A 72,089-nucleotide genomic window follows, 5' to 3' on the forward strand; every position below is an offset into this window, starting at 1 on the left:
AGTGACTAATGTAGTTTCTATAGTCTAGGACTACATATACAGGGAAGAGACAGATACAAAAAATTAAGTATCATTTATGGCAGAATGTGATGAGTCAATTACAGAATCAAACCGAGATCTTTACGTACACGAGAAAGCATGATTCTCAGTAGGAAGTCAGAGGTGTTTTCTTAGAAGATATGGAGTTTGAGTAACTACACTGAGCAAGGAATTCAGGCAAAGAGAATAGCAGCAAAGTCTTGTAGGCAGTCAGTGTAAACATCAGGCAAGTAAGTGGTCTAGTGAGCTGGAATATAGGGAACAGGGAGTTAAGGATGGATAGGCACATGCAGTTGAGATCACAGGGAGTATAGAGTGCCAAAGTTAAAGTAGTTGGATGATATTCCCTAGGAAATGCCAAGTTATAAAAACGTATAGTGGGTGATAATATATATATTTTTAAAAATCATGTTCTACTCAACATGTCTACCATACAACTGTTTCTTGATTTCATTACCCAGATGATAGATTGCAGGTATAGTTGACTTCCAGAGAATGACTCTTCTTTCCCTATTCCTTGATAGCTTTTCTCTTCAAATTCTAACTTTTGACGTTTGATGTATGAACCTCTGAACTATAGTGTTTGTATTGAATTAATTGATTAAGCCATATGAGAAGCATAAACTTATATTTGTGTATTGTCAGTACACCAATTTGTTTTAAGTCTTGGTAAAAACACGACTACCTTGTGGCAAAATTTCAACATGGATGTCATTACTGTTCTGATAATGTTAACTGAATGCTTCAAAATCAATCTGAGTCACTTTAATCTGATTTCTAGTGTGAGATCCACAGACATCATTCATTTAGTTTTGAAATATGATGTAGGAATAACTGAATTGACATGTATTCCTTAGAGCAACTTTATCCACTATTTCTTTCTCCAAAAGAGTTTTGACAGCTTGTCAAACATTTTCTTATCAACAGTCATCATATGACTACCTTCATCAAACTACCTGTCGGTTTACACTCATTCGGGCTGGAAACCAAATCAGTGTTTTCCCATTTGTTTCTAGTATTGAGAATAAGAATTGCTCGACTGTACACATCCTGAGAGATGACATGTCTAACGGATTGAGCAACAAAGAGAAAGTTCAAAGTCTAGACATCTGTTTCTTGTTTGTTTCCCACAGATTTGTAATATAACGTTAGAGGATTTTACTTCATTTTTGTATATATTCTGTTGTCCAGCTTTTAAATTTCCCTTGTGACATGTGCCATCTGTCATTAAGAAGATGATGCTGATGTACAATATATAACCTGTAGAGGAGAGCATTATTTCTAAAAGCTCTTGGGAAGATACTTAATGAGAAAACACCCTATCTGTTCTTTCTTCCAGTTTTAAGTTTCTGCATCACAATTCATTGTGCAGCTCCAAATTAAAGAGTTCTTGTTTGCCCTTATTAAAATGCTTGTCACATTTTGCCTTTGTTTTTAAGCTATTAGGTCTGTCAAAGTGAAATGTTCCATATTACACTTTTGTTTCTTTGGGACAAAAATGAAATAAAAGAGCTATTTCTAAAGAAAAACAATTGTTTCCACTTTCTCTCTCTCTCTCTCTTTTTCTCTCTCTCTCTCTGTCTCTCTCTCTGTCTCTCTCTCTTTCATTCTTGAGAATGAATAAAAAATGCTTACTTGCATGAAATACCTTTACTATATATATATACGTATATGTACATATATATGGATTTTATTGATGAAAGACTAATTTAGCAGTTCAGTTTCACTCTTTTAATATGCATTAAAAATGGCAGATTCTCTAATGACTTTGAATACAACTCAATTCTCACTGTCACAGAAACAATTTCACTTAAGTTCTACATGCATATCAGCCTATCTTTAAGAAACAAAATAGCTTATTACATATCAGTAAGGACTTTAAAGGGATATCTGAAAACAAAAAGATCAATGTAAAATTATTTTTCAATTATGTGATGCCATACAAAATTTTACTTTTAGCTATTATTATTTTAAATGATTTTGTTGCAAGTTTTTCCGTTAGAGAAAGAAGTATGTTTTAAAACTGGCTACCTGTCAGGATTAATTTAAAAGACAGGAAGAAAATAAAAAGCAAGAAAACATGAAATATCACGAGAGTAAAAGGTGATCAAAAGTGGCCATTTAGGCTTCTAGTAGGTGACCACTAAAAAATTGATTTGCAACCTTTGATGTAATTATTTATGCATTAATCGCATCCTAGCCTTTTAAGAGACCTAATGGCAAATGCTCTACTTTTCCGTGATAGTCAAATTATTTCTTTCTCATTACACTTATGCATAAATATGTTAAGTGCATTTACCTGAAGTATTATGATTAACTTTTACAGCACCATTGAAAAATGATATAACTTCTGACAGATTTGGCCTATTTTTCTCACTATCAGTGTTAAAAAAACTTAAAGACCAATTCAATTGCTATCTGCAGAGTGGGTTTCTGAAAAGTTTAGACACAGCTCTTCAGACAATATTTAATGCTCAGTAACAGGGAAGCTCTTGATTCTCTTTGGATTTGAAGCAACTATCACAAAAGAAATAGATTGTTCACAAGATTTTTGAGCGTTTCTTTTTCCATAAGTATTTTTATTGTATTGCTTTATACTTGCTTGAAAATTTGGTAACTTGTTCAAATTTCAAAATTTCATCATTTTCTCTCAGGGATGAAAATGCATTTCTATCAGCAAAAAAATCTATGGCAAAAAAGTTGTCACTTTTGAATATGATTCATTGTCATCTCTCTCAACTCTATGAAATTCACCACAAAAGATATTATCCTTTTAGGAGATGACATAATTCATTCTCAAACTGGTTCAACTCTATGATGTTTGAAATCTGCTCATTTTTCTGCATCCTAGAATGAAAATAATTAGGTCGGTGGGGTTCTTTGTGATCTCTAATACTATTCATTTAAGTTGGTCTTTGGTTATACAATTGCTCTCTGTTTATATTTTTCTAACTTCTAAATAACTGAAAGTTCTCATTGGATAAAAAGATGCCATTACAAGTACAAAGATCAGCATATCACAAAGACTAAAGCACAATATAAAGAAACTGAGATTAAGTGAATTTCTTCTCAAATATTCACTTACGTTATTTCAAGACTTGAATGCCTATGGCAGTGCTACGAACATCTCAGACACTAGATTAAAGCTTGTTCAACAAATGAATGAACTTTGAATAAAACTGTCCACTTCATTTTAAAACTTTAAAACTAAAAACTAAACTTTAAAACTATTTAATGTGATAGTAAAATATTTGACTACATTATCAACTGTCCAGATGATTTTATTACTTTGCAGAGGACAATTTTTCCATAATCAGTTTGATTTTATGAGACACAGATTATGAAGTGACCATACTTGAAATGTGAACATTTAAAAAAACCACAAAAACAAACAAACAAACAAACAAAAACAACTCGTCACTTTCTACAAAAATGTTTAAAACTAGTTTGAATAGTTTCTTTACAATTTTTATATTTACTTAATCTACTATTTCAAAAGTTTCACTGGTACTGTAAAGACTAATAGGCAATATTTCTGCTATCTGAAAGAATCATATTGATAGAAGTTTATGATGCTGATATAGGAAGATATTCCATGTAAGAAAGAACCCTTATATATATAGCTAGTATGAAAAGAGATAAAAACATATATCTAAGGGATATTTCAATTATTTTCTATTCATAGGTAAATGTGTTGGCAAAGTATTTGTTCAATATTATATCCCCTTACATATCCTTTTGTGTCGTGATGTTCTTTTTTACATACTCTTTGTTTCAATGATGCCCTACTGTATATTCCCATTAACACATGATAGTCACTGAAAATTTCAAAATAAATTTACTTTTCTGGAAAAAAAAGCTATCAGATTACTCACTTCATAGAACAATTAAAGCATTGTATACTTTAATAAGATCCTAAACACAATCTAGTTTAACACCTCACTTTTCTTTCCCCTTTCTTCTATCCCCATTTTGCACTTAGGTAAATTGAAGATAGATGAAATTATCTGAGTATTGAAGTTCATGCTATGACTATTGACAGGAAGAGGACCATTATCTCCTGGTCTCCGATTTTTGTGGCTTTGCCCTCTACATCATTCTGTTTCTTCCCCAACATGTGGGCCCTTGAAATTATCAGTAATTTATGGCATAATCCCAGTCCTTTCAAGCACGATTTTCCATCAATTCACTTTAATCTCTGTATGAATATTATGACCAGGGAGCTAAGGGGCATCCAGAGAATTTAAGAGACATATGTAGGGCTGTGTACCCACTGTGCTTGTGCATAAGGGCCAGGACCATAAACCAAACCTAAGCCTCTTTATTCAGTACAATTGTCCCTAGATCACACAGCTTTTGGTCTAAATGTGCACGCAAGCCAGAGCATATTGGCATGTTGGGCAAAAGGCGAGGGAGGTGATGGTCAAAATATGTAAACGAGCACCTGCTGAAGACCACCAGAGCCATCTGTCTCTTGAATTCTCAGACCCATTTTGCCCACTTCGTTAGCTTTTCCCTTCATTTGTTCGGGAAGTGGAGGGAGGGCCATGTTCTCTAATTATGGAGTTTAACGCATTAGTAACCACTGAGATCATCTCAAAATGAACTTGTCAAAGAAGTGTCTGCTTGATTTAGTGAACTAAGATCGTAAACTGCTTGAAGACGCTGTGGGTTATTATCAGATTGTGGCTTGTGAAAATACTCAAAGTTGACATTATAGATTCCCAGTCATTCATTCCAGCATTCATACCAGCATTGGCTGCTTCTCTGATTTATGATTCTACGATCCTTTAGAACCTCAAATTTCACATCAAATCCAATTAATGTTCTCATTAAATACCTTTCCTGGTCCTATTAGTGTCTAGAAAAATTCCTTTAGTAGATCATTCAATCGAGATTAACTTTATAAAAATAAACCACAGTTACATGGAAAATTGGAAATATACAGAAAAGGAAAAAAATGAAAATAACACAAGTCATCACCTCCCAAATACAGTAGTTCATTTTAGATACATATTTTTTCATTATGTGTATAATTTGTATATAAATTTTCAAATGTAAATAATATCAAGTATGTATTGTTTATGTATACTCAAAACATAGCTAAATCATCCCAGATGTACAAATTTTACCACTTAGGAATATACTATGAAAAATGGACCCTGTTGTCCAATACGCCATTTATAATGGTTGCATGGTATTTCATCATGTTTGACTTAACCATTCCCCTTTTGTTTAATAATTAGGTTGCTAACACTCTGATTAACTTTTATGAAAATCATTACATGTAAATCTTGGCATGCATATCTAATTATTTTTTTAGGAAAATGTTCTCAAAGTAGACATTGCTGGGTCAAAGTGTATGTAACTTCCTCCTAAAAGATACTTTTAAAGACAGGTACGGTAAGACATTTGAGGTGACTTCATTATCCTCCTTCTCACCATAGTCATCATTCTTGAACATTTACTGTGTGCTCGACAGAGCTCACACTACATGGATTACTTATTTATTTATTCATTTATATTGGTACAACGGAATCCTTAGTGTTTACTATTACTATGCACGACTTACTGATTTGGAAGAATATAACTCAGATTTTTAACACTTATATTTCTATATTTGCTCTTGTGAGCAGTACGTATCCTTATCTTTTATGTGAACTGGTTGTTTGTGTAAGCCTTGACTTAATATTGCTAATATTCCCTGTGCCTTGAAGAGCTTTGATTTTCTAACAGAGAGAGGTACAAACTATAAACCTGCTCTGCCAACTGACTCATGAACTTACGACAGGGCACTTCTCTCAAGTCAAATTGTGAATGCAACTACTTGCTACCATTTTTCTTATTATTATCTTCCTCTCTGGCTATTATCTATAAGCCCGATGGATAATTAATAGCCGTGTACTCATTAAGAATCTCTCTCTGAATCAGACACTTGGAAAACAAAACTGATTTCTAAAGAAAATTAATGAGAATTAATTATCCTACCGAATAAAAAGGTACTATAGAGGAGAGTTTTGGGGATGGTTAAGAAGTCTATATAGTGAAAGCTAGTTATTCTACATATTATATTACCTAATGTGGTACATCACGTATTTGGGACTATGTAACAACAAACTATTTGGTAAGGAATTACATAGCATTAGCTAGTAATTCCTTTTTAACAAATGTTACAAGATTAAGTAGAAAAGGAGTTCTGGAAATATGGTGTTACAATATTAAATCATTATGTGTAAATCGATTCATTCTATTTTTAGTTTTTATGCTTCCAGTTAGGTCCTTTATTCCTCTGTGTTAGTATGTTACATTAGATATCTATGCTTGTCAATGAATAATAATACTTATTAGTGGCTTATTTTTGCTAATAATGTTTTAATAAAAATGACTTAAGTATACTGTCCTTTCTATGCATAGATCAACAAAGAATATGAAACAAATGTAACAAATAAAGTTCTTAAATATATAGCTAAGTTATGAAAACTAAGTATGTCAATTTAATTCTACATTCTCAAGAGAATTATTTATCTACAATAGCAAGAAAATTATCACTTTTTTAAAATAATTTGAAAGAGAGCTCAATCAATGTTCAATCAATTCTCTTGAGATTTCACTTTTAATCATCCCACTTCTCTAATTAAAACATTTCCTTTTAGATCTTGGAGCCACAGTTACATTTTGTGGTTTATAATATTATTTCACAACAAAGTATACTTTTCAAGTTATTTTCAAGACTTTCGGTAAAGCTCTCAACTTTTAATAAAAGTGGTTTTTGAGTTTGATTATCTAGACTTGTTAACCAACTGTCACTGACAGTATAATTAAAAGCTTCTATGGGTTTGGAGAGGGAAAACAGGCTGGCTGAGCAATTTATTACTGAGGCTCACAAGCCAGAAGACAGTTTGGCTCCTATCAAACCACTTTTTAGAGCTCTATTGAAAATAGCCAGTTTGCTAGTGTCTTATGTATAGAAACCACGTCTTTTAATTCTGCAGTTTAATTTTGGTTTTCCTAAGGATTTCAGGTTTGTTCAGGCTACATTTTCATTGTGGAGTGAATTCATTTTTCTTTGTCTCTTTTACAATTTTTCCTGCTAGGGATGGCATGTACTAGCAAATCTTATCATGACCTCATTTCTTTCCTAAACTACTTTTTCATTAGCTTTATAGCAATAAAACCAAATTTCATATTCACTTTTTATTATATCTGCCACTCACACATTTTTAGTTTAGTACTAGAAACCCAGGGGTACCATGTTATTATTTTTTTTAACATTGCCGAGTTATTTATTGTACCAGATTTATCAGAAGAGTTTGGACCTTGTAAAAGAGCTTACCAGAACTGAGATCAGCATACTTCCTACTGAAACCCACTGGGCTTGAAACATCCGTCATCCTAGGTTTTTCTTATAGAGTGTCAGCTGTGGCCCTATATTTTCTTGTTCCCAACAGTTGGTGTGGTCATGGAGAATCACAGAATAACTGAGCTGGAAGGGATTTAAAAAATCATTTAGTGCCAACCATTTGTGGCATATTCCAACGTTATTCTTCCTAACTTCCATCAAATCATGGTTTTAAATTCTCCTGTTTTGTTGAATTACTAAGCTACCAAAAAGAATGTATTGAATAAACTAATACTATTTCTGTGGGTCTAATTGTTTCTACTACTTCACTTTTAAATGTTTAAAGCACATGATGGTTTCCCTTTGCACTTAGTTTGGTATCAAACATTTTCAACATGGCCTGTGAGACACTGTATCATGTGGCCCCTGCACAATGGTGTGAAGGAGTTTGTATCCACTTGTAAGAGCTAAACTTTCAGGAAGTTTGTGTGCCAGTTGTTAAACACAAACATTATTTTAAAACGTATAGATATTATACGACTTAAGATTAAATACATTAGATTTGAAACAAAGGCAATAAATACTCAAAACTTTTCACGTCCTAATTTTTTGAACTACAGTTTACTAGTATCTTGAGGCTTACTCTTATCTTATACCTATTGCATCCGCATCACAGAAATATCATATAATGAAGCACTACTGTGCAACTTTTCTCAACTAAGCATTTAGCGATGTCACATGGGTAGCTTGAAATTAGCCATGGTAGGAGTATGACATTACAGAAATCGGCAAATGCTAGAAATTGGATTAATCAGAACTTGACGTACTATTTTGTTGACTGTACGAACATAAGAAAGTGATAGAGAAAATATTAGTCATACAGATTAAACTTGAAAAACATCATAAGTTGTTACAATGTATCAAAACACATTAAATAAATGTTCTTCCAGGTTTGGAAAACCATAATGTGTTTCAACAAAAAAGTCCCTCATGCCATTGACCAACAAATAAGATTCAGAGATATATCTTCATTGCTTCACCTTCATCTTACTTGTTAGTGGAATGAAAGTATCAACCAACATTAATATTGAAGTTACACTTGTTTGTTCCATGGATTAACTACAGACATAAGAGTTCAGCAAAAATAAAAAAAAAAATTGTTCTGTGAGAACCAACTGGCTATATAGCATTTATAACAAACAGTATTTTATATTATTATTCTTTGTGAATTGTGTGAAAATTTGTAATTTTTCCCTGAGAGCCAATTCAGAAATCAGACATAAGAATCAAAGAGGATCCTTTAAAATGTCTCGCACAGCACAGAGAAACATTCTGGAAACAGTAGGGAAGTGGATTGGGTAATAAACTGAAAGCTATACATAAGGCACTGTGAAGGGGGAGGTAGACAGATTGGAGTGACATGAAGGCTGGTAGAATCAACAGGACTTCTTATATAAATCAGGGCTTTGATTAACTTATTTACTTATATTTAAGAGTGAAGAAGGAAGCTTTAAAAATAATTATTCTTTATGGTTTCATGGACATAACCAATGGAACGTAGATCTGATAATATATATTATTTAACTTTACACATATAGGGGCTATTTATAGTCCTTTAGTGAATGATATTTATAAACACATACAATAAGGGGGAAAGGCACACTGCCTCATAAACAGAAATGATGAATTTATGCATTTCATGGAGACTTTTAACAAAAGATGTCTGTTTACTCCTTCAATGCCATATTCATGTGTAATTTTACACTTTCTGAAATAGTCTAATGTATTTTCTGAAAATTGGTTCCAATTTTATACAGATAATATTAAATCAGTTTTGGTGTTTTAAAAGGCTTTTTAACTTGACTGTGACATTTTCCTAACTTTCTTCTGATCCTTAATATACTTTATTTCTTTATCTACATTGTAATAACTACCATTTTGATTTTATCACTTGTATGGTGAGGGTTATACTTCCCAGTTTTCTTTACATCATGGCATATCTACAAAATGATATACGTATACAGTACACAAAAGGCTATGGATAAGGCTTCTTGCTGTGCCCACAAGCCAGGTGCTCTAGCTTACCAAACCCTTTTAAGACCACTCTGAAGCTGGAGGAAATTATTTCTCATACCTCCATAGACTATTCACACTGGTTGAAATTCCTTGAGTTTCAGAAGAATGGAACTTAAAGAGGTCATGGTTATGGGACAGACACCTGCATTGTTCAGCAAGTATTGTGATAGTATTTGACATACCATATAGCAAAAATGCCAGTGGGCTCAAGAAATAGATAGTGAACGTATAGGGATCTTGCAACATGGTATGCATAACTCAGGACAACCTACAATCATTACAGAGAACATGAGTGAAAACACATTTTTTCTTGAAGACTCAGGAATCTTTGATACAATATTATTAATATCCAATTCCTTCATTTCATAAAGGAGAACACTTGAGACTATAGAAAATATGTGCCTTGACTAGAAAGTAAATTACTTGAATAGAGGTTGAACTGACTAGACTGCAAGCTTTCAGAAGTCAGGGACATCTTCTTAACTGCTATATCCCACTGCTTGGCAGAGTCCATAGCACATGGCAGAAGTTTTCTAAAATTTCGTTGAATGAATCAATTGGACAGGGTCATATAGGTAATATAGGTAATATAGGCAAAGCCAAATGAGAATTATAGTCTTCCATCTCACAGCTCAACGATTTGATCCACTGTGTATAGATTGGACGTCATGTTGTTATCAATGTTCTATGAATAATTCATTATGTAGCACAACACAAAAGGTCATGGGCTTATGCTAAAATTGAATATTTTAAGGATTTACCCTTTCTTCTGTTTTGTAGCAGTTACTATCCATCATATACATAAATCAAACATGGAATATTTGGGTTGCCATCAAGCTTATATTGACCTTAATATATTTTTGTAACTATAGGTATTTTAAAAAATCAACAAAGTTGGCCTTATCTGAGCTTTCACAAACTATTTTTCTCTTTTGTAGTTACAATATTTTGTCAGTAATAGAATATTTATCCAGGTTTGTCTTTATTTCCCATTAATTAAATGATGAAATTTAAAAGCTTAAGAAATTAATTGCTGATGTGTCCATTATGCAAGCATTAAAATCAGAGAGAGCACTGTCACTGGAAGGTTACATCACTCAAAAATTCATTAAACATTCATTAGCTTCACCTTAGGTAAAGGTGTCTCTGTTTACATATTTGCAGATTTGCATATGCATGCCCTGAACAAGATTTCAAAAATGTTTATGATCCTATAACCATCTTAATTATGAATCCCCAAATAGCTATCTATGAAATCTTTACCCAATGTGGCCATGCTTTTTTTCTACTAGGTCCTTTACATAGCTCTATATACAAGGTGACACCAAGATAAGAAAAGTGGAATTCCAGTTTGGGTGCCCCCATCTCCCTCCCTTGAATTTCAATCCAGTGGCTGCCAAAGCCAGAACGGGCTTGGAATAGTAAGGTGCCTGGTCATGGAGAAAGCTGCTGTGGTTGGGCTGGCAGATGAGGAAAGGGGAAGGTTTCACTTCTTCACAATCTGAATGACGTCCTAGTCCTTCAACAGATGGTCTTTTCCCACTTTTTGAGAATTCTGTTTCACAGAGAGACATCAGACCAGAGCATATTAAAATTCTCTGATGATGTGTTTGTGAATCTTCATGCAGAAATCCTCTACAGTGGTCCTAGGGTAAGGTAGCACCACTGGAGATGTGTAATCTAGCAACTAGCCTGTAGATTTGGTATAAATTCTCACGAGTTTCCGATAGTCCATGTTTTCTTCATCCGGTCATCAAAATTCCAGTGGTGATGGGCAGAGATAGGTTAATAGTAGACACCTTGTAGGTGATATCCAGTTCCTTAATGAAGATCTGTCAATCTTATTTAACACACAGATACTGGGGATATAAAATGTTTTCTGCCACCATATCCATCAATGAGGTCATACGTTGTGGCATCAAGACACAGAGTTACATGAGCAATGTGAATTTTTATTCAGCCAGAATACTCTTCAGTTTCAGAGTCCAGCTCACTGTGAGGGCAAGTGGCTGTGAGATTAAAGTCTCCCTTATCCTTCTTCTTACAGCCAATGTTAAGGGGTTTGTTGTTCAAGCAAGTGCCAACGCTTTCCAGGTCATTTTGGATGATCTTCTGATGTCCTAAGGGTTTCAGAACAATCAGGATCAAGTTACACATTCCGGCCAATGCAATGACTTTACAGCCTCTACCTTTCCTGTCCTTGGCCCCCTCACGGATAACAGGGGAGATCCAGGAGCTGGATCTTGGTACCTTTGTATCTGATGATACCAGGCACAGTAGTCAGAGTAGAGAAATCACAGGCGGCCACATCAGAATTGACTCCTGCCAGGTTACTGAGCAGTGTTGACTTCCCCACAGATGAAAACCCACAAACCCATTTCGAGTATCACCTGTCTTGGCCATATCAAAACCTACTGCTGGACCACCACCGTGACCACGACCACCAGCACCACCACCAGCTTGTGGGGTCATGTGTTCTCCGACAACCTCAGCAAGGCGAGCCTTAAGTACGTCTAGGTGGTGCACTGTGGCCGTGTCCTTTTGAGCCCGAGCCATCTCCACTTCGATCCCTGCGATCTTGGCTAAGGTGCTGCTCATGGTGGCAAGTCCCGGGGATGGGGGCTGAGAGGTGCAGAGGCCTCCACACTGACTAGCATCACACACCTGCCATGGATCTGCCACCATCACCAGGTGCTACTGCGGTGCGCAAGCGCATTACTTCCCACTTCTCGGGAGAGAGTTCCGCTGAGGCTTTTCCCAGGACTTCAGCGTGGAGCAGTCTGTTCTCCCTCAGCCAACCTTGTTATTATTATTTTGTCCTCCATTTCTTTATTAGGGCATGTGCTGCGTTGTTCAGCATGGACCTCTGTGCAGGCCCCTCTGTGCATACAGGTATGTACTGTCTGCTAAACTGCACACGGTAAAACAGAGCAGACGGATGAGTGTATTGCAAGGGTTTCCACCTGCCAGCCGGGAAACAAGGCACAGAAGCAATGAGTTTAAGTCGCTATCAGACTAAGGTGTTTTTAATTGGGTAAATGCGGAAGTGTTTTGGCTGTTTCTGCTGATTGGTTGCCTAGAGGTCCTCTTATTTGGATCAGGATCGCTGAGTCAAAGGAACCAGGAGTCTGGAGCTGGTGTGAACCAACTACGTGTTTGGAGACTGGGTGACATATTGTGCTGAATTCTGAGAAGAGCTGTAAGTTTCTGCAACTTAGGTAAGCTTAAGTTTTGTTTTTCTTTAATATGCCTGCTTTGGCCAAGTCCATTTTGGTCCCTACATAAGTGACTTTAGTCTTTGTTTTGCTTCTACCATGTACACACATATGTATGCACACATCTGCGGGGGCCAGACCTTCCGTGGGCTGGGGAGGTTAAGTTCTTTGACAAGTAGGTATTTGAAAGAGATAGATTCCAGAGGATGGGTGGCTTCTTAGGCTGTGACCTCACGTTGGTGGGAAGCCAGCTCTGCCTGAACGCAAGGATGCAGCTGACAGTGCTCGTGGGCTGAGGGGGTGGGCTGGGCTGTGAGAGGATCTTGGGTGGACACAGAAGCCTCCGTCCCCCCTTCCTGCCCTGTACTGGTGGCCAGGTCCAACTCTGGCCTTGAAGCAGGTCATCAGGCTGTGTCTGCAGGGAAGGGGCCCTAAAGACTCCGAGTGCTCTGTGGGACTATTCCTTGGGCTCTTCTCCTGTCAGCGTCCATGACTCTTCATCTTTCATGATAATTTATCAAACGATTAAAAATAAGTGATCAAATGCTTGGGGGAGGAATGATACATTGAATTTTTGGTTATAATAAAATTCAGTACGGAGGGTTCCATAAACTGTGGCTCAAGCACCCCTAGGACTTTGGCAGATTAATGTGAATTATACTGTTGTCCCTTTCACCATTTCTCCATCCAGGCTGTAGTGTTTATAAAGCAGACAGTCATGTGGAGATTTAGCAGTTGTCACATTGTCTATAATTTCTGAGATATTATGGAAAAGAAAAGGTTACAGAATTTAGAGTTAAGGAAAACTAACAATTTGACTTTTTAAAAAGGTTTTGTTCTGAAAATTGTGGGTCATTAGGTTTGTAGTTAATACTAGAGCAGAGTCTGGATGTTTTTTGCTTGTGAAATGGTTTACTCACATACAGAAAAGGGTATATTGATTAGTAAGAATTAGTATGTGATGATTTAGAATAAACTGTCAAAAAAAAAACCAACCCTTTTCAGCATTTGACAAGGTTTGGCTGGTACAGCAGAAACAGTGTATCACAATGTGTCATGTTTTTAGCTAATCACTTAATGTTTTTTTAGGATATACTCTAAGGCAAAATAAAGACGTGCCAACAAGACGATTATAAAGATGAGTACATTTTTAGCTTGTTATACCAATGTAGCAGAAGAATCCTACATAGAAGTTGCACAAATAATTGGCACATTTCTGTTTGAAATTTATCAATGTCTTAAGACATAGAAGCATACTTATAAAACTGATCAACATTCATTTGGCAGTACAAAATTAACAGCTAACACAATCTGGAATAAACTCGGTATTCCAAAATATCTCTAGAGTTGGAAATAAAGAGTTGAATTCAATAAAAAAGTATTTATATGAAGTGTCCAGAACAGCCAAATTCATAAAGAGAGAAACGTAGATTAGTGCCTACCAGGACCAGGGGGAAGTCGAGAATTGGGATTGAATACAAATGTTTGGTTTCTTTCTGGAGTGCTGAAATATTTTGGAGTTAGATAATGGTAATGACTGCATAACTTTTAGAATATACTAAAAACCACTAAATTGTACACTTGAAAAGGGTGAATTTTATGTAAGTGAATTATATCTAAAAGTTTGCAAAGGCATTTATGGTTAATAAATGGAATAGAAGAAAAACTGATGAAGAATAGAAGGGAATTGAACACAGTAAAGAATTTTTATGTTGTACATGTAGCCAGGTGAAACTCTAGTTGTATTTTCATAAACTCATGCATGAAGAAAATAAAAACAGAGGTATGTATTTCCATTGTTATCACGCGTTGTTTTAGGTATTCTAACCAGGATGTATGTTTTAAATATTCTAACATGGTATAGATCATATTTAAATACTGGGAGAGGCAGTATTATATTCAGTGCAGAGGATTTGATTGTCTATATAGAACACACAAAGGATTGTAAATGAAAGCGATGAATTTGAAAGAATTCAAAAAGGTGGCTCGATTAAAAAAAGAAATGTTTAAGAAAGTCAACAGCTTCCGCATATGTTATCAACAAGCAAATAAAACAGAAAATAAAACAGAAAAGAGAGCTCATTCATAAGAACAGTCTAAGTAATAAAATACTCAGGAGTTAAATTCATGAGGTATGTGCAAAAATGAAACCCTTATATGGGTCTCAAAGAGAGGGGTAATTACAGGAAATTGAATAAAAACAATTCTGTTTATGTACATACTCGTACTTCATTTTTCTAGATAGACAACCTAAAACTACCACGAGACTCTCAAATTACTTTAAGATACAAGAAAGCTTACATATCATTTCCATTGAGCATCATTATCTAGAATAGTGTATTAAGAATACATTGATAAATAGTTAGAAGACTAGCTTGGCAAATAGATTGACATAGACAGATAAATGAAAGAATGTAGAAAATAAAAAATTAAGAACTAATATATGTATATATTTGGTGTGTGATAAAGATGGCATTTAAAATAGTAGGAGAAAATGGATTATTAAATAGTTTCCAAGAAAAAGATAATTAATTAGAAAAAATGTTTTTTTACCTCTTCCTATACACCCAAATTTCAGATTTATTAAAGATTTTATATAAAAATTAAATCTTAAAAGTGTATTAGAAGAAAATACGGACGAAATTTTGTGTAACGTATGCATCTTTAAAAAGACTTCAAGTAAACCATTATTAAGAAATGAATATTCTTCTGAATACAGGAAAATATAAGAACTTCACATATAGTATTAAAGACAAATAACAAATTGGGAAAAGCACTGCAATATAGATGACAAATTTTAATGTTATTAATACATAAAATATTCTCTAAAGAGAGATCAAAAGGAAAAGCGGTCAAAGGCCAAGAAAAAAGGAATTTCTCAGAACAATAAAAATAACCATTGGACATGTAAAATATTCAACATACTAGTAATCAAAGAAATTTAAATTTAAATAACAATACTATATCATTAGCTAATACTAAGAAGTCTGATAATACCCAGTGTTTGAACAGGAGTTAGGAAATATTCATATACTGATGGGATCTACTCTGCCATCATGTTCTGAATCTCAATTAGCCAATATCTATCAAAAGCCTTAAAAATGTGCATAAACTTGGATTCATTAATAACTGTTTTCAGAATGTATCTAAGGGAAATAATTGTGTAAATACTCACAAAGGTATAGTTGAGAATTGTGTTTGCAGCATTTTTTATAATGGTGGACATTTAAAAAGTGTTAAGTAGGTTAAATGAATTGTGGCTGTGGCGGTAATGATTTCCAAAAATAAATGTAAGTTGTTTCTGAATCTTGTCATTCACTCCGCCATTTACAGCCTGAGTCTCTTTTCCTTTCTCCTGAACCTAGGCAGGACTCTGTGGCTCCCTCTTTGATATGAATATGATGAAAGTGAAGTTGGGTGACTTTCAAAGGCAATGGGACTATCCACCGGGCTCTTTCTCTTCTAGGATTTTTCTCCCTTGAGACAGAGCTTGTTGTGAGGAAGCCGAGACCACAGGGCAAGGTTACCTGTAGGTGTCTAGCAGAAAACTCTAGCTGAGGTCTTGCTGACAGCCAGCATCTACTAGTCACGTAAGGTCGAATGAGATTTCATTTTATTCCAACCTTCCAGCCTTTGAGCCACTATTGCTGATTCTTAGTAGAGCAGAGACAAGTTGTTGAGCTCTTCCAAACTGCAGAGTTGTGAGCAAAAGAAATATTGTTATTTTAAGTCATTATATTTTGAGGTGGCTTTTGTTACATAGCCATAGTACATGGAACGATGTTTCATCCAAAACTGGAATATTGTGAAGCCATTATGAATGAAAATATAGATGAATGAATATGTATCTTAAAAAATTTAGACAGTTACAGAGTGCAACTTAGAAAAAGGGGTGATCATTAGAATATATGTAATTACATTGTGTGTGTGTACGTGCACAAAAATGCACATAAATAGCCCACATTCAGCATAGGTATACATAGAAAAACTGGTTGATAAAGTATTTACTAAAATGTAAATGGCAGTTGTCCTCAAATGTTTGGAATGCAGGGATGATTTATACCTTTTATTTTTGCTCATCTTGCTTATCTTGCTGTATTTTCCAAATTTTCTACTACTGGACATTGATTATTTGTTCAATAAGGATGGAACAAATTTGGACTTAAATTAATGGATGAATTATAAAATATAGAGCAACCTGGCTCAATAGCTCTTTATAAGAAAAAGACTGGTGTTTTAGTTGATTACAAGTTCCAAATCAGTCAGCAATGTCCTACAAATGCCAAAATGGTAATGCACACTTAGGTAGCAGTTACAAAATTTCTGAGTTCTGAGGACCAGAGACAATAGTCCAAGTATATGACACACTGAATCAATGACATTTTGAGGTACCACAGTTTAAGAAACACAGAGATTGGATTTCTCCCAGAAGAGACAGACTGTGATAGTAATGAGGTCCGAAACAGGGTTCTTTCAGGTACAGTAGAAATAGTAGAAACAACAGGGAGTTCTATTGTGTTAGAAAATAAAAAAGAAACAGAAAAGAAAAAAAAGAAAAAACATAACAGATACAGGTATAAAGAAGTGGGGTTAGAATTCATATGGCTAAATTCAGAGACCAAGAATTAAACAATAAACTTTCAAAGAGATAGATTTGGCTCAATTGAAGACAATACTTCCAATTAAATTCAACTATTCAAAAATTGAAAGGAGAGCCAAAGAATGTAGTAAGAGTCCTTGTCTCTGAGGTTGAGTATCCCAGGTGTCAGGACGTTTAGAGGAAATCTACACTTCATGGGAGGTCTAGCTGGGTATCAGTTAAAGTCTTGTCCCTACAAAATCTGCAAGTCTCTGTCATGTGGTGAAAGCCCCAACAATACACTGTCTGGGTAGTGTATTCCCATGCAGAAGACTCTTTAGAATACCTTTTGTAACAGCCTGATTTTCTGAATTCCCAGTCTTTGTTAACCAGCACAGCTGAACTAAGTTTGGCAATGATTATCTCAAAATGAAGGAATCATATCTGAGATGATGTGTGTCGTAATTCAATCTCCTCATAAAACTCTCTAGCTCTGCTTGTCAGTGTGTCTCCACACAGCACAAAATAGACATTTGGCCATTTCTTACATAATTTGATTAAGGTAGACAGACAGCTCATCTCAGTCATTGAGCCCCACAAAGGGAATTTTTAGGATTTTTTTTTTTAAGACAGACTGAGTACATGTTCCTTTTATGTACATCTTTTAAGATGGATTCCTGATATACCTGAAAACCCTCCAATATTATATTAAATTGTTTGAAGGCAAAATACATATTTCCTTTTTTTCACCTACCAGCAATTATGAGGAAGTAATTACAATGGAACTTTTGAGGGAAAAGCAAGTCCTCTACCAGTTTTGTTATGATCCATATAATTTTCCTATCATGAAAATCCTCATGTGTGGCCCTCCCCTCTCACTCTCAGATTTATCTTGCACTCTTTCAGGAAGTCTGTTATATGAGAAAACTTCCCCGTCCTTTACTTTGCTAAAACATGGGCACGTGTCTCTAAAACCTTGATATTTTGGCCAGATGATTCTTTGGTCTTGAAAAAAGAAGGAGGTGAGAGGGGTTATGAAATTAGGAGGATATTACCTGACAATATATAGGCCTATTCTCTTGACTTTCTTTTGGATACATTAAAACAACTGGACTCAGCATATGGCAGTAACTCATAGAGGAATTTTATGGTATCTAAAAAATGATTAAATTTGACTTGTTAAACTATACCTAAAATGAACTTAGGCAGTTCTTTAATATAATTCAATCAAAATCTTACACAATAGCAGAGAAACTCTGTGTATAACATTCAGAATAAAATAAAGATACATTATAGATATTTAAATATTCCACTTACTGGAAACAGTGTCTCTTTGAAATACATCTAATAAAACAACTTAAAGCATTTGCTGTGGAAATTAAACACACGCACAAATTTCCATTCAGAAGACAAATAACAGAAGCAAAAAATAGTAGAGATATATGAACATATAATATATTTAAAAGTCTTTACTAATCACCTGGAAAGCCTTTTCAGCAAAAATTCACATTGCAAACTATGTTCAAATGATCTGCACAATTTACTATCAGATGTGACATGAACCACTTTCAAACAAAATTATTCCTAGGGATAGTCCATCTATGGCTAACATTCGCTTTTACTAGTTGTGAAAATTTCTGAACTACTTGGCAAATTGGTGAAATGTTCTGTTTTTTGCAGGAAGTACCATATAATGGTGTATAGGAGAGGAGGACTTGCACTAACTTCTCTTTGTCCCCTTGAATGGGACACATTGAGTTGAACTTAATTAATTTCCACCAGTGACTTCTGATCATTTGCTGGGCAGCCCCTGAATTCTATTTTTATTGATCAAGCACCAAAGAAATTGTGATCTCATTGACAGATACGAATAGGATAGAAACAAAAACAAACAATACTCCCTATAAAAAAGCACCCACATTTTAGTTTAACATTCTCTTAAGTATAAAGGACTGGAAGTGAACATAGTGAAAGAACATGATGATCCCTGCATGTCCCTTGGGAATACATAGTTATATACTTACTGGAATTATGTATGGGTTGATCATTGGATTTGGGAGAACCTCAAGTTTGGAAGTCAAATTTGTAGCCATTGCTAGGCCAAGCGTATGTTGAGAAATCATGACCGTCTTTTCAGATAGTGTCACCCTCTCTGCTTTTACTCCACCCCTAGTCATTTCACTCTATGGCAGGTTGTATTTAATGGTTGAATTTATGGGTTTTGGGTATGATGACCTGGTCCCATTCTAGCTCTGTCAGTTCCCAGCTGTGTGACTCAGACAAGTTACTTAACATGCTGAAGTTCTGGATCCTGTATCTTTAAATTAGGGGTAGTACTCTTACCTCATGATTTTGTGAAGATTAAATAGGCTAATGCATGTTGCATGCTTAGAGAAAGGTCTCATGGAGGCTATAGTGCAGGACTCGATGATAGCCATTGCGGTTATTATTACTTTAACAGTGTTTGTTGTACACAAGTGAAAGAAATAGCAAATCTTGCTTTTTGCACTGATTCTGCTCTCCATTATTTTATGTGTGATTGAGCAGGATTTTTTTTCCTGTGTGCTCTGTGGTTGCTAATATTTATTTTTATACCTATCAGCATTATTTTTAGGAGAATGATATACCAGTCTTGAAGATTCACCACATAAAAGTGACATCTGCCAGCCATTTCTCTAAGAAACTGATCTAATTTACAGGAACCAGATATCTGAAATTTGAGAAGTATACCACTAGAAGCAGGATTCTGTTTAGTAACACGACATTTTCTTTTTCTAGTAAAAGTATTTCAAAGAAATTAAAAGAATGACTTGTCTTAGAAAACGACTTATACAGCATGATTTCTTTAGTCCCAAGAAAACATAAATGTCATTTGGAGCAAGATTAAGTGAAGAATATAGGTTCAACTACAAACTTGTCGATACCATCAGTGGTTCCCAAACCTGGCAGCTCATCAGGATACTGTGGGACGCTCTTTAAAACAAAGGCTTCTGTACAACCTTGGTCCACTGGGAGCTGAGTAGGTACATGAAGAGGTGGGAATCTGGTCACGATGAGGACGACGGAGGTCTTAGACTCTAGGCAGGAGGAGGTGGAGTATCAGAAGAGAGCTAAAGTGAAGAACATCTCAGGTTATGAGACCCTGTGGGGTTGGCACATCCTTCCTATTGCTCTAATGCTGTGTTTCATCCTGACTCTTGAATTCCTTAGAGAGAAAATGTGGCAATGTTAAAGGACGATTATTAATGGTCCAGTTATGGTTATTAATGTTTCAACTGCCATCAATACATCCACCCAGGGGTAAGAATCCTAGGGCTGAGTGCGAGTGTTTTGCCCCAGAGGCAGCAGGAGAGACCAGGAGGCATAGAACCAGGAATGGGCAAATATCTTCTACGTTTGACCAAGATACTCAGTGAATCGACCTGATTTAAGCACCTGCTTTAAACCACCCGTAATCTCAGAATGAGGATTTAAAGCACCTTCTTTAAATCCTCATTCTGAGATTACGGGTGATTTAGGGAGGGTTTAAAGGATTATTCTAACACAGAGTGTCTGTGTTACACAACCTCCCTGACTGTTAGCTCTTTAGTCTTTTGAAGTCCCTGTATTGCTTCCAAAGGGAGATGTTTACAAAATTCTAAGACCGGTGTTTGAAGTTAGAGTAGTGTAGTTAGAGTATTGTAGCCTTTGTTTTGTGGTACCGGGAAACAAGCTGTACTTTCGTTAGTATTCCTCATTTCAGTAAATGCAGGGTGATCGTACATTCCAATGTGTCTAGTGGTGTAGAGTGCAAAATGGCTACAATGCTTTGCAGTAACTCTCACCAAATCATAGAGTCTGGTTCCTTACCCTTACGTCTGGGGCTGGCCTCGTGTCCTTCTTTGATACAATGGATGCAATAGAAATGATGCGTGACAAGTCACGTGAGTTTTGAGCCTGAAGGAGCTTTGAGCTTCAACCTTTTTGCATGTACAACCCCATTGCTACCATATGGATGAGCCATCCTGGGAGATAACGCGAGGCCAATGGCACGTTTGCTTCCATGCCCTGGCTGATAGCAGCCTGACATGTGAGTTTAGAGAGACCCAGAGGCCATCTTAGGCCATTCAGCCACCAACTGGCCTTCTCATTCTGTCTGTGAGCCCAAAGAAAGCTAAGCAGGCCCCGACCACAAAATGCGCCTGACAGACTCAGAATCATGAGCTAAATGAATATTGCTGAAATCCAATGGGTGGTATGCTGTGTAGCAAAAGCCAAACCATACACCTAAAGAGCCCTAGTTTAGACCTGTTGTCCTAGTGTAATTATTAGTAATGCCTCCTTTCATTCTCAAAACTATCCTTGTTCACGTGTTTAAGTTCTACAGTCAATGTAAGTAAATATTAGGTTGGTGAAAAAGTTCATTGTGGTTTTTGCAATTTTTTTAACCTTTTAAACTGCAGTTACTTTTGCACCAACCTAATAGTACTACCGTCTACTCATTTGCCAAGCAAATTTTACATTTAAAAATGTAAATTAGATAGATATTTTCTGGTAAACCCCTTAAATGAATCCTTATGTCATTTAGAATAAAGTTCAAAGCCCTTTCATGATCTGTATGAGCTGGTCCTCCCCCACCTCTGTAGACGCACTCATGCCATTCTCCCTCTTGTTCCACAGTCAGGGACTCTGGCCCCCTTTTTGTTCCACAAACGTGTGAAGGTTTTTCTTTAACCTCGGGTACTTGATTTTCCCTTCTGCTTGTAATGGCCTCGCCTGCTCTTCACAAGCAGCTTCTTCTGATTCTTTTGTGCTCAGCTTAGTGCCACAACCTTTGAGATGCCTTCCCGATCCCACCACGAAAAGAGGCTTCTTCTGTCTTACAGCACACTCTTCATTTCCGTCATGCAATTTATAACAAAATGTAATTTAAAAAACAAATCAGTTCACTTGATCCCCACTACCAGTCTCTCCCACTAACAAGCAAGCTCCTGAGAGAATTGCACCCTAAGATCTTAGCAGAGCACCTGGCAGAGAAGCTAAATCCATATTTAGGGAGTAAATGCTGCAGGCTCAACTCTGGACTTGGAATTGAGAGTCCTGGATTTGAGTTTTTCCTCTTCTGGTTTTAGGGTGTTTTATTTTCAATAAGTCACTTACCCTTATGGCACTTGTTTCATCATTTTGAACATTTATGTTAAATGTGATCATCAATGTAAGGTCAATTGGAATGCATTAGTAAATGTCAGTTATTACTATTTGCCCGTATCTCGCCAAATGATGGGATACTTTTTAATGTCAAATGTGTATTTATTTAAGATGTATTTTTTAAAAAGAGATTAAGTGTTTTCCTTAAGGTTCAACTTCCTTGCTTGCCTGTAATCCCCAAAGTGAAAATAGCACTGCCAGCCCCCTCCCATTCTGTCCCATGTCCTGTGAATTATTGCTTCTTTGGTGTGTCTGATTGAGCTGAAGGCATAATAGTAGTGGCTCATTGTACTATACATCTTGTCTTCTGTCACTTATTTCTTGTCTTTCAGATTATAGCTTTTTTTTTAAAAGTTCATTTTTTAAACAGACATATTGACTAGTTCTCCTCACAGGTGCTTTTCCTGACAACTAAAACAATCTCTGAGACTGATACCTCATCAGACCACCTCAGTATAGCTTTGAAAATGATGAGATTTACTCCTGATTTGATGTTGAATGATCACAAGACCGGAATTATGGGGATCAAAAGGCCAGTGCTGTTTTCCCATAAATCCTTCTGGATATCAGTACATGTAGACAGAGCACAATGCAATTATTCTATTAATAAATAAAACGGCTAATCATATCATGGTATCATATCTTGATATGGGATATAAACGGTATCATATCTTATACTGGAAACACATTTCACAATGGCCTTTTGAAACAAATTACTATATAAAACAATTCAAGTAAAAGGTAACAAGCTATATTTTGTAATATATTTTTTCCTCAAAAGCATATTTGTAACACCTACAAAATGCATATTATTTATGTTTGTAAATGACCTTAAATACTCTCTGTCAAAACACTTGCCCAGGACTGACCATGGGCAAGACTGTGATATTGACAGTTGGGGTTTTGTGGTTTTTCTTTTCTTTTCTTTTTTTTTTTTTTAACTGAAATTATAACTATGCACATAGTAAACTTTTCAGACAGCGCCGTAGTGTTTATAGTGAAATGTCAGTACTCCTCTCATGGTAGATCCTTATTTCCCTTGTCCTCCCTGAAGTAACTGCTGCTGAGTTTTCTTCTATATGTGTGTTCTATGCATATCCATACATGTTATACATACATGTAGATGATGTTTATCTTAAGCACCAAGAAGAATCTCTTTTTCTTAAATGGTTTTCTCCCTTGGACAACTTACTTAACCTATGTTTATGTCAGATGCCTCGTCTATATAATTAACCCAACTTCACAGAGTTAATTTGGAATTAATTGGTTGTTATGCATGAATGCCCTGGAAGAGTATCTGGCACAAGGGAAGCACTCTGTGCTAGCTATTATTGTATTCACATTTTTGCCCAAGATCTTGCATCACTGATTGACATAATTACCTTTTAATAGGTGTATTTCAATTTTGAATCCAAATGACTTCAACTGAAAAAAAAAAGCTATGGTATAGACTGTAAAAAATAAAAAACTTCACAAATAGACAAATTCTTACTAAATTCAAAAGAGAATTAAATACTATTTTAAGCATGAACTTAGAATATTCACTGTAGAGCAAAATTTACCTTTCCTTAGATGCCTTTGCTGTAATGCTAAGTGCCAGAAGGAAATGAAGCAATACAGATAGGAATATACTTTATTTTTAGAGCAGTTTTAGGTTTACTGAAAAATTGATCAGAAAGTACAGAGAGTTCCCACATACCCCCTTCTCCCACTGTTTCCCCTACATTTAAATCTTGCTCTAGTGTGGTACATTTGTTACAATTGAGCCAATATTGATACATTATTATTAAAGTCCAGTAATTTACATTAAGAATCACCTTTTGTATAATACATGCTATGTGTTTTGACAAATATAAAATGACATGTGTCCATTATTACTGTATCATAGATAATAGTTTCAATGCCCTCAAAATCCCCTGTATTACACCTGTTTGTTCTTTCTTGCCTCTCCTAACCTCTGGCAAAACTACAAAACTGCTAGAAGATAACATTGTTAAAAAAATCTAGGTAACGTTGTGCTTGGTGATGACTTTTTAGATAGGACACAGAAAAACATGATCCATGAAAGAAAAAAAATTGATAAGTTGGATTTGATTAAAATTAAAAACTTCTGCTCTGTGAAAGACTGTTAAGAGAATGATAAAAACAAGCTACAGACTGGGAGAAAATCTTTGCAAAACACATATTTGGTAAAGGACTGGTAAGATAGAGTTTTTACATATTTCTTTGCATTTACTCATTTATTTGTTTAAAATATATTTACTGTATCTTTACTCTATACCAGACACAAACCTAGGTGAATAAGAGACAAATAATCACAGTCCCTATTATTGTGGAGTTTACAGAATGGTGGGGAAGAAATTTATTGATGAGATACATATATGATATTATAACAAAAGGTGAATTGCAATATGTATTTGTGTGTGTATATAACCTAGTATAGTGGAGGGTGTGATGGAGGCCCTTTCAGTGGAAGTCTGAAGAAAAAACGATTTTGATCTAAGAATTTTATTTCCAGCCAATTTGTCATTCAGTTCTGAAGGCAACTGAAAGTTATTTTCTGTTATTGAAAGGTTTATAAAATATACCAGTCATATATTCTCCTAAAACACATTGTTGGATGATATATTCCAATAGAATCTCTTTCTCATTCTCTTTTCCTTGACAAAGCCCTTATTCTTCCTGTTCATACAGAAATCTACAAAGTCAATCTGAATGCTTACACTAGTTATTATTTACTTCATTTTCATTTCTTACTTTATAAGGTTTGTGTTAGTTTATGCTACTGTGCTTTTAATTTTAGTGTGTATTATTAATAATAATGTAAACTTTATATTTAGTAATAATGTACATTATGAATGTTAGGCATGTGGTATATCTATGAAAAAAAACAACCCTGATCTCAGTCCTCATACCATAATTTGATTTGTTTCATATTGATGCATATTTTGATATCACAAAGTTAAGCTTTGCTTTTAGATCATGTGCTTCAATGAATAAGTGTGTGCATCTATATCATTAGATAACCTATGAAAGTATATCTGAAAATATGTCTTATGTTAAATTGTTGTGTCAAAGCTTTCTGTAATTTTGATAGCTATAGCCAAATTTTTGTTCATATGAATTGCACCAATACACATTCCCATCAGCAATATAAATTACCTCTGGTGGAAGCTGACATCACTTTAAGCCTCAAATAAAAGTGTTTATCTAACTAATTTTGCAAATACAATGTCTATAACATAATAAAAAAATATCCAACATATCAAGGCACACGATGAGAAGAAATTGACTGAAAAAAACCCAACAGAAACCAGCGACAGGAAAGAGTCTCAGGGACCCATATGGTAAAGCCGTCAGAGACTCTGAAATAACGAGTTCACTCTGTTAAAGGAGATAAAATATGAACTTAAAAATTTGGTGGAGAACTGGACACTATAAAAATTAAAATTTTAGGACTAACAAATATAATGACCAAATTTAGAAACAACTGGTAAAGATTTAGAGGTATATTAGGTACAGCATCTGTGAATTAAGAAAGAAGAAAATATCCAGAATGAACATGGACAGATCAAGACTAAAAATGAGTAAGAGAAGGTAAGGTACACATGTGAGGCATTCTAATGCAAGTAAGGTTGTCAGACTAAGAGCAGAGAGGGAATATAACATTAAGAAAAATGTGAAAAGAAAATGCTAAGTGCAGCTGAATAAAAAAAAAGATTGACTTGAAAGCAGCAATGATATCTGACTGACAGGTGAATCTTGGTAGAAAAAAAATGTGATGTTAAATATATTGTGACAACATAGATGGACCTAGAGGGTAGTCTATTAAGTGAAATAGGTCAGACAGAGGAAGACAAATACTGTATGATTTCACTTATGTGTGGAATCTAAAAAAAATGAAACAAACAAACAAAACAAAAACAGGCTCATAGAAACAGAGACCAAAGGGAGAAGGCTGGAGGGACAGGTGAAAAAGGTGAAGGGGAATGTAGTCGATAATACTGTGATAATTTTGCACGTTGACTGATTATTAATTAGGTTGGTGCAAAAGCCATTGGGGTTTTTGAAATTATTTTTAACCTTTGAAACCGCAATTACTTTTGCACCAACTTATAGAATTAGTGGGGTGATCACATTATGTGGGATAAAAATTTCAAATCACAGTATTGTATACTTGAAACTAATATTAATATAATGTATTGTATACCAACTATACTTAAAATTAAAATAAAAGAGGGAAGGCTGGTTCGCTCAGTGGTTGGAGTGCAGTGCTCTTAATACCAAGGTCCTTGGTTCAATTCCCACATGGGCCAGTGAGTTGCGCCCTCCACAACTGGATTGAAAACAACACTTGACTTGGAGCTGAGCTGTGCCACCCACAACTAGATTGAAAACAGTGACTTGACATGGAGCTGATGGGTCCTGGAAAAACACACTTCCCCAATATAAATAAATAAATAAATAAATAAATAAATAAATAAATAAATAAATGATAATGAAATAATAACTTCAAAATACTAACCAGAACTTAAGCAGGAGTTGATTATCTAAGCTTCCTTGGGAAAGAAAGAAGTAGATATTATAGGCCAGGTTAATGTCATGTTTTAAAAATGAATTCATCTGTGAATACAACTTAACCATAATACATGCTCCTTAAAGAAAAATAAAATTCTTTATTAAGTGAAAAAATTCATTAAGAATGAAAGTGAAGTTAACAAATTTTTGGATGGACAATAACTGAACACGTGTCATCAGTAACATGCACCAAAGAAAATGCTAAAGAGTTTCTTTCAGGCAAAAGAAAAACTTTTCCAGAGGGAAGCTCAAATATACAGGAGGAAAGAAAGAACAATGAAAATAGAAATCACATGGTCAAATCACTTCAACCTCCATTTTTATTTAGGTCTAAGCTCTACAATTAGGTGATTTTAGTAAGACTGACTGATTTTCGTGATTTCTTCAGTAATTTCCTAAGTAGATCTTCAAGAAAGTTCATGGCAACAGTACTAGAATTAGTGTATGTTACATTTATAGGGCAGTTTGTCTGGATAATAAACCCTGGGCTTATAATTTCTCTCTTTGATATCTTTTAGGTTTTGCTCCACTCTATTCTGATATTATCTATTGTTGCAGAGAAATTTAAAGCCTGCCTTATTCTACTTTTTAAAAAATTTTCTTCTAGTCGTATATGTATTGTTAAAGCTTAATAACTTGATTGGGATATAGCTCAGTGTTGATTATTTTGGCTCACTTTTAACTAGCTGACAATGTGCTTTGCCAGTATATACATACGTATATTCAATGAATATTTTCTGGAATTGAATATTGTATATTACAGATTTTCATTTCATGTTCTTCCTTTGGAGACTCCAATTATGAATACATTGGCTTGTTTTGCCTGCCTGCTGTATTTATTACAGCCTCTCTAATTCTCTTCAACTTTCTTTAACTCCATTTCTTTATATTTGATACTTAAATTTGTATTCTGTGTCACTTTTTATATTTTCAGCAGTTTCTGTTCTCTTCTGTGTTCCTTCAAAATTTGCCTTCATTTCTGTGCTTGTTTCTATTCCTTCTACTTCTTTCCCAAGTTTTAACTCACACGTTATTTCCCCTGTTGTCTCACCCTCTTTGTCCTGAGTTGTATTTCAGCTTGTGATTCCCTGCAAAAAAGAAATGGCATCATTAAGTTTTCTTTCTTTTTTTCTTTTTCTTTTTTTTTTTTTTTTAGAGTTGTGACAAAATAAATGGTACAATTTTAATCTTGCTTAAGGATTTACTTTCTGGTGAATTGTCTTTGTCTATAAGTTTTTATAATATCCTCTAAATACTTGGTTTCGATATGCCACCCCTCCCTGATTTCTGGTGCATTTTGTTGGTTTATTGTTATTTTTATAGTGCTGTACAAAATAAAATATTTGTCCTGAGTGCGAACTTCATTACGTGACTTTTTGTATGTGCTCTATTTGAGTTTTTCTATCATTTCCTTCCATATATTTGCAGCATTTTCATTGTGTGTCAGGCTTTGTTCTAAGCTCTAGAGATGTACAATGAACAGTAAAGGCAGGTCTTCTGCTTTCATATAGCTTATAAGATTAGTAAAAGAAAAAAATTAAATAAGCGAATTCAGTTCAATAAATGCACTATATACTATGAGAGAAGAAATGTAGGATACTATGGAAACATATGTTAAGAATATTAAACATTTAGATTCTTATGTGTCCTGGAACAAGTCCTATATTTTGGAGAGAATCAAGGATTTTTCCATAAGTTTCTAATGTTTGGAAGGGTCATGAAAAGATTCCTAGAGGAAGGAATGTCAAAACTGAGACTGAAATCCAATTAAGAGTGTTCTAAGCTGAAGTAACTGTTCATGATAATATAGAGGCAAGAGAAAGCAGAAAAGAGCATAGTATTGGCAGGTGAATGAATTTCATTGCTCTGTTTCCCTTTTATTAATCCATCAATAGAGTAAATCTATGAAGCTCCTCATTTTAGAAGCACAATTTGGATTTTAAATACGTTTTATCAGCCCCGTTTTGAACTGTCTTCAGAAGCAGGAAAAAGTGAAAAATGCTTCTTAAAAAATATTCTCTCTATGTAAGGAAACTTAGAGTAATTTAATATTTAGAGTTAGCAAATTTCAAGTAAGATACAATCCTTCTGATTTTCCACCCAGGATTTGGAAAATTCTTTTTTCTCCTTTTTTTTAATCACTACAGTTTCTTTTTTCTTTTTTAATTAAAATTTATTGGGGTGACAATGGTTAGTAAAATTACATAAGTTTCAAGTGTACAATTCTGTAATACATCATCTATATATCACATTGTGGGTTCACCACCCAGAATCAGTTCTCCTTCCATTACTATATATTTGATCCCATTTACCTTCATCTACAACTCTCCCCCCGCCTTACCCTCTGGTAACTACTGAACTATTTGAAACAACTATAGTGTCCTTCGATAGATGATTGGATAAAGAAGATGTGGCAGAATTACACAATGGAATACTACTCTGCCATAAGAAAAGATGAAATAGTGCCATTTGCGACGACGTGGATGGACCTTGAGATTATGATGCTCAGTAAAATAAGTGAAAAAAAGTTGAGAATCGTGATTTCACTGATATGTGGGATATAAAACTGAAAGCAACAAAGGAACAAGACAACAAGAAATAACAACTCATAGACAACAGTTTAGTGGAAGATTCTTTTTTTGGGCAATCCTTGTGGGTTGAGGCTCCTGCTCTCACTCTTAGTATTAATAGCTACCCCATTGTGAATCCTTTGCCAGCAGGCACCTTCCAGTCTGCCTAGCACCTGCCCCAGCTGAACTTTGAAGTTTAAAAAATCTGTAGACCAACGTGAAAGCAGCTGTTGAAGGCCTTCATGATTATCCCTTGGAAAGCAGTGTTGTAGGCTCTCATTTATAGATTCTTGCAGTTTCACAACATAGGCTGCTATTAATTTTTTCTTTTAACAGATATCACCTGCATAAGACTGTATTACTTTCCCCCATACTTCCCCTCTGCACTACAGAATTTCATAAGCATTTTGTCCAGGAGCTGCCAGCTAATTGTGACTATTGTATTCATAGTATACACATGGCAGGTTTTCTGCTTCTCAGTTACAGTACAACATCGAGGTTGACTTGTTAGATACTTGACTTTGTTTCTGTGTTTAGAGAAAGGACACAAACATTAACTAATCTATCGTATTGATGCCACAAATGTCAGTCTTGTTATAATTAAATCCTCTGAGTATTTCCTTTTATGTATGACAAGGAAAACATATTTGGGCAACTATAAATGCATGTTTTTTTATTTTTAGAATGCAAACTATAGCTTGTTTACTTAATTGGTTTGGCAAGGAAAACACTGTTAGGAGAAAAACAGAACAACTAATCTGTGGTCCCTTCTCATTTATCCTGTGTTTCCAAATATAAGCATTTGATCCTTTTTGTAACTGAGGACACACCCCCTCAGAGACTAGAAATTTGCAAATTATAATGAACTGCAAGTAGTATAGTGTGAATCCTTCTTAGAGCCACGTCAGAATAAAATAATCATTTGACAAATATGAGGTAAGCTGTTTTTTAAACTGTGTAAAAAAAATGTTGGTGAATAAAGGAAAGCTAAAGAAATGTTCCCAGAAATATTAAGTTAGTTCCAAATTCCTCGAGGGTAAAACTGGGGAAGGAAGGGATAAAAGGGGTGCCAAATAGATTTACTCATTTGATACTGCCAAGTTCGTTTTCTGTTTCTGACCCTGGCAGGTGTTTTAAGCTGTTTCTCTCATGTGCACTTTTACAGGTTCCTGTACTGTAGGGGTGTAATTTTCTCTGAAGGGCTTTTACCTTTCTTCCTCCCCACCTCGTGGGTTTCTGGAGGTCAACTTTACCTAGGCTATTTTTTGTTTATGATGCAGTGTGGTACTAAGGAAGCTCTTGAACTTGGCTGCCTGGGTTCAAATATTGGTTCTATCACTTACTGATTGTGTGACCTTGGGAACGTTGATCTCTCTCTGTCTCTCTCTCTCTCTCTCTCTCTCTCTCTCTCTCTCGCTCTCTCTCTCTTTGTTGTTGTTGTTGCCACACATGACTTTAGTTGTGAAGCCTTGGGCACATCCCGGACTAATATCTCTTGTTTCAGTTTCCTTATTTGAAAGTGGTATGGTGATAAATAGAACTAATTTCATAGGGCTGCTGAGAGTAAATCCTCCCCCACTCCCTTCCTTCTGTCCTTCCTCTCTCCCTCCTTCCCTCTCTTCATTTCTATTCATCCCATAGTAAACATGATCTAATAATCATTATCATTATTTTTCCCTATGAGAGAATCTACAATGGATTCAGTCTAGCTTTCTCTCATATGTTCCTTTACTGATCCACGGATAGGGCTTCTTTACTATGAGCTAGCCCTGGAGATGTAAGCGATGGTTACCAAGGCAGCCACCTCTGCTTTGCTCATTTTGAACTTTGGGCACAGCTGTCTGGTGTCTTTGCCTTTTACACTTTTCAGTCACCTGTGTCACCTTTAACCTCAGGAGACATACATGGTTTTCTGGGTAGTCCCGCAGAAGACCCTTAACCAGGCTTAAAGTTAGAAGCAGGCCCCATGTGGTATTGGAAACTGTTAAAGATGCCAGAAGTTACAAACATGGGAAAGGAAGAGGAGAAATCTCTTGTTATTTTGCAGGTGGCATTTTTGTATACATAAAATGTCTAAAAATATTCAATCCAGAAGTACATTTAGTATTTGTTGCCTATTCCACTGGCGAGAACATTCGGTGCAGTGTTGAGTAGATAGGGTGGTAGGGGACACCCATACTCCACATCGTGTTGTTTCCATCTAGACCTGTTTTTCTTTTTTTAAACTTTAGAATTATGGATCCATTTACTTGAACAGGTAAAGGCCTACTGATATTTTGGAAGCTGAATTTTTAAAAGTCAGTTCAAATTTATTGACATAATGTTGCTGTTACTATTTTTTAATATTTGTGGCATATGTAATATCCCTTTCTCTTACATATATTGTTATTGTCTTTTTTTTCTTGAGCAGACTTTCCAGAGGTGCCTCATTTTATTAGTCTTTTTTAAAAAACATGATTTTAATGTTCTTAATTTTCTCTATTGCATTTTCCTCTTTCCTTGGTTTCTGTTTCTAATTTTATTACTCTGGTTTTTTTTCCATTGGTAAATTTTAGTATGTTGTTCTTTTCTATTCTTGATATAAACGGATAGAGCATTGATATTCAGCCTTTCTTCTTTTATAATACTTCCATACCTTTTTCTTTTATAATACTTACACTACTTTATGTGTTTTCCACAATTTCTGAGATTCCATGTTTAAAATACTTTCTAATTTTCATTCTGACCCCTTCTCTGATTTTATGAGTGTTTAGATGTGTGCTACAAAATATCCAAAATTTGGTAATTTTTTGCTGTATATATTTTTAATGATTTCTAGCTAATTTCACTATCATCAAAGAGCATATTCTGTATCTAATGTATCAGTTTCCTCATTTGAAATTTTAGAGACTTGTTTTGTGACCCATTTTATGGCCTATTATATAAAATGTTTCTACGGAGGTGAAAATAAAGTGTCTGAGGAGGTGGAAATAATGTTTGCTGTCTTATTGTTAGGAGCAGTGTTCCATATTTATTATGTCTTTTGTCAATTCTGTTTTACAAATCTAACATTTTTCTCTTGGTTGTTTCATTTTCTTTTCTATTAGTTACAAAGGGATGCGTGTTAAGACTTTTCAGTAGATTTGGAATTTGTCTATTTTGCTTTTCAGTTCTGTGAGACTTTACTGTTACCAAAGTTGGTGGGTCTTTTGCCCTTCACATATAGAGAAACCAGATTCTGAAGCAACAGGTTTTTCACAGAGAAAAGTGTTTTTTATTCTTAAGGCAGCCAGACATGGAGATGGTAAAAAAGCCCAAATCCAGCTCCCTGAAAAAAAGATTTGAAGCAAATTTAAAGAATAAGGTGAGGAGGGACTATGCATACAAGTATTCATTAATTCTAACTCAGGAAGTCTAGTTGGATAGTCTTGAAGTAAGACTCCTCAAGTAATGAATGTGAAAGAGGGCAGGAAGGAACAAAGTAATTTCAATCTGGCAGAGTTTGATTGGTCAATTCATATTTGGTCTAGGCACTGGATCTTCCTATTGGTGGACTTCTTGCTTTTTAATAGGTTCCTGTTGACAAACAACAGCATGTCTGTTACTTGAGTTCCCAGAATCATGGTTCCATATGCTCTCAAGGTCACTTGAGGGTCATTTGGTTGCTAACTGAGCCTTCTCAAACCTCTGGGACCAGTTTGATCCAATTAGGTTGGTGGTTTCTGGTGGGCTCTGCTATGAGGAAGCCCAGTGTTATCTGTTGAAAATCATTACAAAGAAAAGGGGGGGGGAAGTTATTAAGGTCTGGTTTCGTTTTAGGTCCCTCAGGGGCCACCCAGTATCAGTATTAGGGCATGGTTTCATTGTTTCATCTATTTTGGTGCAACACCATTAAGTCCATACAAATTTAGGATTGTTATATCTTTCAGATGAATTAGTCTTTTCATTATTGCGATTATTAATTTTACATGTTGACTTGACTGGGTAATGGGTGCCCATGTATTTGGTCTAACATTATTATGTGTGTGTCTGTCGGTGTTTTGGATGAGATTGACATTTGAATCCGTAACTGAGTAAAGCAGGATGCCTTCTCACTATGGGTGGACCTCATCCAATTAGTTGAAGGTTTCAATAGAAAAAAAGGTTGGTTCTACCTAGATTAACAGGGAGCTCCTCCTGCCTAATTTCCTTATAAATCTTTGGATTTGTCAGGCCCCCATAATTGTGTGAGCCAATATCTTATAATAAATCTCATATCTATATATAATGTATATATATCCTATTGGTTCTGTTTCTGGAAAACCGTGAGTAATATACCTAATCATTGTGAGATATTTCTCTTTTCGTCTAGTTATTCTCCTTTCCTTGATACATATTTGTGTATAAATACAATTACATATCATATATACACATATACACACACACACATATATACTCTTAAAACTTCACAAGACATTATTCAGCACAATCAGTACTGATTTAGATTTACCCACAGGTCAACACTTTCCAAACTTATTTATTCTTTTGAATGACTATGCTTCTATTTCCTGAAGTTCTACTTCCTGAAGAACTCCTTTATTATATCTTTTAATATGTTTGTCCTTGAAATAACTTTTCTCAGATGTTATTTATCTGAAAATCTCTTCATCTCATCATCATTTTAAAGATGTTTTCACTGCCTGAAGGCTCCTAGGTTGGTATTTATTTATTTATGTTTTAGTATTTTACAGTTGTCATTTTATTGTCTTCTGACTTGCTCTGTGAGCTGTCATTCTTATTGTCTGTCATTCATTTGAAGGTAACTTGTCCTTTTTGCCCCTCTCTCTTCTTTTATGTTTTTCTCTTTTTCATAGCTATACAGTTCATGAGCCTAGGTGTGTTTCTTCTTTATTCTCTTTGATCTCAGAGCTTTTAGATCTCTTTTATATGTTTGATGTTGCTGGCTAGTTTTCATTCATTTTGGAAAATTCCCTGTCCAATACATCTTCAAATATTCTTCTTTTCCACTCCTTCTTGGACTCTAATTTCATGCATATTAGATATGTTCAATGTTCCCATATGACTCTCAATTTCTTCTATATGTATTTAATTCTTTATCCAACTTGGTACTTCATTCTGTTTATTTTTCTGATCTGTTTTCTAGTTAATAATCTTATTTTCTGCAGTGTCTAATCATTTGTTAAATATATCTATTAAATTCACAATTTGATTGTATATTTCATTTTCTAGAATTTCCAATTTATTATTTTTAATATAATTTAGTTTCTTAATAAAAATTTCCATCTCCTTATCTACTTTCTTGGGCATATTATTCTTAGTTATTTCAAAGTCTATTACTGCAGTATATTAAAAAACTACCTGTGAATATCTTTTTGTCATTTGGCTCTTAATCTTTTTTTTTGTTTCCTTGTTTGTTTTGTCATTTGGTGAATGCTATCATTTTGTAGGAAAAGTTATACAGGCCCTAGATGATGTTTTCTTCCTCCAGAAAGGATTTAATTTCCTTTTGGTAGGCAAAGAAATAACCTTTTTCCAAATATGTATTGAAACCATTTCAGAAATTTTTGGCTCTAGTTCTAATTTCACTTTGCCTCTACACTAACGTATAGTCCTTTGAGACTCTCAACTGAAAGCATTAAGTAATTTCAATAGAAACTTCTCCTCGGCGAACCCTGAACTCCAATTTTTATAACCTCAGAATTGTAAGACTGACAAAATCTCCTTACAGCGTTTGATCCTTTTATAAAAGCTTTTTCATATTTTCTTGATTTTTCTCCTCTGTCTACTCAGATTAGTTATCAGCAAATATCTCAATGAGAAACTGTATGCCATATGTTGCATTCACTTCTTTGTTGTTCCCCTTTCTCTAGATCTTGATCTTTCAGATAATGGCTGCTTTGTTAGTCCTATTGCCAGACAGCTTCCCAACTGAATATAAATTTGAGGATTCATGAAAATGTTTAAAAATGTTAAGTACAGTTGGTATACAATATTATGTTAGTTATATTAGTTCCAGGTGTACAATAGTGATTTGACATTTTTATACCTTACAATGTGATCCCCTCACTAAGTATAGTAATCATCTGTCACTGTGCAAACATCACAGTATTATACTTACTATATTCCCCTTCACCTTTTCACCTATTTCCCCGACGACCTCCCCACTGGTAACTGTTTGGTCTCTGTTTCTATGAGTCTATTTTTTGTTTTGTATGTTTGTTTGTTTTATTTTTTAGATTCCACATATACCTGACATGATGCAGTATTTATCTTTCTCTGTCTGACTTATTTCATTTAGCGTAATACCCTCTAGGTTCATCCATGTTCTTGCAAATGGTGAAATTTCATTCTTCTTTATTGCTGCATAATATTCATGTATATATTTCATATATACATTCATATTTATATATATATATATATATATTTCATATATATTCATATTTATATATATATGTATAGTGTGTGTGTATGTGTGGGAGATATATATCACTTCTTTATCCATTCATCTATTGATGATGGGCATCTGGATTGCTTCCTTCTCTTGGCTATTGTAAATAATGCTTCAATGAACATGGGGTGCATATATCTTTTTGAATTAGTGTTTTTGTTTTCTTTGGATAAATACCCAGAAGTGGAATTCCTGCGTCCTATCTATGATAGATTTATTTTTAATTTTTTGAGGAGTCTCCATACTGTTTTCCATAGTGGCTGCACCAATTTGCAGTCCTACTGGCAATGCACAGTGTTTCCCTTTTTTCCACATCCTCACCAACACATGAAATTTGTTGACTTTTTAGCCATAGCCATACTGCCTGGTGTGACGGGGTATCTCATTGTGGTTTTGATTTGCATTTCCCTGGTGATTAGTGATTTTGAGCATCTTTTCATATGTCTGTTGGTCATCTGTATGCTTTCTTTGGTGAATGTTTTTTCATGTCCTTTGCTCATTTTTTGATAAGATTATTTTTTGTTATTGAGTTGTGTAAGTTCCTTATGTACTTTTGATATCAACCCCTTATTGGATATATCATTTGGGAATATATTCTCCCATTCAGTAGGTGTCTTTAATTTTGTTGATGGTTTCCTTCATTGTGTGGAAACTTTTTAGTTTGATGAAATTCTATTTGTTTATTTGTTTATTTTTTGTTTCCCTTGCTCAAGGGGACATATCCAAATAGATATTACTCAGACTGATGCCAAATATTTCCTATGTTTTCTTCTAGGGAGTTATATGATTTCAGGCCTTATATTTAAGTTCTTAATCCATTTTGAACTTACTTTTGTATATGGTGTAAGAAAGTGGTCCCATTTCATTTTTTTCCCTGTATCTGTTCAGTTTTTTTCAACTCCATTCATTGAAAAGACTGTCTTTACCCCATTGCCTCTTTTGTTATAGATTAATTGATCATATAAGCATGGGTTTATTTTGGGGCTCTCCATTCTGTTTTATTGATCTGTGTGTTTGTTTTTGTGCCAGTACAATACTTTTTGATTATTATAGCTTTGTAATATAGTTTGCAATAAGGGAATGTGTAATATAGTTTGAAATCAACTTTGTTTTTCTTTCTCAAGATTACTTTGTCTCTTCATGGTCTTTTGTGGTCCTATGTAAATTTTAGGATAATTTGTTCTTGTTCTGAGAAGAACGTCGTTGGTATTTTGGGAAGGGTTGAATTGAATCTGTAGATTGTTTGGGTAGAATGGTCATTTTAACAATATTAATCCTAGCAATCCATGAACATGGTGTATCCTTATACTTTTTTGTGTCCTTTTCAGTTTCTTTCTTCAATGTCTTAATAGTTTGCTGAGTACAGGTCTTTCATCTCCTTGGTTAAATTTATTCCTAACTATTTTATTCTTTTTTATGCAATTATAAATCATAATTTTAAAAAATTTTGCCTTTTGACTGTTGTTATTAGTGTATAGGAATGTGATAGATTTCTGTATATTAACTCTGTATCCTGCTACTTTACTGAATTATTTTATTAATTCCATTAATTTTTTTGTGGATTCTTTATGGTTTTCTTTTCTTTTTTTTTTTTTTAATTAATTTTATTGGGGTGACAATTGTTAGTAAATTTACATAGATTTCAGGTGTACAATTCTGTATTATATCGTCTATAAATCCCATTGTGTGTCCACCACCCAGAGTCAGTTCTCCTTCCATCACCATATATTTGATCCCCTTTACCCTCATCACCCACCCCCCACCCCCTTACCCTCTGGTAACCACTAAATTATTGTCTGTGTCTATGAGTTTTTGTTTCTCATTTGTTTGTCTTGTTCTTTTTGGTTTATATACCACATATCAGTGAAATCATAGGGTTCTCTGCTTTTTCTGTCTGACTTATTTCACTTAGCATTATTCTCTCGAGATCCATCCATGTTGTCACAAATGCTCCTATATCATCTTTCCTTAACGCCGAATAGTATTCCATTGTGTATATGTACCACAACTTCTTTATCCATTCATCTATCGAAGAACATTTTGGTTGTTTCCATGTCTTGGCCACCGTAAACAAAGCTGCAATGAACATTGGCGTACACGTGTCTCTATAGAGAAATGCTTTTATATTTTGGGGGTAGATACCCAGGAGAGCGATTGCTGGGTCATATGGTAATTCTATTCGTAATTTCTTGAGAAACCTCCACACTGCCTTCCATAGCGGCGCACCAGTCTGCATTCCCACCAACAGTGTATGAGAGTTCCTTTTTCTCCACAGCCTCTCCAACACTTGTTACTATTTGTTTTGTTGATGAAAGCCATTCTGACTGGGGTGAGGTGATATCTCATTGTGGTTTTCATTTGCATTTCTCTGATGATTAGCGATGTTGAGCATTTTTTCATATGTCTATTTGCCATTTGTATATCCTCTTTGGAGAAATGTCTCTTCAGGTCCTCTGTCCATTTTTCAATTGGGTTGTTTGTTTTTTTGTTGTTGAGTTTCATGAGTTCCTTGTATATTTTGGATATTAGCCCCTTATCAGAGGAACTGTTTGCGAAAATCTTCTCCCATTCAGTTGGTTGCCTCATTATTTTGTCAATAGTTTCTTTTGCTGTGCAGAAGCTTTTCAGTTTCATATAATCCCATTTGTTTATTTTAGTTTTTACTTCCATTGCCTTTGGAGTCAAATACATAAAATGCTCTTTGAACCCAAGGTCCATAAGTTTAGTACCTATGTTTTCTTCAATGCAGTTTATTGTGTCAGGTCTTATGCTTAAGTCTTTGATCCATTTTGAATTAATTTTGGTACATGGTGACAGATAGCAGTCCAGTTTCATTCTTTTGCATGTAGCTATCCAATTCTGCCAGCACCATTTATTGAAGAGGCTGTCTTTCCTCCATTGTATGTTTTTAGCTTCTTTGTCAAAAATTATCTGTCCATATTTATGTGGTTTTATTTCTGGGTTCTCAATTCTATTCCATTGGTCTATGTGTCTGTTTTTCCGCCAATACCAAGCTGTTTTGATTATTGTAGCCCTGTAGTACAAGGAAAAATCAGGGAGTGTGATACCTCCAGTATTGTTCTTTTTTTTAATATTGCTTTGGCTATTCGGGGTCTTTTGTGGTTCCAAACAAATCTGATGATTTTTTGTTCTATTTCTTTAAAAAATGTCATTGGGATTTTGATGGGGATTGCATTAAATCTGTATATGGCTTTGGGTAATATGGCCATTTTAACTATGTTGATTCTTCCAATCCATGAGCACGGAATGTCTTTCCATTTCTTTGTGTCTTCTTCAATTTCTTTCAAAAATGTCTTATAGTTTTCAGCATATAGGTCCTTCACATCCTTGGTTAAGTTTATTCCTAGGTATTTTATTCTTTTTGCTGCAATTGCAAAAGGAATTGTTTTTTCTATCTCTTTTTCTGAGATTTCATTGTTGGTATATAGGAAAGCAATGGACTTTTGTACGTTGATTTTGTAGCCAGCAACTTTACTGTATTCATTGATTGTTTCTAATAGCTTTTTGGTGGAGTCTTTAGGGTTTTCTATATATAGCATCATGTCATCTGCAAAGAGTGACAATTTAACTTCTTCATTCCCAATTTGGATGCCTTTTATTTCTTTCTCTTGCCTGATAGCTCTGGCGAGGACTTCCAACACTATGTTGAAAAGCAGAGGTGATAGGGGACAACCTTGTCGTGTTCCTGAACGTAGAGCAAAGGGCTTCAGCTTTTCACCATTAATTATGAGATTAGCTGAGGGCTTATCGTATATGACCTTTATTATGTTGAGGTATTTTCCTTCTATACCAATTTTAGTAAGTGTTTTAATCATAAATGGATGTTGTATCTTATCAAATGCTTTTTCTGCATCAATTGATAGAATCATATGATTTTTGTCCTTTATTTTGTTTATGTGATGTATCACATTGATGGATTTGCGAATGTTGAACCATCCTTGTGCCCCGGGGATGAACCCCACTTGGTCGTGATGAATAATCTTTTTAATGCATTGTTGTATTCGATTTGCTAGAATTTTGTTTAGGATTTTAGCATCTGTATTCATCAGAGATATAGGTCTGTAGTTTTCTTTTTTTGTGTTGTCCTTACCAGGTTTTGGTATCAGGGTAATGTTGGCCTCATAAAATGAGTCAGGGAGTACTGACTCTTCTTCAATTTTTTGGAAGAGTTTGAGCAGGATTGGTATTAGATCCTCTTTGAAGGTTTGGTAGAATTCACTGGTGAAGCCATCTGGTCCAGGACTTTTGATTTTGGGAAGGTTTTTGATGACTGATTCAATTTCGTTACTGGTGATCGGCCTGTTAAGATTTTCCAGTTCTTCATGATTCAGCCTTGGAAGGCTATATGTTTCTAAGAACTTGTCCATTTCTTCTAAGTTATTAAATTTGGTGGCATATAGTCCTTCATAGTATTCTTGGATAATCCTTTGTATTTCTGTGGTGTCCGTGATAACTTCCCCTTTTTCATTTCTGATTTTGTTAATTAGTGTCTTCTCTCTTTTTATCTTAGTGAGTCTAGCCAAGGGTTTGTCGATTTTGTTAATCTTTTCAAAGAACCAGCTTTTTGTCACATTAATTTTTTCTATTGTCTTTTTGTTCTCTATTTCATTTAGTTCTGCTCTGATTTTTGTTATTTCCTTTCTTCTGCTGACCTTGGGTTTCGCTTGTTCTTCTTTTTCTAGTTTTTTAAGGTGTAACATGAGGTTATTTATTTGGGATTTTTCTTGTTTCTTGAGATAGGCCTGTAGTGATATAAATTTCCCTCTTAAAACTGCTTTCGCGGCATCCCAAAAATTTTGGTAGGATGTATTTTCATTGTCATTTGTTTCTATGTATCTTTTGAGCTCTCCTCTAATTTCTTCTTTGACCCAGTCGTTCTTTAAAAGTATGTTGTTTAATCTCCATGTATTTGTGTTTTTTCCTGCTTTCTTTTTGCAGTTGATATCCAATTTCAAAGCTTTGTGATCAGAGAATATGCTTGGTATGATTTCAATCTTCTTAAATTTGCTGAGGCTGATTTTGTGTCCCAATATATGGTCTATCCTTGAGAATGTTCCATGTACACTAGAAAAGAATGTATAGTCTGATGTTTTAGGATGAAGTGCTCTATATATGTCAATTATGTCCAATTCATCTAATGTGTCATTTAGGGCTGCGATTTCGTTATTTATCTTCTGTTTGGATGATCTATCCATAGCTGTCAATGATGTATTTAAGTCCCCTAGTATAATTGTGTTTTGGTCAATTTCTCCCTTTAGTTCTGTTAGTAGTTGCTTGGTATATTTCGGTGCTCCCTGATTGGGGGCATAAATATTGATGACTGTTATGTCTTCTTGTTGTATAGTCCCCTTTACCATTATGAAATGTCCATCTTTGTCTCTTGTTATCTTTTTCACCCTGCAGTCTGTTTCATCAGAAATCATTATGGCTACACCTGATTTTCTCTGGGTACCATTTGCTTGGAGTGTCAATTTCCACCCTTTCACTTTGAGTCTATGCTTGTCCTTGTAGCTGAGATGTGTCTCTTGTAGGCAGCATATGGTTGGGTTTAGTTTTTTGATCTAATCTGCTACTCTGTGTCTCTTTATTGGTGAGTTCAGTCCATTTACATTTAGGGTGATTATTGATATGTGAGGATTTCCTGTCATTCTGTCTTTAGTTTTCTGGTAAGGCTGTGTCTCCATTGTTTCTTTGCCTTTTTGTTGTTGTCTGTTATTTCTGTGTGGTGGTATTCTATGATGTTTCCCTCTGTTTCTTCTTTTATTACAGTATATATTTCAGATTTGGATGTTTTTTGAGTGGTTACCCTTGAGTTTATGTAAAAGAAAGTTTGATATTTAGAGTATTCCAGTTTCTTCAGTACGCTTACTTTCTCTATTCCCATATTCCAGTTCAGGCCTTTACGCTCCCCCTTTTTATGTTTCGGTTGCCACAAGTTGTCCCTGTTGATGGTGGTCTAATAGCCTCCTTTAGTATTTCTTGTAGTGCAGGTCGTGTATTAGAAAATTCCCTCAGCATCTGGATGTCTGGAAAGGTCTTTATTCCTCCTTCATATCTAAAAGAGATCTTTGCTGGATATAGTATTCTTGGCTCATGATTTCTCTCTTTCAATAGTTTGAATATTTGGTTCCATTCCCTCCTAGCTTGTAGAGTTTCTGCTGAAAAATCTGATGATAATCTAATGGGCTTTCCTTTGTAAGTTACCGTCTTCTTTTCCCTGGCTGCCTTGAGGATTCTTTCTTTGTCATTGATTTTAGACAGCTTCAATACAATGTGCCTTGGTGAAGGCCTGTTGGGATTGAGGTAATTAGGTGTTCTATTTGCTTCTTGGATTCGAGGATCCAGTTCTGTCCACAAGTTTGGGAAGTTCTCATCGACGATTTGTTTGAATATATTCTCTGTTCCCTTCCCTCTTTCTTCTCCTTCTGGTATGCCCATTATTCTTATATTGCTCTTTCTGATGGAGTCAGAAAGTTCTTGTAGAGTTCTTTCATTTCTTTTAAGTCTCAAGTCTCTTTCTTCTTCCCTCTGTGTAAATTCCAGGTTCCTATCTTCGATGTCACTGATTCTTTCCTCCATCTGGTCAACTCTACTACCTAAGCTGGATATTTTATTGTTAATTTCTTCTATTGAGTTCTTAATCTCCAGAAATTCTATTTGGTTCCTTTTCAAGATTTCAATCTCTTTTGTAAAATGCTCATGGTGTTCTTTGATTGTGTTTCTGAGTTCATTAAACTGCCTTTCTGTGTTTTCTTGCATCTTGTTCAGTTTTTTCAGAATTGCGATCTTGAATTCTCTGTCATTTAAATCACAAAGGTCCATATCTCTAAGTTCCTTTTCTGGAGACTTTTCACTTTCTTTCTGAGCTATCTTGTTGCCTTGGTTATTCATGGCAATCACTGATTTACTATTTCTCTTCCTAGACATCTACAGGTGTGTCTTCTGCAACAGGTTGATAGGTATGCGAAGAGCTTTTGGAGTTCCAAAGCTCTTTCTGCACCAGATTCAGAGCCCGTTTGTTTCAGCAGTTCTGTTTACTCCTGCAGGGATCCGCCCAGATAGGTGGGGCCAGGGACGGGGTGAGTTGTGAGAGGTGGCCCAGAGCAATGGCGGCGACCACCACCACAGCCAGTCCTGCTTCCACAGCTCCCTCCCCTTTGCCGGAACTAGTTGAGCTGCGAATCTGTGTCTGCGGTCCACAGTTCTCAGAGCAGCAAATATTCTGTCCTTTGATCCGACACTGCTACTTTATCGCTTCTAGCACCGGGCAGGTGGGGGCGGGGCGAGCTCTGGGAGGGTAGGGAGGGGGCGGCTAGTCTCTGTGCCTAAGGCTTCCGTTCTCCGCTCGGCAGTGAGGGCTTAAACCACTGATTTCAGCCCTCTTCCCTCAGTCTTTGCTCCGAGGTCTGCCGTGAGCGAGTGTTGGGTTCAGCGGTTTTGTATGCTGCCCCCTCAGCCCTGTGGGCCGTAAGCGGAGCCCTAGCAGTCCGAGTCCTTCCCTCTCCCGCAACGGCGGTAGTTCTGGGAGCAGCGGGCTCCGAGCACTGAGCTAGGTCTGTGTCCTGCGCCCGCGGGGCTCCGTCTCCACACTTCTCCCTTCCCTCCTCCCCCGCTCGCGCGATTCACCCACCTGGAGGTGAATTCAGTAGTCGGCCTCTTCGTCTTGCCTGTCTGCTGTGCAAGGAGTCCTTTGTGGAGTTATTGTTGTCCGATTCGTTGTAAATTCCAGGGGAGCGTTACAGAGGCTCACCTCACGCCGCCATTTTTCTCCTCTCTCTCCGGAGCTTGTTCTTATGGTTTTCTATATGTAGTGTTATGTCACTGCAGATAGTAACAGTTTTACTTCTTCTTTCTAATTTGGATGAGGTTTATTTCTTTTTCTTGTCCGATTGCTGTGGCTAGGACTGCCAATACTATATTGAATAATAGTGGTCAGATTGGGCATCCTTTTCTTTTTCCTGGTCTCAGAGGAAAAGCTCGTATCTTTTCACCACTGACTATGATGTTAGCTGTGGGCTTGTCATATATAGCCTCTATTAAGTTGAGGTACATCCATCTATACCCATTTTGTTGAGAGATTTTGTCATAAAGAGATGTTGAATTTTGTCAAACCTTTTGCTTATTATCTATTAAGATAATCATATGATTTTTATCCTTGGTTTTGTTTATATGATATATCACTTTAATTGTTTTGTAGATGTTGAACCACCATTGCTTGCCATGTATAAATCCCACTTGATCATGGTGTATAACCTTTTTAATGTACTGTTAAATTCAGTTTACTAATATTTTGTTAAGTATTTTGGTATCTATGTTCATCAGGGATATTTGCCTGTAATTTTCTCTCTCTCTCTCTCTCTCTCTCTCTTTCTCTCTCTCTCTCTCTCTCTGTCTCTCTCTCTCTCTCTCTCTCTCTCTCTCTCTCTCTCTCTCTCTCTTTCTCTCTCTCTGGTGTCTTTGTCTAGTTTTGGTATCAGAGTAATGCTGGCCCCATAGGATGAGTTTGGAAGTATTCTTCTTCAATTTATATATGTATCATCTATATCTATAGCAGTCTATTTTAAGCTGATGTCATTTAAGTTTATTGCATTCTAAAAGCACTACATTTTCCCCCTCTTCTCTTTATGTTTTTGATGTTTTATATCTTATTGTTTTGTGTATCCCCTGATTATTGTAGTTATAGTTCATTTTGCTACTATTGTGCCTCCTGTTTCTTCAGGTGGTTCTCAAAGGTGATTATTCTATAGTTTAGTCGTAATATTGATGTGGTTGTGGGAAGAGGTGAACACAGCATTTACCTAGTCTTCCATCTTTACTGGAAGTCTATGCAAATCTCTGAAATTTTAGGGTCTTCAGTTTCTACATGTTTAATGTGGGGATATTAACTATTTTTCATAGAATTTTTCTGAGAACCAAATAGTTTACATGCATATGAAATTTTATAGAAAACTCAATTAGTTTCTTGACAGATTTTATGTACATTTTCATTTTAATGATTTTTATTATTATACATTTTAAAAAATCAAATGGCCCATATGTGGGGAAATCTACTAAGGAAAGAGCTTAGATAAGATAAGAGCTTACGTAAGAGTGGCCCAATCACATTTTTAATATAACAACATTCTGAAAGCCTATTCAACTTCCTTCTAGGTTCAGTGGACTACAGAGTTTAAATTGAAGCTTTTTCGCTCTGGGATGCATATAGTAGTACAAAAGTCTACAAAGTTTTCACAATGTTCAGTCAAATGATTTATAGACTGATTTAAATTTATGACCCTAGAAATACTATTGATATGTGAATACTTGAGAACAAAATGTCTAAAAAGTGATCAATAAAAAACAATATTAAAGAAAGGTTAAAGAAGACTACTCTTTTCTTCTTTAATGTAATGATGGATTTATTAGATAAGGGAATACTGTGGATCAATGTGCTATATATTATAGATTCAATAATTTGTTTGATGAAATGCCATATAGTACAGTCCCCAAATCATCAATTTTAAAATACCAGGATTTAAATAGTCTTTATTTAAAAGGCAAGCAGGGTCAGATAGGAGAGTGATCAGACATAAAAGTTACTCTAAGTTTATTTGGCAAATGGTTTCTCTACCTTTTGTTCTTTTTTGCATATTACACACACCTTTATTATGATATCAGTATAGCGAATTATAGTTATTTGTCATTTTGCTTCCCCCCACTAGACTGTAAGATCATTCAGATCAGAGAACCATATTTATTCATCTCTGGAACCTCAGTGTCTAACAAAAATGCCTGGCATATTTAAGGAATATTTTTATTATTGGCTGAAAATGGTCAATTTCATTGTTAGTAAAATATATTAATTTTAATCTTAAACTGGGTCAAAAATCCTCAAAGGTTTTCAAGGTTTACAAGTTCCCAAATGTGAAAGTTCGAAAACATTTTTTTTCTGAGGAACATGAAAAGATGTCTCTTCAATAAATGTTTTTCCTGAAAAGATCTTGTTTCAATAAGTGCTTTTCCTTGGAGGAAGAGAAGCCAACAGGACAGAAGTTACTGTAGATAAAAGGGGAGAGGTCTTCAGTTTCCTCACTTGTAAAATAAGTGATTAGGTAAGAGTCAGTGCTTCTAAAGTGCTTTGTTTTGCTTTGAAAATATTTCTAGGATGTAACCCCCCCACACACGTCCAGTGTGTGAGGTACAGTGCTCAGGCTCAAGGGTGTAGAGATGGAGTCCCACCAACAAACCCATTCGGCCAGTTAGTATGGGGGAACTCTGCTAAGATTAGAATTTAGGTAAAGGAAGCATTTTACCTAAGAATTGTGCCATCGTAAATCTGACCACAGGAAATGTTCTATTATTTGTTTAAAAGAAAAATATATACATTTCATACAGCTTATTAATGGCTCCTCAGTGTGGGATTTCTTTAAAGTTAAAAGTTATATAACATAACATTTAATTGATTCAAAAGGGTTTGTGTTGAATAAGTATGTTTAATAAAACCTGTCAGTGTAATTTGGTATTAGTTGCAAAGTTGTGTCAAGTGTAATAGCTTCCGGTATATAACTACCTTGACTGCTAGCTGACAATGGTTTATTATATTTTAGGAAATGTTAGCAGCTCCCAGCAGAGAATATAAATTTGAAGAAAGTAAAACAGGAACCATGAGGCTAGGTGAATATACAATAAAATCTCATTATGGGAGAATTTTGGAGAATCCTGTAAAGAAATAATATAATGATACCTTTATTATTCTCTCTAAAAGTAGATGTGTTGTGCTGAGAAATTAAACATACAAAAATAATTGTAGAGACTTTAGTAATCATTATGCACATCAGAAAAATGAATTTGAAGTGCTTCACATTTTTTCTCTACTTATTAAAACTTGTTTCCTAAAACTAATATTAGACTAAATTCTGCCTGTTTTGATATACTAAAAGTAAAACAAAATGCAGGTCTCGTTTCTCTTAAAATTTTCCATAACTATGAATTTTCACTAATTAATACTGATCTTTTCTACATTCTTAATGCAAAGTAGGGATATGCATAAAATAGCATAAAATATGGAAATAGAAAATATGGATATTTATTTACTAAAGTGCAAGTAGTCAAAACTAAAATAAGAATTCAGAGCAATAATTCAATGTGAAATTGATTAAGTATTTGCAGATATATTTCTAAAATGATAGGGTTGGGGAGTGGGGAGATCTTCCCAAATTGCTGCTTGAAGATTGTCACCATATGGCAATGAATTTGAACCTAAGATCCTGATTACTGTAGAAGACGTGAAGTGGTAGCTCTTTGAAAAATTAGGAATCAGTAAATAACATAAGAATTTTTGCTCTTTTAAACTAATTTTAAACAGGCACTGAAACTTCTCTAGAACTTTGCAACCCATTAAATCAAAGGCAGCTGTGTTAACGTTGTACACCTGAAGCTGAAGCTGAATAATATTGTATGTCAAGTATAATTTAATATATATATATATAAAATCATGGGATATGAAGTACAACATATGGAATAGAGTCAATGGAATTGTAATAGATATCTATGTCAGAGGGACAATAGATTGGGGAATGGGGGCACCCCTCACTCTGTGAGGGGTGAAATGTCTACCTATTACATTGTTTTGTACACCTGAAACTTATATATGTAAAAGCTTAAGTGAGTGACAGTTTAAGAGACACAGATTCCAGTTTTCCCATTATGGGGATAAGAACTAAAAGGCTATTGGGGTTTATTTTTTGCATATTTGATTTTCATCCGAAGCTTGAAGTGAAGGGACAAAATAATTTGGAAGGCTTCTAGGCACTGACCCACACAGCGATAGCTATTCAGTAATAGGGACTTTGGAGCAGAGGTACCCTAGGAAGAAAAAGTAAGAAAATTGGTAGGAAAAATAAAATAGGAGGGAAACGAACAAATAATCAAAGAATTATGTAGGAGCCTTTTGAAGTAGATTGTATTTGTGAGTAAAGTTTTATACCATTTGAGAAATGTAAAATATACCTAAGGCTTCCTGCAAAATTTGTTTATTTATTTTCTTTTCAATCTTATTGTGTCCTCTTTTATTCACTGCTAGTTTCTCCAAATGTGACAATGTAGGGACTCCTTAAAGAACTTAAAACAATTTCCTCTTTACAAAGCATGTATATGTAGGAAACTAATATATATTGAGTAACATTAAATACTACACATTTATATTATTTCTTTTAATTTTTATATTTTACAACTAAAGAAATCCAGTCTGAAAAAGGTGATCCAAATTCAACTCCAACTGTAAGGCTCATGATATTTCTACTACTATCCACTTTGATGTTTGCTTCATTGTTAAAGATAAATGGATAATATTTAAAAACAGGAAACAAACTTCTATACTAAGTAACTAATGTTGAAATCTTGCTGAGATAGTTAAGGTTGTAAGGGCAAAGTTAGTATAAGACAAGGCACACAGAAGATATTTTAAGTTATACAGCAGTGATGGGGTCTTCTTGGCACAAGGTTGGTGATGATGGTTGTGCTTAAGTGGCATACAGAGATGTTCTCAGGAGCACTTTAGAAGTGAAATTAGGGTGCGGATATTGTGGGAGAACATTTATTCACTTAAACTCAAGCATAGTTTTTCATCTATCCCCAGTTAAAATTCCAAGAAGCATAGAACATTGTGTCTCTTCTACTTTGTCTTTACATTGTAGAGGACAAAGTAAGTAATAGATATCAAATTAGTATTAGCATTTTTCTTAATTGCACTTATAACTGTAGCAACTACATTCTCCTGAATATAATGTTTATGTATAGTCTAATTCTGCAATAACATAATCATTTATTTTGTTTTGCTTTATTTTTTCACAACTATTTCGATTTTAGTCTCCCAAACCAATGTAAGTAATCCAGCAATTTCAATAATCTTCATTAAAATGGTGATGCAGATAAAAATTAGTCTTTAGTAATCTCTAAATTCCATCTTATTTTACTTTCTTCATGTTTAAAGGGTCTACACTATTTTGTCAATTATAAGCTTATTTTTTACATGTTAACATGTCTGAAACTGGGATGTAACTTAAAGTCAATGTGATAAAAAGATCATTACCAATGTCAGGATTAATTGGCATTTTTATCTAAATGGTACACAAAAAAGTGGTGCATTTACAATTATGACATCTTAGATTTAGTGTAATTAGATATAAGATATAGCTTTCACAAAGATAATGCCTCCCTGTAGAGATGTCCAATAATAGTTAGGAGAAAATCTTTAGGCATTACTTCTCTTAGGGATACACAGATATTTAATAAACTTTTAAAATGAGAAGTAAATCAAGATGAACAAAGTAATTTTATACTTCAAAGAATGATTTCCTAAATGTAAACTTGCAATTGTGGTGATAGGTCATGCTCATATGTTTCTTGGTCAGGGTCTGTTTCTGGCACCATTTGAAATTGTTCTACTTCTTCCAGTCTTAGCTTTTACACTCATTAGTTATGTGACGATAGCCAAAGATTTAGCCTCTTTGAATCTCAATGTCCTCATTTGTAAAATGGAGATGTGTCATCTATCTCCTAGCACTATAAAGAGAACTAAATGAGATGGCAGATAGGGGGAAGTAGCCGTAGGTAGCACATAAATGTTAAATTTTTTTTAGATGGTGGCCTTGAAATAAACTGCTTTTTGAAAGCTGAAATTTGAAAACACAGGTGGTACATAGTATTCCCCAGCACTGGTTTACCCTGACTGTGGACTAGACTGGTAAAGTCTTGGAACGACACACCGTTAAAACAGTCTTGAGGATGGATGTTCTCTGCTCATTTTAGTACATGATTAGCAGGACACAATAGGGTGAAGGATGGGTTTTTAAAAAAAAAAGCCTTCTGTAATGAAGTGATTGCATTCATCAGTCAAGGGTTTATGCCTAATTCTCTAAAACAGAAGGTGTATGCATCATATTGGGAGCATCTCACTGTGAGATTGGCAATGCAATTAAATACCAAAATACTTTTCACAACATTTAACACTAGGTGGCTAGAGGCACACTCCTTGCATAGGTATATAGGTGTAACTTATGAATTCAGTCTAATCATTGTCTCAAATTGTTTATCTCAGAGTTTGAAATCCCTACCATTAGAGTCACTTTGCTTTAAATACATGGTTTCTAGAAGGACATTGCACAAATGCACAGCTATCACAAAGCAAGGGAGAGATATTCTATGGATCCATTAACATATATTAATGTGTCTGATTAGATAGGGAAGGAAATAGAAACCAAGCCAAATAAGTTTCATGGAAACGAGAGAAATTTAGACAGTGTCAGGAGCAGGACAAACGCTAGCAGCAAAGTGAATAATCTGCCCAGATGGAAGGCTCTACTAGCTTTGTTATTGGTAAAAGAGTCAACATAAAATTATGGTTCTGAAAAGCGTGAAATATGCTGGTATTTCATTGCTCTGTCTTCAGTTACTGCACAAAATGTGGTACAAAATAGGCCCTTGATAAATATTTGTTGAATGAATGAGACATTTATAAATGAACTATATTTTTACTGTCTATATATTGCTAACATATCGCAGAGTGTAAACTGAATTGCATCTTTGTTGCTCACGTAAGGCAAGAGCATAGCAGAACACAGACAGATCATGTATCAGGCTTTTGTTGATTTTCTGGAAATGTAAGGTGATATATAAAATACCTAACCCATGCAGGACAGAAATGCCTTAAGATACCAGGTTCTTGAGTGTGTTGATCATACCTCTTATCATCGTAATTCCATTTTTCATTGAATATGATAGGTATTCAATAAATGTTGGCTAAATTAATGGGATTCTAATATACACAGTTAATCATCCCAAAGCGTTGTGCATATTTTGTCTAATAATCCAGAAAATTGACTCTCTAGTTACCATGAAGACACAGTCAATGGTACTCCTCTCTCATCTATTGATGGATTATATTTGGTTCATTTAATTGTGTTTACATTTTGCTGTGTTGTATTTTCTTTGTAAGAATGCATGTTCTTCCCCCACATTTTTGCTGAGCCACATTTACATGTGTATTGACAAAGTAATATATTTCGGTGGCCTTATGTGTCTGTGAAATAGGCATGAGATGCTTTATTTGCAGCATCTGTGTGTTTAAAAATATCATTCTGCTTAGAAGATGTCAATTTTTTATGTAGATGAAGATGAAAGATGAGATTAAAACATTGGTAAAATGAAAGTCAATCTGTAGAATTTTCTGAAAATATGTACTCTAGTCTTTTACTGAAGATCCCGATTTAATTTTGTGGTGGGGATGGGTGAGGAATAGGGAATTCGGACTGTATTAGGTGGTTGCAGTTTTTGAACTTACACCTTGTTTCCTCTCCTAGTTTGAGACTATGAAGCCTATCAGGGTGGGACTAATTGGGATCTGGGAAAGGTACCTGGGCTTCAAAAAACTCCCCTCAAACCACCCTACATTGATTTAACCCATACCTTTCCATTCTCGTGCCAGTGGAGAATTCACAGTCTGAATGTTTACCAACATTTCTTTGTGATCTTAAAAAATTTTTAAATGGCAAGTAACTCCATATTAATTGTTATTGAAACCTTCTTAAGGAGATTGCTTCTGTTCTCATTATCTTGTTTCCAAATTCATTTGAAATGAATTCAGTGAATTTAAGGGAAGAAATAGTGAGAAAAGCTTTAAAATATGGAAGCTGATGAATTGGTGAATGTCTAACTAGGAAATCTGGGTTAAAAACTTTCCTTTAACCTAATTATTTCCTTGTGGTTAAAATCTTCCACAAACTTCTTTTCACCTCTAAATTGTTAATACAGGAAGAAAAAATGTTGCATGATCGAGAAATAGTGCTTCTTAAATTATCAGAGGACAAAGACCCTTCTGGTGAAGCCAATAAAATGTATTCCTTTAGAATATTAAGTACAACCCATACTTACCCACTCTTATTGTCATCCATTCTACAAAATCCAGGACAAATTAAGTGGCAAGAGCACCATTATTATCTATAAACTGGTGATGAGTTCAGTTTTTTTTTTTTTTTTTAAGGAAGAAAATGACTCAATTATTAATTGCTTCAAGGAACTAAGACGGTCATTGTTATAACAAAGTTATTAACAGTATAATAGAAGACCTTTGATCTTTGCAGAAACAAATTTAGAGAACAAGGTGGTTTAGACATCAACTTCTTATAGAATATTTGGGAAATGACTGACATTGCCAAATATTGTATTATTGGTATTGTCACACTTGAGAATATAAACTTATGTACAGTTCTAGATTTTAACTCTTTTTTTTAGAGATTAGGCAAAAATGGAAGGGATAACTTCAGTGTGTAGAACAATGTCAAGTACATAGATAATGATAAATATATCAATATATATTTGTTGAGTGAATACCGCCACAATAAAATAGTTTTGGCAGGTTATAAACATTGTAGACAGATATCATAGACATTGAAAATGCAACATTCTTTATCTCTCACACATTGTAGCCTGTACAAACCTTTTCTTCAATACTTTATTCTTTTTTGTTTAAATATAAATGGAAAAAGTGAGGTGGGGACGGTAGAAGTTTGATATTTCTACAGTGATTTTAGTGCTGATATTTTGACATTTGGCCATTTGGGGGCTGATAATTTCATTCCTTTAGGGACATTATGTCAGTTTTGGTGGTAATTAGTTTAGATTTCTTCAATTACATATGCGACTTAGTGTCAGAGAGAGAGAGAGAGAGAGAGAGAGAGAGAATGAAGGTAATTGAACACATATATTTACCAAACTTGTGATTAACAGGATGGTTTTGTCTGATCTAACTTGCTAAGAGAAATGTTACCTCACTAATCTAAGTTCATTATCTCTAAAGTTTACAAACATTGAAGATAACATATATGGACCAAATTTGGCCCATGACTTCTCTGAATCAAAGATCAAAAATGATGTTTGTGAAAGCTAAGGTCACCCATGATCAGTAAATAATTTTGTTATTGATTTTTATGTGGAGGCCCTTTAATAAATGTTTCTGAATTACGGTAGAATGACTTGAAGGTAGGGTGTGGATTAAACGTGTATCAGAATCACCAGGAAATTTGAGAGGTTTTGCAAGAATTCCTGGTGATTGTGACCAACCTTCTGTGGGTGAACAGAAGAGGGAAGATTTGGTAATGTGGTAATGTGTTTTTGCCATTTTTTTCATATTACAGAGGCCCCATCCACAACCCCTTTTTGATTATAAATACATCATTCTGAGGTGAGAGGATGCTTTGAAAATAAAAATTCCAATTGGTTCAGAAATAACAATGCTCATTTCCATCTCCACACTGCTCACATGATTCTTCCACATCTACAAGGCTTTTGAAGATTTTCTGTACGTGTTACACACAATATGTGCTAAAATAGTGATACTGCTTCATTATCTAAATGTTAAGAAAGACTCTGAGCCATGATAAGTGGGGGCGATTTTCTAGCTCATATTGAGAGAAGCAGGAAAATTAAAACCACGTTTCTGATTCTTGGGAAGGAAATGGCGTATGATGAGGTTTTCGTCCTAAATAGGATAAACGCATTGCATATAGTTTGAGTAACTAATACAGTCTTACTCATGATGGGATGTGGCGATAAATCAATGAGACAGGTTTTATCTGATTTTCAAAGATTTTTTTTCTCTGTTTGCGGTGTTTCTCTGTTGCTTTGGATAGTCAGGGATCTAAAATAATTTTTATATATGTATCTAAAAAATTGTATGGAAACATCACCTAAACTTTCCAGGTGAGGAAATTGAGGCTCAGAGGTCTTTCATGCCCCAATTCCCATTTCATTGCTGTTTATGCTAGAGTCTGACGTTGTCTATCATTTTCACCCTACAGCCTGTACAAATGTGCCTGAGCATAGATAGCTACAGCTGTAAGACAATGGAGACTATTTGGGCTGTATTTCTCTCTCCATCCTCCATTTAAATCTTATGGCTGTTTGTTGTGTGTTGCTGGTACAGTAAGGGTCACAGAACCCTCTTCTAGATTTACATTCTCCAAATAGCCAACAATAGACATTGAAATGTGTTACAATATATTATGTAAAAGTATCTTCCAGGTAGCATTTAAAATATTGGCATTCTTTTTCTAAATCTGGACAGCCACTGATACTAGGAGCTAGATTTTCCTCTTCAGTATCCCTAGAGACTAACACATCACAGATTCTCATTAGGGATTTCCTGCACAAATCAACCGATTATGAGCAAGCTGATTATTTGATGCCATCCATTTTGCATCTTAGTTTTGTGATGGTCAAAGGTAAGAAAATAGCTATATACATAGACATTGTAGAGTTTGGAGTTAAAGACATACTTCTCTATCACTGAAACTATTTTACTATGCAGATGTTGCTCATTTAACAAGTGTTTCCTAGGTATCTACTCTATGCTTAGCCCAGACCAGGTGTTGCCAGATTAGCAAGGATAGCCTGTGAAGCGTGTTATTTGACTTCATTGCCTCCAAGTGAAATCTGTAATAAAACCAAAGCGATACTTGAGTTATTTCAGAGAAAAAACTATTCAGAAAGACAGTTCCATATTTTCAGGCCACTTATCAGGTCAGATGCCTTTGGGTTCTTTGCATGACTGAGTTAAAGAGCTAGAATGTATATAAACGCTTAGTGAATTGTGTTTGCGATTTCACTGAACAGCCATAGGTAAAACTGGATGGAGTTTGTTGGGGCTTCAAGTGTGACCACTGAAGTGTTTGCTTGTGATTGAATTGCAGCTCTGTGGAAATACATTACTGAAATTGGACAAGTAGCTGGTAGGTATTTGTGGAGGACAATTAGTTCTGATGTTTGTCCACATAAAGATTCTCCCTTTATATGTATCACATGCAAATGGAAAATTAAGCCAGGAAATAAGATTGAGTTGTTTTGAAGAAGGAAACTAACTGCTAAGAAAACAAAACTTTTACCTATGATAAAATTAATCTCAAGTCATACTGTATCTGTAGAAACCTTCCTTTAAAAAAAAGCTTTTAAATGTATTATACTGATAAGTTAACTCTGTTAAAATAATCACAGAGAATTTTTTTTTATTAACCACTGAAAGTGTTTAAGGACATCAATGAAAGTGAAAATATTTAAGGCACAAAGTCCCTAATTACTGCTGAAACCCAAATTAACATGAAACTATTAAAGTCCAAATAGCATTTGCCAATGTATCATCTGGGACACATTTTCCCCTGGCTACGCTTCCTACCACTGCTGGGTGAATAGTCAGTAATTATTACTGGGTAGCACACATTTCACAGAAACTGTCAGAACATGCAATTAGTCAAGAATGATAAAATGGCAATAAAAGAGGTAGGAATAATGAATTGGCAATGTAAATCGTCAATGTGTGATACATACATTTCTTAAAATGTTTTATAACCTACTGGTTTTTAAATGTAATCATGACCGGTAAAAGCAGATGAAATTTGATTTAGGGACTCAAAAATGTTTAACTCTCACTTGAAAGTGGGCCATGTTTGTTTGATTATCTTGGCCCTCACCATCCCATAAACGACTGTAGAATTCTCTGTAAGGAAATCTGCTTTAGATCTGGGGCCATTGACTGAAGACATTTATTACAGAAAGTTGTACAAATGCCTCAGCTATAATATGATTTCACAGCATGAATGCAATGAACAGTAAGTCTCCAGAGAAGCTGTAAAAACGTTTGTGGCAGCTGAGCTCTAAGGTTGGAGTTTAAGACAGAATTGATTGTAAAACTTTGACTTTTGCTATAACTTTCAACCTTTCAGCACACAACTTAAGTGGTCAAAGAATGCTAAATATAATGCCTTATTTTTCAGTTCCTGTAAATGAACATATAGTAACAATAAAAAGATCCTAACCATCCCTATCATCACTGTCACACTCTTTTATATTTTCCTATTTTACCAAATCACACATATATAGATATATAGCTGTAATTTAGACTATGCTGCTTCTAAAAATAGGCCACTACAATTCGCATTTTGAAAAATGCTCAAGCTTACCAGTCACAACAATTTAAATCATTAACTAGTAAGAAGTGACGATCTGTGATGCTCCATTTCTCCTTTGACTGTTGAAATCACACCCTGGAGGTAACTATATTATAGTGATGGATGAAGTATTTGGGAAATTTCTGTGATCCAGAACTTCTAGGATGCAAACTAATATTTTACAGGTGTGTAACCAAAGAAGAGTAGCTTACCATAATGTCTCTCATCCTATAATTCAAATTACTTTGACTAGAGAAAGAGCACTGCTCGTTTATGAATTCTTGAAGGTGGTGACATCTGTCATATATCTGAAATGGGAGACTGAATTTCATATCCATAATTAAGCGTCAACAATCAGGCTTCACTTTCATGCTTGGCAATATTGTATTGACTTTAATGAAGAGTGGTACAGAACTTGCTGTTATGTGGCAGAGTTTTCACTGAGCGTGTTTTCAAGCTCTCTATGAAGTAATGACTTAGAAATTGGCTTTGAATTCAACTTGGTTCGCAGTTATTATTTGTTACATAGATCTCATGAGAGAGTAGATTGCAGTTACCCAGTAGCTACTTGGAATTCTGCGTAGCATTACTTGGTCACATTAAAGATAATTCCTAGGTTTTCCATCCAAATCAAAAAAAAATTTGAGGGTTTACTTTCCCATTTATGGTGTTAGGTTGGAGCCTCATAGCACTACCGTGGAGAACGCAGAATTCAGGATAGAGTGGATGTGTTTTTTTATTCTATCCAAGGGGATTTATTACTAGAAATACCCAAAGGGTCCCATTGTACCAAGGTTTCATTTATAATAGAGCCCCATGGATCCTGTAGATAACATTACAGTATAGTTTCAAGTCTTTAGGATGAAGAAAAGCAGTTGATAAAAAAAAACAAAAAAACAACCAACAGTATTTTTTGTCACAGGTATTTGGTTATGCATAGTACTGTCTTATTAGGAATGCTGATTGAGTTAAGATATCTTAAGCACTGTACTTGATAAGTGTTTGTTACACGTGAACTTTCAGGTTGTTCAGGCTGTAGCATATTCCATATTCTGTTTCTGAGAGAACCAAGAGCTGGTGTTATAACGCTTCCCAATTATTTCCATGCTGTGATCTCCAAAGGTTAGCCTTCTTCTCAAACACTCTATAACATACACTCGGTATTCATGGCGAAGCTACCACCCATGAATCTGTGTTCTTCTTGCATTTTTATTCACTTATATTTGATTTTATTTTTGGCCTCTAATACCTCTTGTCTTCATCCACTGGGGTGTAAAGGACTACTTTCTTTTATATTACCTGACACTATTTCATTCACTCATTATGGGATAATCCCCAAATTCTTTGAGCCTAAGTTTCTTCTTTTGAAAAATCAGAACAATAACCAGTTTTATTCTCAAAATAGAATGGATTATAGTAAGTACAATTTCCTAGCACATTGTAGGTCCTATTTTCTTCCAGAATCTATTACTTTTATGTTGTTTGCACCCTTTTGTAGAATTCGGTTATATTCCCTTTCAAGTTTACTTTTTTGAGATTGATGAATCTTATTTCCTTGTATGAAAATTTCTACATACAGTAGTCTCCCCTTATCCACAGTTTCACTTTCGGTAGTTCTAGTTATCTGTGGTCAGTTGTGGTACATGAATATTAAGTGGAAAATTCCAGAAATAGATAATTCAAAAGTTTTAAGTTGCATGCAGCCCTTCTGAGTAACATCACGAAATACTGCACTGTCCTTCTCCATCTCACCATTCATCTTCTCCATTCAGACATGAATCATCCCTTTGTTTAGCTTATTTATGCTGTATATACATACAGTACAATAAGCTATTTTGCGAGAGAGACCACATTCAAATAACTTTTATTACAATGTATTATAATTTTTCTATTTTATTACTTGTTAATCTTTTACTGTGCCTAATTTATAAATTACACTTTATCATAGATATGTATATAGAAAAAAACATAGCATATATAGGGTTTGGTACTACACATGGTCAGGCATCCACTGGGGGTCTTGGAATGACCTGTGAATAACTGAGGTACTTCCATCCATCGTTTTCCATGGGATCATATTGTACATATTACTTTGTTCATTTTATTTTTTTCTCTGAATATATTGTGAACATCATTCTGTCAATTAATAGAATCATTCTATCACATAAAGTCCCTGTGGTTTATATAAATAATCCTGTTTTAAGACATCTAGATTGTTGCCAAAGATTCCCTTCTTTATTTTCAAACATATTCCCTATGTTTGTGTGTAACACAAACAAGCCAAACAAAATTAAAAATGTTGTCATTTTTTTATTTACATGTTTCTCACATGGTTGGCTATTTTCTGCAGAACTATATATTTAAAAAAAAGATCTGGTGCATATTGCCAAATAACTTCAGAAATATGGTACAAATTTATACTCCTAAAGTAATGTATTTACAGTCTTAATTTTTTTTCTCAAATTGTAGCTAAAACCTGGTTCTTGTTTTTAGCTTACAGTTCATTGTATATGAGGATAACATTATTTTTTGGTTTATGTATTAAACTTGTTCTTTGTTTCATTGTTATTTTATCACTTATAAAATTTTACTAATCTTATTTTTCTCAGGTGGTTGGTGGTTGCCATCTTTTTCTAATTGATTCATTAGAACTATTAACATTTTTAGGGAGCTTACTATTTGTCATTGATGATGATTATCGTAATGATTAGATTTTAGAGTTATAGAGCTATGGCCTATTACTTTTCCTTTCATACATGTTAAGAAATGATGTTCAGTTTTTTGTTTGTATTTTAATTTTGATAAGGTATACTTAGAAAAAACAGTCTATTTTTGATGTGTTGGTTTTCTACTCCTGATCATGTTGGCCAGTTCTCATACTTTGGGTCATGTATATATGTGGTCTTCTATATAGAATGTTTTCTTGACATCTTGGAATAATGTTTTTTTGTGATTAACAAAACACAAGTACATTGTGTTTTTTATATATGCATGTACTGTGTATTGCACACAAGATATACTTATATATAAAGTATGTATTACATATAAAAAGCATAACATATATAGCTTTATCTTACAATTTGGCTTACTTGAATTAATGCCATGTTATAGCAATTTGACAATAACTTTAAAAGGTTAGAAGTCAAGGTTAACAAGTAGCAAATATTAAACTGTTAAGGCAATGCTGTAGAATGCAATTCTAGACATTTGTTGCAATGGATCAATTTTTCATTAAATTCTCTAAGTGATTTCAATACTTTTCAGGTATAAAACCAACTGCCTTTCTTAATATTTGCCAGAAGATGGCGCTATATTAATAAACTAAGATCTCTGTATTTTAGAAAATGCAGACAAATATTGTCCAAGTATTAAAATAAAAACAATTCCTAGGACTTGAGAAATAACTCTCTTAGATGTGCTCACCTTTATTTTTAATGCCTGTATCTTAAAATGAAAAGTTGCAATGCATTTGGAGGAGGAGGGCTTAAAAATATGTTACTCAGTATAATTTTTCCTTGTATTTTTACTCTTCTTCCTTTTCAAGTTATGCAAACAACTTGTATATTAAAAAGGTTGTTAATTTGTGGGTTTTTAAACTAAAGTTATATTTGGAATCATTTGAAAGTAGTATGTTTACACAACTCTCTCTTACACACACATACACACCACATACACACACAGAACTGCTTTTGTGCAAAGATGAAAAAATGTTTGAAAAAAAGAAACCAAAGTGAAACCTTTAAACTGTAGTCATTTCATGGGACTAACCACAAAATGCTAACTTCTGTGTTTAAATTATTTACATTTAACAGTAAATCACTAAAATTCAGCTTGGGGGGGCATGTTTACATTGCATTATATTTACAGCAAGACACAGTCATTCATCAGAGGTTTTGTAACAGGCCAAAGATCCCTTCAACCACTGCTTTCATTTAACGTCATGAAATGTGTCTTTCAAAAGACAGCTAATTTAGTATAAACCGAAATGCCGCAATGTGTGCTAACAACAGAAGTTTTATCCTGCATAAAATGATGTACCTTAATAAACTTCTTCCATTCTGTATTGCTCCTGATTCCAGAATTTCTCAATGAGTAGCAACGGGAGCTCAGCAACCACTGAAAGGTTTCTTAACCTGACAGTAATTATGTCTAATAAGTAGACAGACCAGAGTATTCAGCAAAAGTTCCATTGTGGTATCCAGTATTACCTTGCTAATTCTTACTAATGACTGGGAAACAAATCACATGCCTTGAGATTGTCCACAAGGCACTGGTTCAGGAGACAGAACCACAGAGCGAGTACAAAACTTTTCTAATGAACAGAAATAGCATTGGTACATGTGTAGTTTTGTTTCGGTTTTGGTATTATTCCCGCAATACCTCCGAATCCATATAAATACATAGATTGCAACATCCTGCTCTTTTGTTGATAATGTGTAGCCCGATAATTATCCACCACATTTATTTTCTTCTGTGGCCACTGTGTCTTCAGAGGATTCAGAAATGAAAGGTACATTAAAAAAGATATAGAAAGCAATGTTTTTTTAGAAACAGGCCTTTAATTAGGGAGATGGAATAAACATATTCAAGTAGAAAATAGCAAAAAAAAAATTTATAGTGCTAAGTAATCTATGTAAAATGATTGTGGAATGGGTTAGTGCTATTTGATTTCTGATCGATGCTTTTATTAGAATGTTACAAAAGCATCAATATGCCATTTAATACTCATGGCAAGTCTACTGTGTAGATATTATTACATATTTTCTCTTTTTGATAAATGAGGAAGTTAAGTCCCATAGAGGTTGACTAATTTACTTGGTCCCACAGCTACCAGGCCATGGAACAGTATGTGGACTCACCCTTTCTATATCCAGAGCCTGAGCTCTCTTCAAAATGCCAAGGAGAGCTCTGAAACCCTTACAACACACACTTGCACCCAACTTAGGCTCACACTCATTTTGTCTGCCTCCTAATGTGAAATTTTAGGTTGCCTGTCTTTACTCCCTTCAAATAAAAATCCTGCAGAAAATTTTTCAGAGTCAGGGTTGAGATTGATTTCTGTGATTCATTTGTCACTGTGAAAAGAGATTAGAGCTGAAAGAAAAGTGATTCATATGATGGCTCATGTTCACTGCTGCATGACTGGCATGACTGGCAGCTTCTAGAACAGAAAAACAGACTTTTCCTTTCTTTTGGGGAATAAGCAGCCTGAGAACATTTCTTTCAGTAAAGCTGACAACAGTTTTTATTTAAATTGGGCACCCTAATTCTCTCAGGATCTCTGTACAGTAATATTCCCGTGCCCATTAAATTTCAAGATAATCTTTTCCAAAGGGGAATGCATTCTCTTTTTTGCAACTGTTTGCATTGTTTGCTTGTCTTGTAATATTTTCTACAAGATTATCTTATGTATTTAGGCCTTTAGAGAAGGAAAGTTGTTCTCTGAAGTCTCTGGAAGCATAACAGTTAAATATTCCTTCATCTGATTTGCCCAATTCCCTCTCAATCTACTGATTAGATCAGTTAGTTCTCAACGGTTCTCAGACTGTATATGTGCTTTGAAATTCTCTAGAATTTATTACTTTGCTAACTTAAAAAAAAAAAAAAGGATGTATCCTTACTAGAAAGTGTTTTGCCTAATTTGCATTTGTCTAGATTACTTATTTTCATTCCTGGTTTCTAGTAATGGAGCCAAAAACAATTTGGGGTTATAATTAATGATTACGCTGGAAATTACATCTCTAAGTCATTGATGAAACTATGTCTTAATCAAGCTCTAGTCAACAAATGAAGAGGCATCATGAGATCTGAATAAATCTATACTGGGAAACAATATCACAGAGGAGCTGGAACATGCCTGTGGAGGCAGATAAACCTGAACAGAAATCACAGTGAAAGCTTGGATAAGTTATTTAAATTCCCTCAGCTTTGATTTCTTCTCATCAGTTTCAAAGGCTTCTAATAAGAATTAAACAAAATTACTTGTGTGTGTGTATGTGTATGTGTGTATTTTTATATGAACATATATTATTTAGCACACTATCTAGCACTTAGCAACTACCATGTTTTGCATTTTTCTTTTCTTTGATGGGTTTTCATTCTTTATTCACAAACTAGACATTCCCCCCCCCCCACATTTTCATCACAGATATGTTCAGTTTCTTATATACAGAATGACCAATAATCTAGTGCGACAATAATGCTCTAGAAAAAGAAGTAGAATCCTTAGTAAGATACAACAATAAACATTTGTTTTTGCTCACAAGCCCCTGGTTTGGTGTTCATGCTGATCTGGGCTGGGCTGGGCTAATATCTACTATGTCTGTGGTCAGCTGCAAATCATCTGGCTTGTCTAGCATTGTCTTAGATGGGTCATCTGCTCTCTGACCCACATGGTCTCTCATCCTCCAGTGGACCAGCCTCGGCTGGTTCTTTTCCAAGAAACAGCATGAGGAAGCTTGCAGTGTTATTGAGGCATGGGCTTGCAACAGGCACAAGGTCACTTCTGCTTTATTCTTGAGGCCAAAGTCTCTATCTTCTGAAGAAAGAAGCTGCAAAGTCAAAACTGGGGACATTTTTACAACCTACTATAAAGACAAGGTGGCTAAGGAAAAGAGACTTCTTCCAAAAGATGCTAATCTACTTTTGACAATTTTTGCATCTGTTGCTTTCAAGTTCTCATGATTTGTACCTTCATAGCTAATTATCGTGCAAATTATTATTCTATACAAATAATCATAGCTAATCATCATTGACTCTGCTATGTGCTAGGCATATTGGGGTTTTCATTTTTTTTCTTATTTAACTTTTACAACTACCCTTCAAAACAGATATATATGTATTTTTTTTATCATCTCTATTTTAGAGAAGAGGAAGTCTTAGAGAAACAAGTAACTTATTCATGGTCAGAATGCTAATAAGCAGCAGAGCCAGGATTAGAATCCAGGTTGGTTGTAGTATAGAATTTGCCATGTGGTACTGTCTTCCTACCCTCCTCCATTAATCCTGACTCTTATATATCAGCCAAACCAAAGAGGGAAGCAAACAAACACGGACCTGTTAAGTGATTTGTACTTTGTATTCAGTAAAAAAAAAAAATAATACATGCCAGAAGCTATGGTTTTGAGACATAGTTATTTCATATGTAATTATTAAAAAATATGAGCTAGAAAATACCGTGGACATCCCTTTTTCACCTACAGTGTAGCAGAACTCACGCTTTCAGAAACTATTCTAATTGGTAGCCATGTTCCTATAGCAGAATGAACCAATTAACTAAGTTGCTATCCAGCTTCTTGCTAAAATGTCAGGATTAAAAGGGGATTCATTTAAAGGCATACAATAATAAATGGGGTCCATTTAAAACAAGACATCCTGGGCTGTATTCCTAATTAGAAGACTGGAATGATTGTTAGCCCAGAAATTGTAACATGTTCTCAGTATTTTCCTGATTTTATTAGATGTTCTGATGTCTAATTTCACCTGAGTCACTGAGACATTTTTGGAAGGTTTTCTAGTACATGAAATAACCTTCACATTGTCTTAGATGCATACGAACTGTATAAATTGACAGGATAACTGTTAACCTGGGCTCCTGGCAAACCTCAGAATCCTCCTTAATTTCTCTTTTCCTTTTACTTCCATCGCTCCCCACCTGTACTCCCTCCCCCAATGCCAATTTCTCAGTGCATGTTTGTCAACCTGTATATGAAATCCCTTTCATTTTTCCTATTTTCTTCATGGTTTCTGCCACTGTCCTGGGCCTGACTCATCTTTCTTCTGGAATACAGGTAAATCTAACAGTTTTCTTGATTTTAGTTCCTCTTTCACCCACATTCATTTCAATTAATATTTCAAGATAAATATCCCAATTCCTTCATTTTAACCTGGCTCTAGTACTTCTATGATTGACTACCCTCGTCTTTCTAGAATTGTCTCTCAGATTATTAAATGGCTCAGAGAGGTCTATATGTCTGATGGAAAAATCTCCATCGGATTCCAGTCATTTTTAGGTGAGAATAGGACAGCTACGGGCAAGCAGAGCTGGGACAGGGAACAATGGCGGGACATAATTATGACCAGGTATACAGGATATTGACTGCCACTCACCACTTAATGATAAAAGGATCACATGGCTATTATGTAGTCAGGTCAACTGGAAACTGCGTCCAGGGAAATCAGCTAACATTTGATGGATAAGTACCGGAAAATGGAGTTTTTTCCAGGAATCACGCAGTGGTCTAGGATGAGTCAGCTAGAGAGGCACTAGGTGCATGGAAGTAAAGCTGACCTCCGCAAAACCTCAATGAACAGTTAGGGTCACAAGAAAGACATAGGAGGCAGGGTCACAGTGATGCTGGATGTGTGACCATAACTGGGCTGTTGTGTGAGCAGGTCCTGGTCATCGCTGGCTTCTTAGAGTGGTTCACTCGCTGGATTCTTCCCAGCTGATTTCAGGAGACGAGAGCTGTATGTAGAATGTCCTTCCTTTTCTTCCCATTCTCACCGGGCTGAGCCCCAGGGGGCTTAACTTTATAGAAAACTGCAAATAGCAGAGGAAAAAGCATGATACTAAAGAAACTAAATGATCATTATATATGAAAAATCCTCAAGCTTATCAATAAACGGAGATCTGTAGTTTGAAATGAGGTAAAAATTTTTCATTGATAAAATTGACATATATAAGAATGTTTGTGGTCAGTGTTGCTAAAAATGGGTGGAGGTATATATTTCCTGTGATTTCAGAGAGAATTGTTAACTATCTTTTGAGGATTTGGGGAGCTCATCTTTGATATTACCTCCTACACTGTTGGAAATTTTAGTACAAAATATTAGAATTTGGTTTGGTGACATATATTTAAAGCTTAAAAATATCTGTATTGTTTGACCTAACATTCTACTTCTTATAATTTGTCCTACCAAAATAATTGAAAACGTTTCCAATTTTGTACAAATAAGGACATTTATCACAGTATTTTGAGCAATAGTAAGATTTTGGGAACTAGCTTAAATATTAAATATTCTATAGCAATATGGAATTGGTTAAATACATGCTGGTACATGAATGCGGTGAGCAGCCATTAAAACTTATGCTGTAAAATATGTACTGGCATGAAGGAACTAATCCTAAAGTTTTGTTATGAATATAACAGCCGATTAAACAACTGTGTTTTTGTAAAAATTCAAATGTATATGTGTGTACATGAAAAATCCTGGGAAGATTATGTATACAAATGCTTTTAGTGATTATCACTGAGGGCGAGATTATTAAGGACATTTATTTCCTTCTTTGTATTTTAAAGTATTCTTTGATGTTTGCTTTTGCAATCAGAACAGAGCTTACACATTTTATTTTTAAAAAGTATTGATTAATATGTTTTATATTTGTTCTTTTTTTTCTTGTTTGTGCTTATCTAGGGAGAATGCCCATGGGGGATAGTATTATTTTAAAATGAATCTATACGTTACTCCTAATTATTTGAATAACAGTGTCACTATCTCGTTTTTAACATCACACATTTAAGTAGAAGCACTAACACATAGCATTTATTTAAGTAGTAACATTAGGATGGAAATTCTTCACAGAGAACACCAGCGATAGCACAAGGAAGGAAAAGGCTACAGAGGAAGTCGTAATCATGCTGCTGACAGCTTCTTAACTAACCTCCTAAGTCTCCCATCAATATCTGAAAAAATCAATTTTCTTACTCTCAGATTCTTCCCAGTCTTAAAGCTAAGACTTGCTTTAAACTGGATGAGTCTGGAGGTTTTGGGGGATTACCTTATCAGGATAAATTTATCCAGTTGGTGATATGTGAATGTTTACCAAAATATATTGGTAAATTTAAAATTATAAAACTGGACAAGATGGTTGATACTTACTAATTTAATGAAAGAGATTATTTAACAACTCTCTTTAGGCTATTAAGATATTTACATAGCGTAAGTTTTTAGAATAATTCTAGGCATTCTCAGTGCATTCCATTCAGCAGCATCTTGCACGCCTTCAGAGAAGCTGTATAAACAAAGGAGCAAGGTCATGTTATGAGGTCATGATTATGGTTTCATCTATAGATGTATCAGGCTGTGAGATGAGCTCAGGTCATCTTACAGGGAGTGGGCACTTGCAGCCCTGCTTCAGTGGTTTATACCAGGTATCTGGAGCTGAGGCTGTAAGACTTGGAGACAGCAAGAGAGAGCGCAAATCATCTCCACTCCATGCTCTCTGAGAGTTAAAGGCAGGGAACAAAGTGCTGTCCCCTTCCCTTTACATCCCAATTTTTCCACAAATGGCACCAGCTCTCTGCCTGGTCCAGAAGTCTATGCCATAAGGCTGCCGGACATGATAGAAAAAGCAAAGCAAACAGACAAAACCAACCAAGTTATTTGTGAAGTAACTAAGATAAAGACATAAAAATGCCATTGGCCATTGGTATATATACACTAATGTATATCTTTATGTATATCTTATGTCTTTATCTTAGTTACTTCACAAATAACTTGGTTGGTTACACAATGGAATACTATTCGGTAGTAAGAACATTTGTGACAACATGGATGGATCTTGAGAGTATAATTTTAAGCGAAATAAGTCAGAGAGAAAAAGCCGAGAACCCTATGATTTCACTGATATGTGGTATATAAACCAAAAACAACAAAAGAACAAGACAAACAAATGAGAAACAAAAACTCATAGACACAGACAATAGTTTAGTGGTTACCAGAAGGTAAGGGGGGTCGGGGGAGGGAGATGAGGGAAAGGGGAATCAAATATATGGTGATGGAAGGAGAACTGACTCTGGGTGGTGAACACACAATGGGATTTATAGATGATGTAACATAGAATTGTACACCTGAAATCTATGTAATTTCACAAACAATTGTCACCCCAATAAATTTAAAAAAATGCCATTGGCTAGCTTCTTTAGGTAAAAATCTTTAACAATTGAAAGCCCTATAATGTGATGCTGATTATTTCTAATGATTTACAATAAATCAATTAAATGATGTGCTTATAAAAGACTTTTAAACTTCTGAATCTAAGATTCATTTAACCTATATGGGATTTAGGTATTTATCAATAATACCATGATTAGCATAGATCTATTTGGATGCTTAATATTGCTTTGACATTTTTGCAAATCAATTCCTTTGAACAAACAAACAAGTTTTCTATAGCGAGCATAAAGACAAAAGGTTATAGGTCTTATGGCCATAGTAAATAATTGTCTGGCAACATAGTTTGCTTCATCTGTCAAATACCTTTTCCCTTTCGAAATGCTATTACATTTCAAAGAAATAGAGCTTAAGAGTACTTATCCTTTTATGTCACACCTGCAATTTATTTCTGTATCACAACTGCAGGTAAGATTCTCCCAGAGGGATAGTGGATGGGGGCAAGGGGGTTCACAGTGTGAGGGATATAAATGATGAACATCTAAGTATTACCTTGTCTTGTACACCTGAAACTAATAAATTAAAAAAAAAAAAAAAAGATTCTCCCAGAGTCCAAGTCAGGAAGTAGTACATTTCAGTCTTGAAGAACAGGTAGATTCTGGAAATAGAAGAATCCATATTGTTTCTTTTGGCAAGATAAGGAAGATAAGGGAAAGAAAAAAGAAAAATAATGTGGCTACTGTGGATACATACATATATAGCTATATATCTATATCTGACTTCCCACTAGAATGATGAACATATATGTTACATGTATAATTATATATATATACATGTACACATACATATATACATATAATCATCATGAGAAATAACATGGAAGATTATTAATACTATCTATGTTATCACTACTTGAAATTGAACTCACTATCAGAGTCTGAAGATAAAAGTGATAATCATAAAGTTTTGCACCCTCACGTATAGTATGTCTCCAAGATTCTGAGAATATCTATCCCCCTCGGGAGAAATCCCACATCAGACTCCTGTTGTATGGTTCTGTCCTGTGGTCCTAATAAAACAGTCACGTAAAAGTCCTGGTTAACCAATCTTAAAGAACACCATGTGTATTAATCACAGCCCAGGCCAAGTGGGGATGGCCACGCTCAGTTCAGTTCTTTTTGAGTGTCTTTTTATTAAGGGTTAAAAATGTCTTAGAATAATAAATCATTTTTAGCATATGTACTACAAAGGGTCACAAATTCAGATGTCTTTAGGGGCTTGGCAATTATAAACACAAAAGTAGTGTTGGTCAGTGGTTGTCAAAATGCAGTTCTGGGGCCAGTAGCATGAGCATCACCAGGGAACTCATAAATAATGCAAATTCTCAGGCCCCACGGAAGAACTAGCAGATCAAAATCTTGGGCTAAGGTCAGCAATATGTGTTTTAACAAGTTCTACCGGTGATTCTGATTCATGCTCAAGTTGGATAACAACCGGCGTAGACTAATGGGGAGTTATGGACTATAGTGAACTAGAGAGCAAAAGTACTAAAGCATTCAAATCCGAGTTCAACAAAATGAGCTGGTGAAATCACAATACAAATACCACACATGAGGGAAGAGTTTAATCCACAGTACGCCAATTTACGTCTGTAGATTGAAAGGGATTTTTGACACCTTTAATTTCTAGAATGGTCCAATTTTAATTGGTTGTAATTTAACTATCTAGAAAACACTTCCCCATGGTTATCTACTTTGCTGTCCCCAATTATACATATGCCCTCTAAACAGCACATACTTAACCATTCAAATCATTTGGAGTCAATGGGACCTCGTATAATAAGAATGGTTGTCCATATGTACACATTTCATAGGATGGAGTGATCTGTTTTAGTTGGCTTTCTTACTGGATCGAAAAATCTGTAAAGCTTATAAAAAGGTTTTCTGAACCATCTAATCCAACCTGTTCATTTTATAGATAAGGAAAAGATGTTGAGATAGGGTGAGCAACATGCTGAAGATGAAACAGTGAATAGATGCTGTAGTGGTTATGTTGTAATGGTGGGTAAGAGGAGAAGTTAAATGTGTGTATACCATGAATTGGAAAAGCTCTATGCTTTTTGAAATAAATGTTCATACTTATAAATTAAGAATATATGACATATAGAAAACAAACATTTTCAATCAAAATTCATCTATGAAATTATAATCAAGGCCAGTGTGAAATGATTTAGTATTCACTTCCTGAAGGAGTGGTATGAGAATTCTTTAAGTATTCCTAGTATAATTAGCATATTTAAATATGTGCAGCATGCAGCATAGCAAAGTAACCCAATTTTAGTTATTCTGTCGGATTCTTTTATCCATGGATCGTAGGTTCGAATATCATGTATACTTGGTGCTCCCTTCACTAAAAGAAAGATTTGTAAGAGAAAGGTTGCTGTTTTCCAACTTTCTGCTGTATCCTACTTTCTAGAATTCTTGGCACAACTGTCAGTATTCAATAAATATTTGTTAAATAGATGAAAGTGAAGACATTCATTTTCCTGTCTGTTCACATCACTTTTTTTTTCTGAAATTATGCTCCCGTAGACTTAACTGTGTGACAGTGGGGTCTGCATTGCCACCCTTTTACCAGGGCATGTATGTATAACAGATAGGATTAGGATAAATTTGGTTGATTACTTCTTTATCCCGAAAGTATAGAATTGGGACATGGAGACTTCATGAAACTGTATTCAGCCTTTGACTGGGTGCCATTAGTTTGGCTATTTTCTGTGAATTTTTCGATGGGTAATGATTACCACTTACTATCTCTCAGGTGATAAGAATATTTCAGTCAATAAAAGCATGCCCTTATGCTTGCATTTATTGGGATGCATACATTATTAAAATGTTTCCACAAATGTTAAGAAGTTAGTGGTATGAAGAAAAATAAAGCAGGGCAAGATGATAGCAAGGGGAGGTTTTATTTTAAGTAAGGTAGTCAGGGACTGACTCGCTGAGCTTTGAATATTTGATAAAAGACTTGCATGAAGTGAGGAACAAATCATGGGGATAGTTTGGAGGATAACTATCCAGGTGGGGAAAATAGAATGCACAAAAGGTCAAAAGCATGAAGACCAAGTTGGCTGGCGTGCAATGAGCAAAGTAGGTGATGGTAGAAGATGAGACTGGAGATATAGTCAGGAGCCCAATCCTTTGGGAGGGTCAACATAAGGACTACATAATTTTTTCTAATGGCACTGTTAAATCTTTTAAGAGTTTTAAGAAGGGAAGGAATTTGTGTTGTTGAAGGATCATTCTGGGTGACAAAAATAATGGGAACTGGGAAACCAATAAAGGTGTTACACTGATCAAGGAGTAAGTGATAGTGGTGGATATGCTGATGGTTAGATTTAAGATATATTTTGAAAGTACATCTGAGAGGATTTGCTGTTGGTTTGGATATGAGGTGTTACGTAAAGAGCAGATTTATTGGGTGAATCCACTAGGTGACTGGGTGCCATTTATAGAAATGGAAACACTTAAGGCAAAGTAAGTTAGTTTTGGGGTTAAAGTGGCAATGAAATAGAAAGTTTGGTTTGGGCATGTTAAATTTAGGAAGTGTATCAGACATGGAAACGAATACATTGAGTAGGTGCCAGGATATGTGTCTAGAGCTCAGCAGTGTTTGACAGGGGCAGTTTTATGGGATTAGTGGGGAGAAGATGTGTGAGGTGAGCTCCAGAGTGAATAAGAAACGATGAAGTAGAGACAGTGGACATAGACAAGTGCCACAGTGAGTTTTTGAACAAAGAATGGAGAAATAGGATACAAGCTATAAGGGGATCGTAGATCAAGGGACTTTTTTATTATTAAGGGACTTTTTAATTTTTATTTTATTAATATTTTAAAACATTATAATGCAAACATATATATGACTATGGGAATGATCTAGTAGAACATGGAAAAATAATGCAAGAGAATAGGATAATTACAGGACTGACATCCTTGAGCAGGTGAGAGGAAAATGTGATCTACTCCATTGATGAAGGGGTTGGCCATAGACAGGGAAAAATTTTTCTGTTGTAGTAAGAATGAAGTCAGGGTGCATGGGGGCAGACACAGGTCCTTTGGTAGGTATAATGGTAGGGAGAATGTTTAAGTGCTTTGGGATTACCTCTCCTTTTCAGTGAAATATGAGATAAGGTTATCAGTCGAGAGGGATATGTGGGAAGGGGTGTTAGAGATTTCAGGAGAGAAGAGGTGTAAAATTAATCTTTTCAAAGCATGTAAGTGAATAAATTAAGAAAATATCTTATGAATGAAAGACGAGTGAACGAAGATTAATCTGAACTCTAAAAAGAAGACCAAATGGTACAAGAGAGATGGAAACGGTGGCCTTGGTTCCAGTCCCAGAAAAGGTCCTAGTTATTTGTCTTGCCCTTGGTTGTGTCTCTTTTTCATAAATCCATCTCCCTTTCCTGCCATGTTTTGAAAAATCTCTGTTAATTTCCAGCCATCATTGTTTCTTGATGAAGACATTGCACAAAAATAGGAAGATATTGTGATATACTAACCAACCTGTATTTGGTCCTGGTAGTTTCTTTAAAGCCTTTTCTCATTCAATCAACAACAATCATTGCTTCAAAAAGCAGATAAGAGAAGAGTTAATTTTTATCTATAGAATTACTAAATAAAACCCCGAAAGATACAAAAAATGAAGTTTAGGATATCAGAAAATAATTTTGAAGAACAGGAAATCAATCAGAGTCAGTTTGTTTTCACTCTGAGTGAAGATGGGTATAAAATGCTTTTAAACCTTTTGCAAGTCATGGCACTCATAAAACATTATAATATTTGTAGAGGCAACTAACTGTGGGCACCCTATACCACGCCATTCCCAGCTTTCCCCAAGGAATGAGATGATGACGGAACCCATTTACAGCACAGATGTGCTGTGGTATATACCCACTGGGAAGTTCTAGGAGAGGAAAGAGGAGGGCACAGATACTGATACCTGTCCATTGGCAGGTTCTGAAAAAATTGAGTTACCATTCTTCCACACTCATGATTCTGGCGTCAATATTGTGATTTTTTTTTTTTTTTTCAGAGAGAGAGAGCATATATGGAAAGGTGAGAGAATCTGGCTTCTTGTCATTGTTTTCCTCCCCTCCAACTCCCTCTAAAATCTCAGACAACAGA

General features: G+C 35.0%; 1 pseudogene across 1 annotated transcript; it reads right to left on the reverse strand.

Moving 5' to 3' along the window:
* Window positions 1–10,940: 10,940 nt before the first annotated feature.
* Window positions 10,941–12,052, reverse strand: LOC308492874 (developmentally-regulated GTP-binding protein 1-like; annotated as a pseudogene). Its single transcript has one exon. The product of its transcript is annotated as a developmentally-regulated GTP-binding protein 1-like (transcript).
* Between the last annotated feature and the right edge of the window lie 60,037 nt (window positions 12,053–72,089).

Source organism: Rhinolophus hipposideros, assembly GCF_964194185.1.
Source record: "Rhinolophus hipposideros genome assembly, chromosome: 25".
Lineage (NCBI taxonomy): Eukaryota > Metazoa > Chordata > Mammalia > Chiroptera > Rhinolophidae > Rhinolophus > Rhinolophus hipposideros.